Source organism: Mustela erminea, chromosome 10 (assembly GCF_009829155.1).
Source record: "Mustela erminea isolate mMusErm1 chromosome 10, mMusErm1.Pri, whole genome shotgun sequence".
Classification (NCBI taxonomy): domain Eukaryota; kingdom Metazoa; phylum Chordata; class Mammalia; order Carnivora; family Mustelidae; genus Mustela; species Mustela erminea.
In genome coordinates, this window is record NC_045623.1 from 93,805,146 (window position 1) to 93,866,670 (window position 61,525).

Below are 61,525 nucleotides of genomic sequence, written 5' to 3' on the forward strand. Positions count from 1 at the left end.
GATCCCACAACCCTGGGATGCTGACCTGAGCCGAAACCAGATGCTTCATCAACGGAGCCACCCGGGGGGCCTATTTTAAGATTTTCTTATCTGCTCTTTTGAGACACAAAATAACAGATGCATTTGGGGACAAGGGACCCAGCATCATACCAGATACATGAAGGCAAGTTAGCCGTCTCTTGCCTACCCCTGGTCTTAGCAGCCTGTGACGCTCCTTCCACACCTTTCTCTAGCCCCGAGTACCCTCAGCTCCACCTGCCTTCCAGATGGGTCTTTCCCTCTTCAGTAAGGAAACATTTCCTAAGAGCCTTCTATGCGCCAAGCTTTGTCGTGAGTACCGGGCAGGCTCACAGCGAAATCCCACTTTCCTGGAGGCTGTGAGGACAAATGCACAAACAGAAAAGCACCAGCAGGTCAGCTCCACGAGGAACGGGACATTTGCGTCTGTTCCCTGATGTGCCCCAAGCACCCCGAGTGGGATCTGGCATACAGCACGAATGCATTCACAGAGATGGAGAGCCCAGAATATGAGTCAGTTTAAGGGGGTGGATATTGATCTTGAAGTTCCCAAGGACTGTCAAAGGATGGGGTGGTCAGGTATTTGCTATGCTGCCCATCAAAATCTGGAGCCTGGCAAAAAAGTAGAGCAGGGAGAAGGGTCCGGCTCCAACTCAGCTTCCTTGTCCAACTCCGGCCCCCGAACGGGAGCTGTCCTCTCTCTCATGCCCCGTACCCCCCTTCCCAGGGAACCGAGAGAGGTTCTGAGTGCTGCCCCTCCCCGTGGGATCTCCCACCCCCGCAGCCCCAGACTGGCCATCCCTGTCTCCCTCCCTCTTCTAAGCTGCCCCAACAAAAGCTGCTCTTGTAGGAGCCAAGACCATCGTAATTAAAAAGGAAACATAATAAAGCCTCGCTCTGAAGCCAAATCCCCATCCCTAGAGCAGACAGACGCCCGGCCGGCCCTGTACTGCCCATGGAGGACACATGGCTCTTTTGTGAAACCACTGGCCCTGCCCTGCCCAGCCACTACCCTCCCTCCTCTCCCTTTCTGCATCCCGACCCCTAAAGGGCCTAGCTCCCCTGGCTGAGAGGGCCCAGCCTCCTTTTCTCACAGATAGGGAACTGAGGCCCCAAGAGGCCTCCTGACTCCCTGCTCAGCGTCTGCCCAGGGACTGTCCTCTCCCCTGGGCTCCACACCCAGGAGCAAGGGACCCGGGTGGATAAAAAGAGCTCAAATCACGGAGCCCTTCTCCCACAGCCAAGCCCCTGCAGACCTCAGCACTTGGGAGCCACCCACCCCTGGAGGGACAGGATGCTGAGGTCACACAACAGGGAGGAGGAACACCCGGGACCAACCGCCCCCACCTCCTCCCGCCGCCCCCTCACCCACCTCGGCTGGCTTGTCCGAATCAGGGGAGTCAGAATCCAGGCATGGGCTTCAGGTCTCTGGACGAAGAAGAGGGCTAGAAAGGAGGAGAGCTTCCAGCCCTCTTGTGTGGCTGGAGTCAGGACTCCCGCAGAAGGACACAAGGATATCCAGGGGCTTCCAGAGCTGCAGGGTGGGCCCCCCCACACTAGCAGCAAGGGAGGGTGGACCATGAGCTTGCAGTGAAGACAAGCCTGTGTCATCCCTTCCAAACCCCTGGGAGCTAAGGAGTCCTTGCACAGCCTAGCTCAGCACCTTCCCCCACATCTGCCCACGGCAGCCACGCTGGCCACCTGAGGGGCCACAGATATGGAGGTCAGAGCCACCTGGTCCTCTGGCCTCATCTCACGAGGTCCTCTCCCATCATCCAGGGCCACAGCTGGGAATAGTTCATGACAAAACTCCGCTGCTGGCTGAGCTAAGCCCCTCCATCCTCCCCCTGACCCCTGTCTGCCCACGCTCCTGCCACACCTAACACCCACACTCATACTCTCCCCAGTGTCAGGGACCTTGCCCACAGGTGATCACGGCCAGCAAGGGGACAGCATAGTCTTCAAATGATCAGGGAATGAGCTCTCTCCCCCATGGTGCCATGTCAGGGGCTCTCTGGGGACTGGCGCGCCTCCATTGTGCACGTATGGAGATACCCGGACAGGCATCTGCTTGAGGCGTGGCCGTTGCTAGGTACGCAGAGAGGCTGCCTGTTTCCAGCATAATTGTTTGATTAATAAAACAAAACCACCATTATTTATTTGCATTTGCTCCAAGAGCTCTAGTTTGCATTTATGTCCCCCTTCCTCTTTGGGGGAAAACACTCTGCTTATTCACATTTTATAGAAAAGAAAACTGCCCAACGTCACAGACCAGGCAGTGGGGGAGTTCGGCATCAGAGTCAGGTGTGTCGGACCCGGGCTCCTGCGAGAGTCACACCAATGTTTGAAGTCCAAGCATCTGAGCTGAGCTGGTGTCATCAATCTGGCGCTTCGTATTGCCGACGCCTTCAGAACCAGGTATGAGCAGAGGGGCAGGGACCGAGACGCTAGTCACTTCCCCGTTCTCTCCATGTCAGCCCACTCCACGAACCCCGGAAAGAGTGTGCACCTGTGTGCTCAGCGAGGAGCGGGCCGGGCCAGGGACTCGAAACCCATTCTCACCTCTCCCCATAGTCCAGCCCCCTGGGCCAGCAGGTGTGAGGAGGGGACACCCCTGGGCACCCCGGGCCAGGAGCAGCCAGGAGGGCGGGCAGCAGGGGCCCCACCTACTCCTGCCCCCGGCCCCCGGTGGGGAGCCAGCGGTGGGGTGGGGGGAGATTAGATAGATAATGCCTCTTGTCCGAACAAGGGATTGATGCAAGGGGATGCAAGAGTGGGGGCGGGGGGCGGGGGGGACAGTTCAGATTTCTCCTGGGGTGAAAACCGAGCCCCCCGGAGGAGGTGCCCCGCCTGCCAGGCCCTAATCCCTGTCGTTCTCACCAAAACCCCAAAGAAGTGGCTGTTCACAGGCAGCAGATTCCTGGGATTCATTAATTCGGGATTTGCAAGAGGGATGGCTGGGTTTCCCCCTGCCCGAGCAAGGCAGGTGGGTGCTGCTGGGGGGCGGTGGGGGGGGCACCCTGGGAGCCATGGGGAAGGGCGCCTGGCCTGAAGCTTCAGGCCTTTCTGGCAGAGCTTCGTCCCCCTGGGCTGTGGGGCAAGAGGTGGGCATCAGGTGGCCCAAGGGCACAGCGTTCACCTTCGCCGGCCCAGCCCTTTCTCTGTCTCCGGTTCCCAGCCACCAAACTCACTCTCTACTGTTACAAGCTGTAATTTCCACCTGGGAATGCGCACTGGTCTAAAATGGACAGTTCGATGAGTTTCGACAAGTCTCTAGAGCCAGGTGGTCACCACGATGAAGATGTGGACCATTTCCAAGCCCGCGGAAGGCTCCTGGCATGCCAGGCCTTCAGGGTCCAGCCCCTCCCCCTCTAAATATCACCCATTGGCACCTCCCCTCACCCCCGGGCTCCACTCGCAAAACCACCCCAAGAGGCCAACCCACTCTTCTTTTTTTCCTCTTTCTCTTTTCCACGTCTCCACCATGCTGTTCCCTCCACCAGGAACACCTTCCCCAGGAGCTATCCAGACAGACCCTGCTGCAGTATGGCCATCCCAGGAAGCTTATCTTCATCTCTCACCCCAACAGGGTCAGGGTCCCACCCATCCCTGCCCCAAACGCCAGGCCTTCCGCGCCAACCCCGCCATGGTCTGCACCCCTCCCCCAACTTGACTTCCAGCTTCCAGGGAAGGTGTCTTGTTCAGATCTGGATCTTGGGGCCCAAACCAGGGTTGGCACATCATAAATCTCACTGAGGTCCTGCCACCGCATCTCTCCTTACCCTCCTTAGCGCTGGCCTGGCACATGCCTGAGCACCGAGAAACGGGATTGGATTGGACTGAATCAAATCATGGCACTGAGGCAGACCTGAGACCCACGGGGGGAGAAAGGGCAGGAAGGAGGGAATCATGTCCCATTCTCCGAGAGGTCTGGGTTCAGATTCTGCCCCAATATTCACATGACTTCAAGAAGTCACTTCAACTCCCTGGGCTTCCTCATCTGTAAACTGGGCATATGCATATGGTACCCGCTTCACTGTTTTGGTTTGGCTTCTTTATTTGTTTTAGGATCCATTGCTATTCCGTGTACAAAGTTCTTGGCATAAGGGTGGCCTCTGACTGTAACTATCAAGCAGGTGGGAGGAGAGAGGACAGGGAAGGGAGGTATGGATGCAAGTGGTAACAGGTGAAAAGGTCCCCTCCCCTTCAGCCAGCTACCTCTTCCCCCCCGCCCCTGCCTCCAGAATCCCGCTGACATACAGAATGCCCCCTTACCTAACCATCCTCCAACACCAGCCTTCCTGCCTCCTGCCTTGGCTCAGAGGTCAGAGGCTAAAATGATCAAGTCAGGCAGAAGCCAGTGGGAAGTAAGTCTCGAATATTCACCGCTATTCATGACGGCTGAAACATGGAAACAACCCTTCATGGACAAACATGTCCATCAGCTCATGCGCAGATAAACAAAATATGCTGTATTCACAGAGTACCCATAAGAAGCACGAATGTGGGCTACAGCGTGGAAGAATCTGGAAGACGTTATGCTCAGTGCAAGATGCCAGTCACGTAAGAGCACATGGTAGAGAATCCCACTCACACAAGCTGTCCAGAATAGGCACATGGAGAGAGAAAGTAAATTAAGAGTTGCTCGGGGCTAGAGCGAGGGGCTGGGGCTTAATGGAGTGAAAGGAGACAGGGGTCTGTCTTTATGGTAATGGGAAGGTCCTAAACATGACCATGGTGATGGTGGCAGTCCTTGTGAATCTAACAAACGCCATTAAATCCTGTACTTTAGGGGCACCTGGGTGCCTCAGTCAGTGAAGCCTCCGATTCTTGGTTTTTGGCTCAGGTTGTGATCTCAGGGTCGTTGGTCCGAGCCCCGGGTCAGGCTCCATGCTCAGTGGGAAGTCTGCTTGGGATTCTCTCTCCCTCTCCTGCGTGTGCACTCCGCCCACCCCCAAATAAATAAATCTTTTAAAAAAATCATGTGCTTTAAATAAGTGCATTGATTGGTATGTGAATTACAGCTCAATAAAGCTGTTTTTAAAAGGCACAGGTGAGGGCAGGGTGGGAGTCAGCCCCCAGCTGAGGAAGAAAAGGAAACTGATGCCGGCTCAGCCGGAAAGCCAAGCCCTGGATTTCAGTGTCTTATTTTATTCTCCCACCAACCATGCAGGGAAGGGTGTCTGCATACCCATTTTTCAGAGAGGTAAGCCAAGGTTCAGAACATGCCACCCGAGATCACACAGGAAACTGGGATATGAAATTAGAGATGGGCCTGGCCCGGGCCTGCCCACCTTGCCCCTCCTCAGGCTTCCCCAGCGCTCCAGGAATGTGAGGCTGGTGTCCCTGCCAGGCAAGGGCTGCCCTCCGGTAGGCTGGCGCCAGCCCCAGGCACAACAGCCCAGGTGTGAGCATCCTGACTCCTGGCTCAGCCCACACAGCGGCTGCTCAGCCCCACACCCCGGGCTGGGGCCGTGTCCCCCAGCCTGGGCCAAGCCCAAGCAGCTAGAAACAACTGCCCTACCCGACAGGAGCCGACCTGGTGCCCAAGTTGCCCAGGGCCCTCCGGGTGGCGGCCACCAAGGAGGGGGGTCCTGGGTGTGTGACTCCAGAGGGGACCTGGGCCATGTGTGTACCTCGAGAGTGTGTCTCCTCAGGGTGTGGGTGCATGTGTGTGTGTGAAGGTGTGGGTGAGGATGAGTGTGCCATCCTAAGGGTAGGAGTGTAGTTGGTAGGGCAGGGCCTGGAGGAAAGGAGTGGGGGGCCGGAAGGTGGCCTGTCTGGGGGTAAGGTATGAGTGCAGGACACCAGGTGTGAGAACGTGTGAAGGTGTGAGGCTGGGGTGTGCCTAGAGGATTGGGCACCCTGGTGCCCTGAGCACCCAGGGTGCCAGTGGAGGGGCCAGTGAGCATGGAGTGAGCTGCACTCTCAAAGATGTCTGGTGGCCCCGACAGTCACCAGGTCCCTAGGTCCCTTCCTCCTCAGATTGCCATCACCCTCCAGGGCCAACCCAGCCACCTCCTCCCTCTGTTGGCCTCTCCCTCCTCACTGCCCCCCAAGCTGTGAGCACTCAGACGACACACAGAGCCCCGCAGGCCCACCGACCACCTCTTACAAACTGGGAGGGCACGTGTGCTTTGGGCCTCAGTTTACATATCTGCACAGTGGACGTAAAACAGCTCCTTCCTCAGGAGGCTGCTTGAGACATCAGTAAAAGTAAATAGCAAAATGCAAACAAATGAACAGGCCGACCTAATGAATGAACAGATGGATGACTGAACAGACGGGGCTGGTGGGCAGCCGTCTCCTGCCCTGATCTGGCCCTGTCCACCCTCAGGCATCCAAAGCCCCAGAAAGTTCGAAGCTCTAGTTCCCTCCCTGCCTAGGCAGGAGACATCTGGGCTCAGGACCTACCCTCCTGGGTGGGCAAGGGCAGGTCCCACAGAGCCAGGGCTCCTGTGAACACAACACCCAGTACCCCAGGCTCTATGCCCCCAAAGGGGACTGGTGGAGATCAGAGGACAGACTCTGGGCTCCTTACTAACATGAATTCATTCAGCGAAGCCATCCTAAGCACCAACTCTGTGCCAGGCACTGGGGATGCCAAAGACAGGACCCCCGACCCTGCGCTCAGAGGGTCTGGCAAGGGAGGTTACAAGTAAATGGAGTTTAATCCAGTTTTAATCCAGTAAGGTATGGAATGGAATCACAGAAGCCTAGAGGAGGGCCCAGTCCCAGCCTGGCATGGTATGGGAGGAGGCAACACTCTGAGTGGCAGGGAGCCAAGTGTTCTGGTGGAAGGAAGAGCTTGAACAAAGTCCTGGGACCACCTGTGCATCCATCACGGAGCGAGGAATGACCAGAGACTGGGGAGGGCTTCGACTCCAGCATAGGGAACTAAGGCCTAAGGCCGGATCCCAGCCATGAGATAAAGACTCGGTGAACAACTGTGTCTCTCACCCCATCTTAACAGACATCTCACGATCGGCAAAGTGTTTCCACACACAAGACCTTGCTTGGTCCCTGTAACAATCCTCTGATAGAGGTGGGGTAAAAAGCCCACTCGTCCCTTTTTACCTTGGCCATTAGGGAACTCAGAAATGAAATGGAACACTTGTTTGCAATGCAAAGACATCCCAGAAGGCTCTTTTCTCTATATACCCTCTCTGATGTCCCCTTTCTCTCTTACTTCATTTCCCTAGAAATCTTTTGGGGATTGAGGGGGTAAAGGAGGGGGCAATTCAACATTCGCCTGGGGGTGTATGTTACTGAGGTCAGGGAAGGTTGCGTGCAGGCCCAGGTACACATATGATCGCTCATGGGCACGCGTGTGTGCAGGGGCCCACGTGGACCTGAGACCCGTGTCTGTTCACTGGTTGTGTGAGAGTGCATGTGCACAAGCAGACAGGTGACTGCAGGCGCGTGCCCCTGTGTGAGGGAAGGGCCTGCCCCGGGCTACATGAAGCTGAGCGTACATATATGTGATGGTGTCTGTGGGTCAAGAGACACACACCCTGACCTAGCCAGGCCCCCAAATCCCACCATTCCTTCTGGCAGACCATCTTTTTAATCTTGGCCTGGCACACAGTGAGCTCCAAGGGAAACTAAGGCCCAGAGAGGCAATGTCACCCACCCCAAATCCCTCAGTAAAGCCGGAATCTGGGTCTGTTGAACCCTGGTTTGGGGCTGTAGTGCTGTTTCCCGTAGGACTAGCCTTTGCCATGTCACCAGGGGCATGGCTCCTAACCTCTCTGAGCCCCTACTCTGCGCTGGCTTCCCCAGGGACTGGGAGCCATTTAAAGAGCTTGGAGAAGAGGATTGTTAAATGCTGATTGATTATAAAGAATGAAGATCCCCTCTGTTTCTCCTCCAAAACACTTTGTAGCCCCACAGCTGTGAAGAAGGTTTCTGAAGTCTAGCCTAGAAAAAGCCCTGGCCAAGGGGCTGCAAGACCTCGGGCAGAGGCTGCCCCCACTCTGTGCCTCAGTTTCCCCATCTGCAAACTGGGGAGGAGAAATGCTCTCTAGGTACTCGCTCCTTCCCGAACTTTGCAGAGATGGCCCTCATTCCTTCCTTCCTGAAACAACAAAAAGAGCTGCTACTTTGCCCCAGTGAGGAACCCAAAGCTCAGAGAGGTAAAGCCACCTGCCCGGGCCACACAGCACTGAGTGAATTCCCAGCCCACTACCTTGTACCACCTCTCCAAGTAGAGAGTCTACTGTACATAGCAGGGGCTCCCTAAGGGTCAGAGACCCCTGGGCCCCCCACCCCAGAACCTCAGGAAGGGAGCCACTGGCCCCGCTGGGGGAGCTCCTGGGCTGGACACCGCATCAGCCGAGCCCTTTCAGGGACCCGTCTGCCTTGAGTGGTGCGGAGCAGTGACACTGCCTGATGGGGAGAAGGAGCCAAAAACACATGTGCTTACAAACCAGCCAGGCTGCAGCCCAGGATGGTTGCGAAACGCCGCCTGGCAGGCACTCCTGAGAGGTGGTGTCCTCCCGGGCCCGCGCCGGAGCCCAGACTGGCACTGTCTGAGCCAGGGAGGCCAAGAGCCGACCAGGGTCACGGCAGGCAGGCAGGTGACAATTGGAGGGCAGTCCCACAGGGAGGACCCGGCGCAGCCATCCCCACCGTCTCGGGCTTCCTGGTCCGAGGGAACCCCAGGCTCCTTCGGCCCCCACCTCTGCAAATGTCAAGTCCGGCCTCCTTCGTAGGGAGAAAGGGCCAGGGCAGGGTCAGGACCTGGAACACCCCCACCAACCCCTCACCAGATGCCCCCACGCCAGGACCCTTTCCGGTCTGCTGCGGGTTCTAGCACCGAGCAGATGGCCTAACTCCCCGGACGCCGACAGGCCCGACCTCCCAGGAGGAGGCTGAGATGGAACAGTGCGTGCAGAGCCTGACGCCGCCGGTATACACAGGGCTCGCGAAGTTCTTGCTGAACGTTCTCCAAGCTATCAACGCGCCACCCCGAACACGAGGCCGGGAGGAGAAGGGAAAGGAACCCACCGTGATCCGGCATTTCTACCCCACGGACAAAAGCAGATCAACGTCAGAGGACAGGTAACGGTTCCACGCTGAGGAAGTCATGAGCTTTGAAGTTTGCTTTTCTCGGGAATGCCGCTTGTTTCATTCTAAGTTTATATAATTTAATTTTTAGCGATGGCTCGGCCTAATGACCAATTTGCAAAGTCCTGAGTGTTTAACAAGCCGCTGAAGCTAGCCTGTGCAAGCTGCCTTTGGCCCCGTCACTGATTTTAGTGTCCATTTGGCTGTTCATTGCTCTGCCTCTGCTCGAGCCCTTCCCTCTTGCTTGGAAGGCCTTTCCAGCATCCCTGTCCTCTTGGAAAACTCCCAGCATTTCCTCAGTAATACAGTTTTCTGTGAAGACACCAGGTAAGGTTCATAGAATCTCATGACTCTGAGGTAGATGTTTGTGGACCCATTTTTCAGATGAGGAAACTAAGGCTCGGCGAAGTGTATTTGTTGAATGGTGATCGTCCTGGGTGGGGATGGACTATGCCCAAGAGCTGCTTTCCACAGAGACCAGGTAAGCAGATGCCTTCCTGGCATGGTTGGAAATACATTCCCCTCGCCCATTTGCATGTTCCCCTCTGAAGCCTTTGACTCAAGCATTGGGCCTCCATTCTTCTGGGTTAAGCACTGGACACAGGAAGCTCGGGGAGGCCCCTGGGATGGATCAGGAGGGTCCTATAGACCCTAGATGGGACTGAGAAGACAGTGGAGCCCTGGGACCCACTGCCAAGACCTGACAGCAGAGCAGGAGGGGAGGGCTGTGCACAGGGAGGTGCTGACCCGCCCGCCAGCCTGGGGGAGAAGCTTCTGGAGGAATGCAAGCTATGAGGAAGGAGGGGCAGGCAGGCCCAGGCAGTCAGTCACAGCATGGCCCCCTGGGGAAAGTGATGGGGGAGGGGCACAAAAGCCAGAGAAGACCCTGCCAGGGCCTTGGCCTTGGCAGCCGCCTTGGATGAAAACATCCCCAGACCCATCCATCATGGGGGCTGGGGACCCCGGCGGGCCCTGAGGGGAGAGGCGCACCCAGTGGGCCCAGGGCTGCCCAGCAAGGGTAGACCTGCCCTCCTCGGTCTCTGCTGAGGTGGGGGGTGGCACTAGGAGGCCAGCGGGGAGCGGCAGATACAACTAGGCTCGACCAAGCCTGGTTGCTTCCTGGATGTGTGACCTCCAATGTGGAGACTCCCAGCCTCAGGGCCCCACTCTGTAAGCTGCCTCTCAGAGTCACGGGGGGACAGACAGGTGACATCCAAGCTGTGCAGCTCATGGCAGAGGATAAGCATGACCACAGTAAGGATCCCAGCAGCCAGCCTCTGCAGAGAGCCGGGTACGGCACCGTGTGAGGGCTTCACCCAGGTCCACAGCCTCCCGGGGACCCTAGTACACCCTATGCCAAAGACTGCGTCAGATAGGAGAGAACCCCGAGGCACAGAGGTCACATGGCCCAGCAGCTAGGCAGCTGGAAGTCCGGCCTGACCCAGGCTCTGTGCCCCCTACACATAGCAGTCTCCCTGACGATGGAAATGTCCCATTTCTGACTCCTCAACCTTGAGCATAGGAGCTCGCAGACAACAGGACTCAGTCACTGTGGATGGAAGGGATGTACCCCCTCTCCCCCAAATGTGATCCCTGGTACCCACGTTATTAGACCCCTGTCCCAAAGATCCTCAAGACTTGGGACACAGTTTGTCTGGGACTCCCACGCAGCAGCCAGGCCTCCCTTTGCCAACGCGGACCCAGCCTTTTGTCCCCAAACCCAGCCATGGCTTTGAGGTGCTGTGCAAACTTGGGCTGGTCTCATTCCTTCTCTGGGCCTTGCCTGTGGGTGTGGTGGTGGAAATTTTAGACAGGGTGGGAGCTCCAGGGGGCTGCAGATGGAGAAAGAGCCAGAGGTGGGGGAAGGGACTTTCCGCCTGACAGGCACTCAGACCCGAGCAATGCGTCACCACCTGGCAGTTTCTGTGTCATCATTACAAAACCCAGAGATGACCTAAGAGTGCCCCCAGCCCCTGGGGGACAGCAGGAAGCTGGCTGAGTAAAGACAGTCCATCCCATGAGAGGGGGAGGACTGCGGGGAGTAGGAATGAGCGAGGGGACACACAGCCCTCTTGCCACCAGGGCCCAGCCCTATGTATGTGCATAAAATACTCCCTGACTCTCGCATGGCCTGGGGAGCCCCTTCTAATGTCCACCAAGCCATTTCTCCTCCCCATACATCCTTCCAAGGACTGGGACCCCATGAGCTCTCACACTGTGCATCTTGGGGCCTTGGGGGTCCTCACAAATGCCATAGGGCCTGCCAATGTGGGGCAAGGGAGGGCCCGAGAGATAAAACAGCCACTGAGCTCTTCCGGGACCAAGTCTACTGGTAGCTGCTCTCCATGTGGAACTCTGACACACGGTTTCACTTGGAGAAAGCAGCCTGTGCCCCAAATTCTAAAAGCCACAAGAGTGGGTTCATATGAATCTCTCCTGGCAAGGAAGAGGCCACCTTCCTGATTAAATACCATGGGCTTCTAATCAGCACCTCCACGCCCCAAAACACACACACGACATTTGAGTCTTTCTTATTCCTCTCCGCTTATTCGAGGAGTATCTCGGAGCCAGGCACAAGTCACACGGCCCCTTGCACATTTTGGTCATCTCCCCTTTTTGCTCTAGCCTCCCAGCGGGACAGGTATGTGCTCCTCCCCCATCTACTGATGAGAAAACTGAGCAGCTCAGAAAGGTGAGGTAACTTACCCAGAGTCACACAGCAATGGAAGAGCAAAGCTGAGATCAGAACCAGGCCTGTCCGCCTCCAAACTTGTGCTCCCTCTGCCAAGTGACAGTTGGTGGCCTTTGGGGGCTATACGTGCTTCCTGGATCCTCTGTCATGTGTACGTGGCATGGGTCCTCGAACTGTGGCCCCTTGGGAAAGAAAGAGCCATTCGGCCGGCCTCCATCTAGGTGACAGTGATGATGGTATTGAAGGACGGGGGCAATTCTCTGTGAAGCCAGGGTCTGGAACAGCTGCGCCAGGGATGGAGTAACCAGAGAGAAACTGGAACTCAAGTCCAGGGGACCTGGGCTCCTCCTCACACTGACATTCACACATTCACCAACTGTGCGGCCTCAGGAGGGACACTGCCCCTCTCTGAACCTCAGTTTCCTTGAGTGTACAGGGGGTGAGGATGTCTACCTTTTAGCACTGGAAAACCCACCACGCCAAAGGCCTGGTCCCCGAGTTGGTGCTCGGAGTTGGCTTTCTGTCCCTACCTCCTCACCAGGAAGTGAGCCCAGGACGAACTTTTGTCTAACCAAGTGGCTTCTCCAGGCACCAAGATAACAGAGAAGGAACCCGGTGCCAGCAGCGCCCACGGCCCCCTTCAGCTTGTCAAGGCTGCCCAGCTGAGACCCAGTGGGTGTCCTCAGCCCAAACCAGGCCATGTCCCCAGCAGCTGGCCTGGTGGGAGAGCTAGCCACAGAGCCGCCTCTAGCACTGGGACGGGAGAGAAAGGGCTCTAGGGTTACCAGCAGCTAATCTGTGAGCAGGGTCTGCCTTTCCTCTGCAGGGCTCCCGCGAGTAACAGAGGCTCGGGCTATCTCTGAGCTGGAGGGTCTGGAGCCCGGCGAGGGCAAGGAGGCTGCCGATGGTCCCAAGAGCCAGGCTGCCCTGCCTGCCCCACGAAAGCTGGTCACATCAGAGCAACCACCAGAAATGCAGCCCCTTTGGAGAGAGGGAGTGAACTTTGGGAGGCAGCCATCTCTGGGCCCCCAGGGCCTAGGACTGTGCGTAGCGCCCAAGAGGGCCCAGGGGATGATGCGTGAACGACGGATGGACGGACGGTAAATGGCTAGAGATGCTGCAGCGACGCACGGGCAGACGGATGATCAGATGGATTTCGATTCTGAAAAGCCAAGTTATGAGCATTTCTGCAGCAGAGGCCACACCAGCCCCCATGCCCCTCAAGGAACTCACCACGCTGTGAGTTTCTCAACACCTGTGGCACTGCCTCCCCAGCCACAGGAGCTTGCTGGGCCAGAAGGGCCTGGAACAGCCTTCGGCCAGACCACTGGGGGAAGAGGGACAAACAGCCCGGCCCCTCGCTTCCCCCAACCCCGATCCTCTGAAGGACAACTGAGTCACGCTCCCCACTCTCCCAGAGGTCCCCAGTGGGACCAAACCCCAACTGCCCGCAGGGCCTACCTGCCTTTTGACACGCCCTCTGTTGGCTTCCTTCCCTTGCCCCCTCACTTCCCGATTTGTCTCCCTATATTTCTGGAAGTCACCTCTCAGGTAAACTGTTTTCACTCAAATCCTTGACTCGGGGGTCTACTTTTGGGACACCCAACATAACAACCATCTCTGCCACTTGCCTATTCTAGGACTTTGGACAAGCCGTTTGATTTTCTGTGCCTCAGTTTCCTCATCTGTAAATGGGGATAATGAATCTGTCACATTCACAGCGGACTCATGTGGTTGGCACTGGGCAGGGTCTACCATGTGACCCACCAGCTGGGCGCTGAGTGCCCAGCGGGAAGAGCAGCCGTAATTCCTCCCTCGAGGGACTCACTGAAGACCATGGAGATGGCGGGTCCAAGTCCAGGCCATGGGGTTGAAGACCCAGAATCGAACCCCGATGCTACATAGCCTCACTGAGTCCTCCTGGGCAAGCTACCTAACTGCTCTGTGCCTTGGTTTACCTTCCTATCAGGTGGCAACAACAGCGCCCATCTCACGGGGCTCCTGTGGAAAGAAAGTAAGATCATGCAAGAGAAGCAGCCAGTGCAGGCACAACACAGCATTCAACCACGGGAAGGCAGGCCGTTGTCCTTTACGCAACGCATAAAGCGACATAAAATGTGTGGCTGAGAGAGAGGAAGAGAGTTGGTTCCCTAGAGTTCAGAGAGGAAAGGAGTCCAGTGGCCCAAGAGGGAGGGTGAAATGGAGAAAGCCTCTCAGGCCTCCAGCCGGGGGTGTCAAGAGCCCCGAGGAAGACAGGGTAAGGCCCTCCACCGTTTGCCCGCACGTCGTCCCCTGCCTCCTTCCACCAGCCCACACACCCCCTTGCTCCCACCTTCCCGGAGGGCTGCTGGGTCCCCTGGCCTCGCTCAGGCTGCTCCTGTTGCACACGTGCCCTTCCCCCCACCTAGAGCTGGAAGAAGGCCTTGAGAACCACCCTCCGAGAGCCGGGAACAGGCCGCCGGCACTGGGCCAGCGGCACTGTGCTCCCCATGAGGCTTGCTTAAAACACATTGTCCTGGGCCTTGCTCCCTCTGATTCTGCTTCCGTAGGTTTGAGATGGGGCCCACCAAGATTGGGCGATGACTTCTTGGGCCCCCGGCACACCCTCTATTATGCATGGGAAAATAGAGGCCCAGAGAGGAGACACATGGTCTTTAATTCCCAATCGTGGACCACCAAGCTTCCCCTCCCCAGTGGGGCATCAGCACAGTCCCCTGGAGTCCCGCTGCAAGAGGAGGCCCATCTGGCAGCCCCCGGCCCCTGTCTAGGGGGTGAGAGCTCGTGAGAGGCCGCCAGGTGTGCAGCCCCAAGACGCCTCCCAGAGGCTCTGCCAGCATCTGGCGGGTGGCAAGGCCGGGGTGCGGGGGCGGAGAGGGCCTGCCTTGAGTATTTCAATATTTGCTTTCTTACAGAATGGCATTCTTTGGAATATTAGCCAATTTGTACAGAATTAGTCAGTGCCTGCCCCGCACTCCCCGCCACGGGAAGATTCCAGGAAGGAGGGATGGACCTGCATGCGGACGCCCCGGCAAGTCCCAGCGCACGGTCCCTGCCTGCCGGGAACAGGGAGAGGAGGCCGGCGGCAGCCAGGCAGGCGGGGAACCAGAGGCACGTGGGCAGCCTGTGCCCTACGCAAACCAGGAGCCGCAGCCGTCAGAAACCTCCTCCAAAGCAGCAGGGCGAGGCCACAGGCGCCCCGGCTGATTTCGATCAGGGCCAGTCCTGGGACCGATGTCCCCATGGACCAGCCCAGGGTCCACTGGGGAAGGACATAACAAAAACCAAATTCTCTGCCCGATTTCCAGAAAAAGCCCCAGAGGTTATACTAGGGCTCAGCTCAAATCCCAGTGCTGCCTTTTTTAACTCTCCGTGTGACCTTGGACGAGACGCCTCTCTGGACCTCACTTTCACTCCTTTAACGTGGAAAGAATATAAGAGTCTGCCTGTGGCTGTGCAGGCAGACGTGCTTTTGGACACCACGACGTGGCACGCACCTGCCGGCCACCAAGGGAGTATTACCGGGGGCCTCGGCAGACAGTCCTTGTTCCCTCGCTCTAGAGTAATGTGCTTGTGTTGATTCATCAGCAAGCTCTCGGTGAGCTCCTACTGGGTGACTTTGAGGAAGTTATTCCTGCTTCCAGGGCCCCAGTATCTCCACTTATAAAACAGGCAGGTTAGAGCCTCTGATGTTCCTTCTCTACAGAGAAAACACCATGTTGTGAATCTATGACCATCATTCATGCAAAATTCTCTTACTACAAAGAGAAAAGATGAAAAGCAAGGAATTCTTGAGAGGACAATCTTAAGCAGAAGGAATACATGTCTAAGAGCAAAATTTAGGCATAAAGAATTTCAGTGTAGTGTACGACTAACAGTGAAATCCAAGGCTAGCAAGGATTCCTATCCCGCAAGCCAACATCGCCGGCTGGGGTAGACTACCACCTGTAGGACCTCGGCCAGATGATCAAACCTCTACAACCCTGGTTTCATCACCCATAAAAAGGGGGGTAATACTTTTGATTTCAAGGTTTCTTAGGGGAGGTAACATTTGAGCTAAGGCCTGAGGAACAAGCAAAAACAGCCATCCAAGGATCAGAGCAGAAACAGTCTAAGCGGAGGGAAAGCCTGTGCAAAGGCCCTAAGGCAGGGATCTACTTGGTGAGTTTTAGGAACAGAAAGGCCCAGGTGGCTGGAGCTTATCCATGGGTGATGAGGTTAAAGCAGAAGGGACCTTGGAGACCGTGGCCGCCAGGCAGGTCTCCATTCTCTCCAGCATCCCTTCACCCACGGCCCCGGTGGCACCACAAGGCCCAGGATCCTGTGGGCGGAGACCATGTTCCCTTCAAGGAAGCAGGCAATCGGTATGGATTCTCTCGTGGCCATTTTAATTTTTCCTGAACCTGTGAAAGCCGTCAACTCTTTTTTTTTCTCCAAGGATGAGGAGCACTCTCTGGGGAGGGGTGAGATCATGATGAGTTCCCTCCTAGGAGCGGGGAGGCTGTGGGCAGGAATGTGGGCCCCTCTGGGAGCCTTTCAGGCCAAAGTCAGATCTTGAAAAGGTTCAGCCCCACGGGTGGGGATTAGACAGGCTGCAGGGAAGGCCTGGGATTATGGCAAATCCCTCAGGCACAAAGCCAAGCAGGGCTCCCTCTGCCCTCACTGGTGCCCTGGGAAGCCCCCTCAGCTGACCCCAACCCCGGCTAGGGGCTGAGCCTTTGTCCCTTCCTGTCCATCAGCACAGGGGACCATGGAGGTAAGACCCTAGGCCAGAGCCCTGAGGAGTGGGAGGTCCCAACACAGTCACCCCACTCCCTTCCCCCCCAACTCTGCATCCCAAATGCTGGTCTTTCCTGCTCTGGCTGCTGGGAGGTTGCCAGGCCTGCGGCCTCCCCCCTAGTACACCCTGTACAGCCAGATATGACCCCCAATGTGACTGGCTGACTCAGCCTTTGCCCTGCCCATGTCCCATTCCAAACTTGGGGGGGTTGTTTTGTTTTGTTTTGTGACTTTTTACTGTGGTCTAATACACAAAAACGTGTATAAGCCAGAAAAGTGCAGCTCGGTCAGATTTCAAAAACGGAATACCTCCATGTAAGCATCCCCCCGACGGAGAAATCTAAGCAGCCCCCAAGAAACCCAATCTTCAAACCCCCTCCAGGTCCCTGCACCCACCCCTGCCCAACAGTAACCATTATCTCGACTTCTTTCACTGTAGATTAGTTTTGTCTGCTTTTGTACTTTGCCTGAATGGGGTCCCACGGAGCACGCTCTTTTTGGCCCGGCTTCTTTCACTCATCGTGTCTGGAAAAATCACCCACACTGTTGCCCTCAGTGGTGGTTCACCCCTTCGCATTACTGTGTTGTTTCTATCGTGCAAATACACCAGCGTCTGCTACTGAGGGCACTGGAGCCGCTGCCACCAAAATGAGTGTATGGGTTATCTGCTGCTGCATAACAAGTTATCCCCCAACGGAGCAGCTGGAAGTGACAGTAAACATCCATTATCTCACAGTTTCTAGGGGTCGGAAATTCAAAAACAGTTTAGCTGAGGGATTCTGGCTGACCGTCTCTCACTAGGTAGCCATCTAGAGGGACAACAGGCAGAGCTGCTCTTGCCTGAAGGCTCGACTGGTACCAGAAGATTCTCTTCCAAAATGGCGCACTCACAAGGCCACTGGTGGGAGGCCTCAGTCCTCACAGGAAGCCATGAGTATCCTCACGACAGGGCTGGACTTTCTCCAGAATGAGCGCTGTGGAAGAGGGCAAGGAGGTCGCTGCGACACCCACACTTAAGGAGAGCAGAATTAAACTCCTCTCGAAGGGAGGAATGCCAAAGAACTCACAAGCATATCTTTTTTTTTAAGATTTTATTTCTTTATTTGACAGAGAGATAGAGAGGTCACATGTAGGCAGAGAGGCAAGCCGAGACAGAGAGAGGGAGAAGCAGACTCCCTGCTGAGCAGAGAGCCTGATGCGGGGCTTGATCCCAGGACCCTGAGATCACAACCTGAGCTGAAGGCAGAGGCTTAACCCACTGAGCCACCCAGGCACCCACGAGCATATCTTAAAACCACCGTAACTGGCAACAACTCCTTTCTGCACCAAGTTCAGTGTCCTCATTCCTGGGGAATGAAGCCAACGTTCCCCCTCCCTATTCCTTGCCCACCTCCGCCTGCTCAGTCAGCACCCAGGAGACCCAGACAGAGGCAGCTTCTGGTGTCAGCTTGGTCAAGAGCCTCTCTGAGCCCCAAGTTCCTCCTGTGAAAAATGGAGATAACTGTGGTGCCCATGTTGGGGCCATTTGGGGGACTGAATTCCATCTGGGGAAGTCCCCTTATCCCTGAATCCCATTCCCTCATGGCACTTGTTTTATAATCCTTGGTGCGAAATCAAGCCAAAGGCTTTTAGGAGGTTGCAAATAAGTCAGACAAGTCATATGGAAGCCTCATCGCTTCCTTCTCCTTCCCCAGAGGCAGAGGTGCAGACTGAGATGCTCATGGACTCCGCCCATTATCGGGCTTCCGGTCAACTCACCTGCTGCGGGGCTGAGACCCCAGGTACGTGGGACCCTTGCTCCCCTTGAGACTCTGCCTGCGCCCAGGTGCCAGCCTGGCCATCCCCCGCTCAGTTCCCCCCGTCAACGCCATTCCCGGCAGCGTGGAGATGCTGCTGACGGCTGCAAAAGCGTCCTCACGGGACTGACCTACTGACAGAGAAGACAAACACAAATGACTCAGTCATCACTTTGTGTTGTGAGAGTCTCTTTAATGACCGTGACAGCTTAACCCTGGGCCCCTGGTGTTGCCAAGGAGGGGAGGGCACCTGATGCCAGGCTCTGGGAGGTGAAGCCCAGGGAGGCGATCCTGACGTCTAGACAAGCCCTTGTGGCTGGAATCCAGAGTCATGGAGCATAGTGCCACCTGGGGCTAGAGGGGTGGCAGGGCCCAGAACCCACACTGTTGGCTCAGGGCTTTGGGCTCTATCCCGAGAGCAGCGGCGGCGGTGGCTGAGTTTCAAGCCAAGAAATAACATGATCCATTTTGTGTTTTTCAACATGTGAGGGACACCGTCTTCAGTGTGTTCCTGGTCGTCTCTGCCCAGCCAGGGAGCCATGTACTGCAAAAGAACCTGTTTCTTTACTATTTCCTGGCTGTGTGACCTGAGGCAGGTTGCTTGCCTGTTCTGTGCCTTTGTTTCCCCAGCAGGTAAGATCCACCCTCCAGGGTTTCAGGGTGACAGATGAGGGAAGGACACCGAGCACCTGCCTTGGTGCCCGGCAACATGGGTGACATCCTGGGAGCACCTCCACCCCACTGTCTCCTCTAGCTGTCCCCAGAGGTGCCCAGGCATCTTAATGGGCTTCTCTTCCCCCATCTTGCCAGGGCCTTGGCAAGGTGGCTCCCATGCCCTTCCTGCACCTCTCACCCTATTGACCTTCCTGGGTCACCCACCATCTTCACCCAACTCTGTGAGACTGACAGTGACAAGGTATGATATGAATTTCAACCAGCTGCCTCCAAGCACATCAGCCAAGAGGTGGAGGGAGGTCATCACTGTAGATAGAGTCCTCACCTGGCCGCGCTGTGGCCGCTTACTATTGCTATCGCGCTTTAAGGCCGCGGGTTGGTGCTGGGCACTGTGCAAGCACTTTCTGTATATATATACACAAGCACCTTTATCCTCACAATAATCTGGAGACTGGAGCACTATTGAACTCCACCTCTCAGGTGAAGAAACCGAGGCTCAGGGAAACACATCATTTGGTCAAGGTCACCTAATGAGACTCAAGCCCAGACTCAAGCTCACATACACACGTGCATACACCTGTTGGTTAGCATGGTCACGTATGTTGCCATGACAACACTTCCGTATGCCGCTATGTGCCTGATTTCATTTAAGTCCCACCACAGTCCTGCAAGGAAGAACCTGCATCACTGCCATTTTGCAGATGGAGAAAGTAAATCCCTGAGGGGTGGAGCCATGTGCCCATGGTCACTCTGCAGATCTGGTGTTTGCATCAGATCCTTCCCACTGCCCTGGGAGACTGCTAATGGTGATCAGCTCCCTCGGCCAAGGCCAGGTGGCCGGGATGCTTCTCACACCTCCACAGCTATGCCACCTGGAGCTCTGAGTCCACGAGTGAGGTCCATCAGCACCTTCCCTCCATGCTTTATGGTGACTTGGCTGGGAACCCCCAAGGGCCTGGGCTTGGTTGACACAGCCTTACCCTAACTGGCCTCTGGGGCTCTTGCTGCCCATGAGGCCCCCGCCCGCAGGTTCCCGGGCCCCAGGCTCTTCTTCTTTTCTTCTTTCACTCTGAGCCAAGCAGGTTAAAAACACGCCAAAAATGAGCCCCCTCTCGCTTTAGTGCACTCACATAATGTGTGGCAAAGAAGGCTGCATTAATCGTTCGGGACCCACATTTTTCAGTGACATTAATCTCTAGCCGGAAAAGCCTCTCTGGACGGTTCTTTTCAGTCTGAAGGCACTTAACGTTGGCCAGGGGAGCACAAGGGGCCCGCCTGGAATTCCTCTCTAACTCCCAAACACCACACCCACCAACCCAGCCTGGCCAGCTTGCCCGCTTATGGTGGGGTGGGTGAGATGCCTGCAGGGGATGCGGGGGGGGGGGGCAGAGGGAGGGCTGGGTGGCGAGTGAGCCATGGGTGTGCCGTGGTGTGTGTGCACGAAGGTGAGGAAGGCTGAGTTCCAGCCATGCTTGCTCTGTGAGCAGGGCATCTGCCTTCACACCCCCACATCTGCCCACTCAGAGAAGTGATCAGTGTACATGTGCGCTGGACATGCACACCAGTGACCGAGACGCCTGGGTGTAAACGTGTGTGTGTGTGTGTGTGTGTGTGTGTGATTGACAGGTGTGTGCATGAGCTTCAGTCAAGGGTGAGCGCAGGTGTGTACAGAGCCATTAAAAAATGTCTGCAAGAAGAATGCAGCTATGCGCGTGAGTCGAGCCGTGTGCAACGCTCCTCAGGTGTATGTGTGATTTCTGGGTGCACACATGGTTGTGAGCAAGATGTGTGCAAGCATGTGTTTGTGGAGCATGCCAGATGTGAGCTGGCGAGGGCGCATCCGACTCTGAGGGTGCTCCAGTGCTGAGGAGGTGGTGGCCAGGTCTGGGGTGGGTCAGGGGGACTTGGTGCCCCTCGGGGAGGCACACAGTGCGTGTTGACAGACTCTGCCTGAGCGCTCACACCGCGCTGGTCATCATGTCTGGCGGGAGGGGGTCAATGCTGAATATGGGTGTGGTGTCTTGGAGCCCAGGGGGACTCTTTCCTGGAGCTGATTGACCGTCTCTCCCCAACTCCACATTCAGCAACTTCCTGCTGGTAGCTTGAAATTGACAATGGAGAAGAATTTACACCATGGAAATTGACACAACGCCATAGCAGGCCTTTCTTGACCCACACGGCCTGCTGTGAAACATCTGTAGCACACCACTAAGTGAGACACCGTGCCTCCCCAGTCCAACAGCGTCTCAGGTGTGCTGACGTTCTTGTACATGAACGAGCGTGTGTATGTGTGTGTGTGTGCGTGCCTGTGTGTCCGTACGTACCCCAAGTAGCTCCAAAGCTGTGTGGGACCAGCACGCAAAATGAGCAAATATTCAGAGAAGAGAGAGCAAGAGGGGGATCCAGGCAGCCTGAAGGACACCAGTTTGCCATGCTCCAGGGAATGGATCTCTTTCTATCCTAGGGGTTATTTGTGAAATCCTCCAAAAATAAAAAACAACTGCCGAGGAAAAAACTTTAATTCCTAAACTTGAAAGTTGCCATGATCCTCTCTCAACACTGAACACTGTCACACCAACCTGGCAGGGTCAGTAGGCTGTAAAGGATGACTCCAGGTTCCGAGTCCCTCCGGTCCAGCACCAGAGTCCATGCTCATTGCCATACTGGCTACAAGTGAGTAAAGAAGACAGAAGGCCTGACCAGAGAGTTAGAAGGGAAACAGGGGCATGCTGGGCCACCCAAGCCGAGAGGAGAAGGAGTTTTGAGAAGCAAATGACCTGCAAAAGAAGTCCTTTCCCGGGCGCCTGGGTGGCTCAGTGGGTTAAGCCGCTGCCTTTGGCTCGGGTCATGATCTCGGGGTCCTGGGATCGAGTCCCGCATCGGGCTCTCTGCTCAGCAGGGAGCCTGCTTCTCTCTCTCCTCTCTCTCTCTGCCTGCCTCTCTGTCTACTTGTGATCTCTCTCTCTCTGTCAAATAAATAAATAAATAAATAAATCTTTAAAAAAAAAAAAAAAAGAAAAAAAAAGAAGTCCTTTCCCACCATTTACACAGGAAGACCCAGAGACTCTGGGAAGTAAATGTCATGCAGCTAGTCTGGGTTCCATCCCAAGAAGGTCTCAGGCCAGAATACCCAGAAGAGGGCTGGGGCAAGACGGAGGACTCCAGACTCTTCTTAGCTTCCCAAAGCCCCAAACCACAGGCACAAGTTCTCTGGTCTCCTCTGACTTTGGTTACCAGCCCAGCTGCCCAGTCACACTGACCATGACCCATAGCAGGCAGGATCCAAGCTCAGGAGGCCTCTTTGGGAACATCAGCCCCAACCAGCTCCCAGGGAGCTGAGCACCCAGGGAGCCAGGTGGCCCTGGGGAGAGGCCACTGAAACCCCCATCCCTGGCAGCCCCACTCCCCTCAGCCGCCATTGATCTCCCTGGCGGGATGACATCAAGGGATGTTTTTAATAAGAGGGCAGGAGGCCTTGGGAGCTGACCGAGCTGAGGCAGTGCCGGGCAATTAATCACCCGGTTGAGAAGCCACAGCCATGGGTAACTGGATCCCTGGAGAGCTGTCAGGCACACCCTGCCTTTCATCTCTGCCCATGGCCACTCTGCGTGGGCTCTCCATGCATCCTCATTAACTCTGGGTCCCAGGAAACCAGGCAGGCGTGGGGGGCGTCTGTCTGTCTACATACGGACCCTTCTGAGTGTACACGAATGCACGTGTACATGTGTACTGATGCACACAGGTACGCGTGCTCAGGTGTGTGTCACTGCATGTGTGGGCATGGTTTCCTGTCTACCCATGTGAGACACACCAGGGCACTGGCTTTGACTCAAACAGATCCGGCTTCAAGTTTATGGCCCACCTCTTTCTAGCTGGGTCAACCTGAGCATGTTACTTTTCCTTCGTGCACCTCTATTTTTTCATCTGTAAATGGGGGCTCATAATAGTAACAATAACTACCACACATGTTTGTGGGGATCAAATAATACTATTCATATAGAAGCGTCTGGAACTTAGTACATGTTTACTAACCACGTGTTCTTATCCCTATTACGCATGGACGGGTGTACACATTTGAGTGGTAGGCAGAATTCTGAGAATGATCCCCAACGACCCTTGCACCATCCACCCACCCTTTGAGTGGGGGTAGAGCCTGGGGATGGGGGAAAGATTACGCCCCTGATTATGTCCCATCCTACAGGAGAAGGGAGGTGATGCAAGTAGCCACGTCTTAATCAGACAAACCCTTTAAAAGCTGAGTTTGCTCCTGCTGCTAGGTAGAAGTCAGAGAAATTTAAGTCATAAGAGGGACTTCCAGGACTCCTGGAAGCAAACTTCTCTGGTGCTGAGTTGGAGGGGGCCGCCCTTGAGGGACCCCTAGGAGCTAAGAGTGACCCCTGTCCACAGCCAGCAGGAAGATGAGGGTCTCAGCCCTACAGGTGCAAGAATTCTCGCAAAAACTGAATTTAGCCGAAAGCCTGAATGAGCATGAAAATCAGTTCTCTGAAGAAGCACTAGATAGAAGCCCAGCCCAGCTGACACCTTGAGTCTAGAGGAGAGAAGCCAGCCAAGCCCGTGCCGACCTCTTGACTACTCAGGTCAAGGTGCCACTAGTAGGAATTTTTCAGCTCTGGGAGCACCTGAGGGAGATTCCCCGGGGACCCTGGTAACTCACAGGGACACATACATGTCTGCTTTGGGCTCTGGGGGACACCAGCTCTAGTTTCCAGTCCAAAGCTGCCAGGAACAAGAAGGCCAAAAAGTGAGGTGTAGCTCAGGAGGAGAGGCCTCAGTTTTCTCACCTGAACAATGGGACGCCAGCCCCAGCGCCACCCTCATCACAAGGACAGCTTGGCTGAACAAACGGACAGCGTGTGAAAGCACTCCGGTGGGTTGGAAGAGCTGTCCAGCAGCCGGGGAAGTGGTGGCCTGTCCCCTGAGTCAACTGTCAGGCTCAGGACTGCTGGTCAACCCCAACCCATACCAGGGCACCGTGCTTTGGCCAGCACCCCTCTGTCCCCACCCCTCTGTGGCACTCAGCTGAAAGTTCCACGGCCCCAAATCTTTTCAGTCACCTCTTCCCCACTGCCCCTGCCTGTGGTCCAGTTCCTGAGTTCCCTGGAGGACCATGTGGCCTCCACCCAGCATCCCTGCCTCCCCCTCAGCCCCTCGAACTCCCCTGCTCCCAGCCCGTGCAGTGCTCCCACTGCACCTGAGGTAAAAGCCTAATCTCCCTTCTGAAGATGGAGAATCCTTTTCATTTTGCCAAAACAAGAAAAAAAAACAATGCTTTAATTTGTATTTCCCTGATTCTAATAATTTCAAGCATCTTTGCATACATTTATTCCTCCCAGCTAAGTCCTACTCAGTTTTAAATTTCTTAAGTATTCCCGTTTTAATTTTTTTTAATTTTTTAAACATTTTTTTAAAGATTTTATTCATTTACCTGAGGGAGAGAAAGAGAACAAGCGGAGGGAATGGCAGAGGGAGGGAAAAGCAGACTCCCCACTGAGCCAGGTGCTCGACGCGGGGCTTGATCCCAGGACCCTGGAATCATGACCTGAGCCAAAGGCAGATGCTTAACCAACTGAGCCACCCAGAAACCCAGTATTCCAGATTTTTAAAAGTACCACTTGTGTATGGGACCGAGTTCAAAAGGGATAACAAGGCAAACACTGCGAGTCCGCTTCCATCCAGCTGCTGTCCCCAGCCGTCCAGTTCCCCACTCCAGAAAAGCTGCTCTTACTGGCTTTTGGTGTGTCCACCTAGATTTATTCCAGACATAAACCAGCAAATACATACACACTTTTTTTTTTAAGATTTATCTACTTATTTATTCATCAGAGAGTGAGAGAGAGAGCACACAGGCAGGCAGAGTGGCAGGCAGAGGCAGAGGGAGAAGCAGGCTCCTCGCCGAGCAGGGAGCCCAGTGTGGGACTTGATCCCAGGACGCTGGGACCATGACCCGATCCGAAGGCAGCTGCTCACAACTAATGGCATATCATACCTAATTGATTTCAGCTACCAATACATGCCGGCAGTGGTCCCTCTTGGAACATGAAGAGTTGCCTCCTTTCTTGCCAATGGCCCTGCATAAGTTTCCACTGGAGCAGATGGCGTAACCCCTCTCCTCCTGGTAGCCTTGTAGGCTGCTTCCTAACCCTGACTATCAGAAACAATATGTCACTGAAATTTCATTCACACACATGCATTGAGTTTATTTCTGAGAAACGCTCCTAGCAGGTTGTTGGGTCAGAGGCAAAGACCTTGCCAAGTTGCCTTCCAAGTTGTTGTGTAACAGTTTGTGCTTCTACCAGCATTTTCGGAGTCCTCTGGTTTCTCGCTAAGCCAGTGATTTATCCGATTTCATAATTTTCATCTGACGAGTGAAAAAATGACATCACACTATGGTTTTATTACACAATTTTCTCATTTTGAGAATGACGGTTGACCGACTTTTCAGTCTTTTCTGAGACCATTGTTTTCCTTCTCTGTGAATGGTCTATTCATGTAGTTCACCTATTTTTTACTGAGTTGTCAGCTCTTTATTATTGATTTACAAGAGCTCTTCATATATGAAGGAAATCAGCCCTGGAGAAATTTAAACAATGACTTAAATCACTTAAGCAGTTCCTTAAATGTTGGCCCTTGTGAAACCATCTGGACTTAGCGATTTTGAGGGGAGTAAGTATCCCTCTTTCTTCTGTGATTACTGGTCTGTTTAGATTTGTTTGTTTGTTTAGATTTTTGTACCTAAATGTACTTCTAGGTACATTTTTATAGCTTATATTTTCTTCAAGAATTATCCATTTCGAGGATGCCTGGGTGTCTCAGTCAGTGAGCATCTAACTCTTGGTTTCTTTTGGCTTAGGTCGTGATCTCAGGGTTGTGAGATCGAGCCCCATGTCAGGCCCCATGCTTGGCATGGTCTGCTTGAGACTCTCTCTCTCTCCCTCTGCCCCTCCCCTTGCTCTCTCTCTCTCTGTCAAATAAACAAATAAGAAAATAAATAAATAAAATAAAATAAAAAGAATTATCCATTTCATCGAAGTTCTTAAGTATATTTGCATATTCTGTTGATTTCCTCTGAAATTGGGGTTACTCCCCTGTAACCATTTCTTATTTTATAAATTTATGCTTTTTCCATTTTTTTCCAGATTAGATTACCTAACATCTATTTTACTTGGTTTTGAAAATATAATCTTTATTAGTTCTAGTCTTTTCCTGACTTCTACTTCATTCACATCCACTTTTATCTTTATAAATTTTTCCTTGTGGTTTTTTTAGGTTTATTTTAGTGTCATATTCCAAACTTCTTAGGTTGGGTACTTTTCTTATGGAACTTTCAATCTTTATTAATAAAAATATTTAGAGCTAAGAACTTTTCTCTTGCCATAATTATCTTAGTTTTCTAGACTTCTATAATCTGTTCTGATTTCCTTTTTGATGTGGAGATGTTTAAGAGAGAGTAGGGGAAACTTACCTCTTGTCAGTTCCTTGTATTAAATTGTGACAGTGACCATTATTAGGAGTAATGATGGAATTAGTTTTTCTTCCCCTCCCTGACCCAGATTTATTGGTTTACATTTCTTAACATTTATTTTGTATCTGTGATGTAATTATGTCCATCACCTTATTTTTCATATTTAAATTATGTCTTTTTCCCTCCGTCTAAGAAAGATGAGGAAATCTGAGTATTAACGTTATTTTGTACCTTCTTTTCCCCCCTTTCCCTCCCAGTATTCATCTGTTACATATTTCTACACAATCTCATTCACAACCTCATACACAACCCTCACCTTGGTTTTAGTCTTAGACTTGGAAACAATGAATTCCACTCCCCATCAGTTGGCAGTCCTTCTCCTATGGTGTTTCCTTGCAAGTCCATCTTTAAGAAGGGCATCATGGATGTTTATTCCCTGAGTTCTCATATATTAAAAAACCAAGATCGATTTCTGGAGAGCCCAGTTTGGGAAGGGCTGGTGGAGTCCGACTGCCTGATCATACACACGGGGAAGCCAAGACCAGCAATCGGAGCAATGGCCTGAGTCACCAGGCCAGCGCCAGGGACCCGGCTGGGACAAGAACCCGCACAGCCTTTCGCCCTGGCAGGGGACTTCCCCTCCAGCCTGCTCTCAACCTCTGTCCTCCTGCTTTCTTGAATAGGGGATGGGAAAGCAGGTGAGGCCCCCCTGACTCGTTGCAGAGACCCTTTTCCGCTAGTCCCCTGGAATCTCCCCTGGGACTTGTGGGAAGTGACTGGCAGGAGCATTCTTACCCACACCCCCCCGCAAGGATTAGCAGCCATGGCTGGGCCCCCGGTGGCACAACCTCCCAGGAGAGGGGGAAAGTGTGAGCTCATCCTTGCCGCCACCGCCGCCGGGCAGAACGGGTGGGGCGAGGGGCTCCACCTGTTCCCGATAATCTCTCTAATCCAGCCCATAATTATTCTTTATTAACGGAGGCCGCTGCCTTCGTTACGCGCTGAAAGGAAGGCGTCAGGAGTGAAGACACAAGGATCACAAGCTGGTCACATTTTCCAAAGGGGTTTATTTGCGGCGACCAAAATAACCTCACCAGGGGATGGCCGAGTTCCTGTCTCGCCCCATCCTGGTGCCCAGCGTGGGAGCTCCAGGCCCCCACACCTCCCGGGCGGGTCCACAGTCCCTGCCTGACTCCTCCTTCATTCACGCACCCGCTGGGAGCGCAGTTCACACAGGCCTTGTACTGGGCTTTGCAGATACACAGAAAAATAACCTACAGCCCTGGCCTCCCCGGGCTCTGTGGCCACCAGGGAAGGGGACAAGTACCACCGTGATTAGCACGCAGGCTGCCAAGTGCCACACGGGGGAGGATAGGTAGCTGTGGAGGCCGGGCCGGTTCTAGGCCAGCCTCGGGAATAGGGGTGGGGAGGCCTTCCTGGAGAGACACACACACTGGAACCCCGTTTTAGAGTACAGCTTCCAGTGCACGGCACAGCCCCACCTGTGGGAGGAAGAACAAGAGAAGACAAAGCTGAACCATAATTCCGTGTGGCCAGAGCACAGGATGGAGAGGGAGACGGGTCTGACTGGGGCTGCAGGGGGGCAGCGCCGGACCACAAAAGACCTGTGGGTACTAGGGAGCACTGAAGGTTTTAGGTGGGGAGATGATATGGTCAGATCGTGCTGTAGGAAGCTCCTTCTGGCTGCAGAGTAGGGACTGGATTGGGGGATGCTTCGGGCTGCAAGGTGTCCCTGGGGGCATGTGCAAGGGCCCAGGTGAGAAACATGGAGTTTGGAACCCAAAAAGTAACAACAGGAGTAGAGAAAGGAGGTAGGGGCATCAGGCAATGGGCACACGATCCCCCTGACCCTAATGGCCATGCTGTCCATCGGGCCTGTGGTCACAGGGATCAGAATGGTTCCTAGTCCCTCTGCATCCTCAACCTCGTCTCCACCCCTCTCCACCCAGCCTGGCGCTCGATCTGTGGGGGAACCAGAGGCCCTCACAGCCTGGGCAGATGAGGCACAGGGACTGGAGACCGTGATGCCCAAAGTCCCGGCTCTCTGGCCTTCCCAGCCCACCCCACCCTCCCCTACAGAAAAACCTTTTTCACCGCTTGCTCAGTGTTCTGCCCATCCTGACCCATGTCCTGTCCATGGTCCTGTCCAGGTCCCACTGAATAGGCCGGCGTGCAGACCCCCTGCCCAGAAGCCCTCCCCCCAGCCTGCCTCCCTTTCTCCTTTCCTGCCTCCGTCACCAATGGCTTCATCTGCATTCACTCCATCTCCATGTGAGTCCAAGCTGCAGCTTGGAGCCCTCTCTCTCTGGTTCTCCCGCCGGTTTCTCTGTCCCCCTCCATTCCTCCTTTCTCACTCCACACCTAACCCCTCCTAGGACTCACGAAACTCATGACCCCATCATTCGAACCAACGCTGGGCACCAAGCATGAGCCAGGTTTGATGCCAGGGACCGCAGAGATGGCCACGAGGATGCAGCTCTGGCCCTCACCGGCCCCTGCCACTCCTGCTCCCACAGAAAAGAAGGGGCAGGGTGGGACAGAAGCAGTGCCAGAAGGGAGACCAGAGAGGTCCCATCGAGGTGCACTGGGCTCTGTGACGCGGCCATCCCATCCGAACCCCAATACTTCATTCCAGCAGCCAGCAAAGTGGTTGGCACTGGGGACCAGGGTCAGGGATGAGAGCAACCATTCTCTGCCCTCCAGGAGTTCACGGCCTCATTGGGGACATGGAAGTTGTGTGGCCCTACGAATGTGCCCCAGGGGCTCCGCAGTGCCATCTCATGTGGGGGACTGCAGGAGCCTGGGCTGACACAAGAGGTGGTCTGAAATCAGGGAGGCTGGGCTCCATCCACACGGCTGGCCTTGGCAAGCCACCAATTTCTCCCATCCTCAGCTGCGCATCCGTACAATGGGTATATCATAGGTCCCCGGGGTTCACGCATGTAAGATAAACAATATATGGGCCAAAGTACCCAAAAGTGGCTTCGCAAAGAACCAGGTGTGAGTGCACACTCAATAAATCACACTCATTGTAGTTCTCATTGTTACAATTCCCTTAGGGCTGCAGAACAGCAGGAAGAGCTGTTTCTGGTCCCAGGCGTGCTGCCCCTCTGGCCGTGTACGTACCCCCGAGTCCCTCCCTCGCCCTGCCACTGTCTCTGCTGCTTGGGGCACTCAGATGAAGCTTCCCGCCCACCCTGACTCCTGAGATCTGAAGGGAATGCCTGCCTCCCGGGCTCCTTCCCCTGTTGCCCCATTCCCTTCACTCCGGCCACTTTGGCCTCCCTGCTCTTCCTCAGACTCCCCCGCCAGGCTCTGGCCTCGAAGTCTTTGCACCTGCTGCCACCCCTGCCGAGAACCGCCTCCAGCCTGCCGGTCCTGCCCGCACGGCTCGTCAGCTCTGCGAACACGACCTCCTCGGAGGGGCCTTTCTGACCGCTCGCATCTCTCCCTCCTTGGCCCGCGCCATCTTCTTTCCAGCACACTTCTCCAGACCACCACCACTAGAATGCCAGCTCCACAAGACGGGACAGTGTCTTTTCCACAGCTGGACCCCATGTCGGTGCCCGGCCACACCTGACGCTCAACACACGAATAAGGACTAGGGTGCACTTGAAGTTCTGGAGAAGCAGTGCGGGTGGGGTGGGGGCGGGCGGCAACGATTCTCCAGAACACCCTGGATGCCAGCTCCCGGCAGCCCCAACACTCCGGGACTCACCTGCGGAGGCTTCTCACAGCCTGGAAAAGCACAAAGCTCTGTCCATCCCTGCTGGCCACATGCCCCCAGTCCGTGGGGTCATGGACCTGAGACGACCACCCCTGGCCCCAAAGCCCGCAGATGTTTCCAGGTCAGGCAGGGGAGGAGGGGGTGGCAGTCTCTGGACCCCGTCCTTTGTCCGGGGCCCCAGGGGAATTTAATTCCGAGGTTCAAAGCGCCTTGCCCCTTCCCAGATAAAAGGCTGCTCGGTCGGAGAGAACTGGTTAATAGATGACAGGGGGCCTCTGGACAGGCGGGCCCACCACCGCCCTCTGCCCACACCCTCGGCAGTGAATGCTCTCAGCCCTCTGCCACCGTTCCGGCCCGCTGCCCCACAAGAAAAGCCCATTAATTTAACACTAATAGGATTTTCAATTTGTCACAATCCTTGGAGATCCTGGGGATCCTGGGCAGCGGGGTGCGGGGGGGATTCCTATCAAGTCCGTGTTAAAGGGAATCTTTGCAGGGAGATCAGGCTGGCCCGTAGACAGTTCCCTACCACCCCAGGGCCCTCAGGCCAGCCACAGCCCCTGCTGGCCTTGTTTCCTCGGTGGAAAGCAAGTTAGTAAGACCTACTTCACAAGGAAGCCACAAGGGTTATGTTGAGATTAGGAAGGAGTAACACCAATCCAAGGCTGCCTGGCCGGTAGTAGGCGCTCGGGAGCCACTGCCCTCTCCCAGATCTGCCCCCCCCCATGGCCCCCTCCCTGGGCTGCACCACACTCCCCTCCCCAATCCCGCACCACCCAGCCACTGTGTCTCCAGGCTTGGTGATGGTTTCAGCCAAACACCCCTGGAGGTGGGGGGAGGTGTCCGGGAGCCTGTGGCCTTTTCATCCTCCGTGGGATCAGTGTCCTGAATCCCTCGTTGTTCGAGGAGAGCCGAGGATTTGGAGCCTCCAAACACAGCGGCCCAATCGGGAGGCCCCAGCCCGTGCCAACCAGCTGCGTCTCGGTTACAGCTAAGCACACAGCACACCAGCTGCCTGAGCCCTCCTCTCCGGGCGAATTCCTCCTGAATCAGGAGATGCCAGACAGCAGGGACTGCGTCTGTGTCGCCCCTGGCCGTGGGCTCAGCTCGGCACTTCCCCTGGTCTGAAAGTGAGGGGCACTCTGGCGTGGGGACAGGGAAGGGACTGGGGGCTGGGGCGCGAAGTGGGGGCATGTCTGTTGCTGCAGCTGATGAGAGACTGAGGTGGCCGTGGGGAAACTGGGGCCCTCTGGGGCGCCCAAAGCCAGTGTACAAACACACCTGGCTGGGCCCCACGCCTGGCTCAGAGCCACCCACCCTGGGTTCGCCACTGCCGCCGCCACCAGGGAGAGAGAGGTGGGGAAGATGGACCCAGGAGCCTGCCCCCCTCCCAAGCCTGGTTCTGGGCAGCTGCTCCCTCAGCAAAGCCCTCACGACCAGACTGGGCAGGCCTGGGGCCGGGGTGTTGCGGCCAGCACCGCCTCCATCCAGGCTCCAACCATAATTTACAGCATCTTGAGTCCTCGGCGGCACGTGGTCCCCAGCCAGACAGAGATGGGAAGGAGACATCACAGAGACAAAACTGAGGGTGGTTTCAATTACTCTGTATTTCAGTCGCCACAGACTTACTCAGGTGCAAAGAGAACCATATATCTTGTGAATAAAAGACACAGAAGAGGCAAACTCGTGTTTGCCCTCATTTTAATGTTCATGGGAGAAAGCCTGACGGGGACCCCACACATGGGAACGGTGGTGAGCCTTCACCAAGCCAGTGTGAACGAACATAGATTCTCAAACCCAGGACAAAACGCTGGGTAGATGCCAGGGAAAGGATACGAGAAGGGAACGCTGTCCAAGTGCCATGGTGGGAAGACGGTGGGAAGTCACCGTGGGTTCCAGGCAGGATTCTGGAAGGGGCTGAGGCAGAGGGGCAGCCTACCAGTTACAGGGGGAGTGAAGTGCTGCCTGTGCCGCAGATGAACAGGCAGGGGAAGGACCCCCTCACCCCGGGGCTCAGGTGGCCCCACAAACTATTCAGAACATCTTTGCTTAGGCCTGGGTCCCATCCTTGGCTTAAGCCACGAGCGTCTGGCTCTGTTCACAAACGAGAAGTGGGGCCCCAGGGAGTCAGGGACAGCAACATGTCCAGGCAACAGAAGGACAACGTCACCATAGGCCAGGGTCCCCAGAGCCCCCCACCCACCCGGCAGGATTCACAGTGTCCACCCACCACGCCCCACTCCTCTGCAGGGGCTCCCCGAATGGCCAGCTGTCATATCAAGAATGACTCCCAGGGATCCACCCAGTGTCCAGCTGCTCTCCTGTTTGGCTGTGTGAGCCTAGGTGAGTTGCTCACTCTCTCTGTGGTTGTCCTTCACTGGGTGAAAAATGTGGAAGAGGAGGAGGAGGAGGACTAGGAAAGGTTTGCCTGTAGAGGGGAGTGTCCTTGAGAAAACAGAGCCACATTCGGGACCGCAAGAGCAATCTATCCCTATACTGAAGACATGGTGGTATTTCTTTCATCAGGAAGGATTTCAAGGAGGGAGGAACGAGTGTGTGAGATCTGTCTTTCCTCTGCTAATATCACAGCTGTTTACTGAGCCTCCACCCAAAGCCAGACCCCACTCCGGGGACACAGGAGAGAGTCAGAGACACCCTTCCCTCAAGGATCCAGACAAGTAAACAGGAATCCAAGAGGGTGATGGAGGCTCCACCAGGGGCCTCCCCAGGGGGAGGGGGCCGGAAGGCACAGAGAAGGGGGCCAGTCTGGGCAGTCAAGGAGCCTTTTAGTAGACATGACCTCTATGCTACAGCTTGAATGATGCGCAAGAGGCAGCCAAGCAAAGGGTGGGCAGTCAGAGGGACCAAGGTCTGGTCCCGCCATGGGCAAGGACGCCGGGCATCTTCCTCCTTGACTCCTTCACTTCTGAAATACCATGCAATGCCTCTGCAGAAATGAAGGAATGAGAAAGTAAAGGAATGAAAAGCAGAGGCATTACATACATATTACAGAAAAATACCTGTTCAAATACCTTAGAAAGAAACAAAAAAAAATCCATGTGGACGGTTAGCACTTTCCATAAGGGAGAGCCCACCATTTGGTTATCTCAACAGCAAATGGAATGGCCCCAGACTTTGACTTCTGATTGCGTCCACAAGCCCTGGGAAGGAGACAATGTTTTTGTCTCCTCAGCCACCCACAAGACCTCTGCTCCCACATCCAGTTCCCTTCCATTCAAAAGCTCCCGTGTGTTGGTTCATTCAATAACATCCCTTGATCATCAACCACGTGCTGGGCACATGGCATGGTCACCAGCACAGACCTGGTGCTGCCCCTTTGGATGTCCTCCCACCGGTGCTGGTTCCCATGATCACAGCAGGGACCTGGCACCACCTGGGTGGATCGCAGGCCACCGGAGTCTTCCCAGTAAGTCACCCGTCACGGGCAGGATCGGGCCTGCGAAGGAACATTCCTCCTCTCCTCACCCGCCCAAACTCGTGGCCAAAGGCAAGGCACACGCACGGCTGAAATCCCATCAGTGGCACCCAGCCAACTGGCTGCCACTTGCTTATTTGGCTTGGAACAGGAAATACATTTTTCTACTATTTATACTGCTGACCTCAGGAATAAACTAATTACTGCTGCAAAGCTGCATTCCCACACTGTCCGGCTCGCATCTGTAATCCCTAGTGGAGACCACGGCAGAGGAGATGCCAGGGGGCTGGTAGGTCTGGGGTCTCAAGCCCAGTGGCCATGCCTGCCCTGCTCCCTTGGTCTTTGGGGGAAGAGGAAGTCAGCCCACAAGTCGCCCCTGCTAGATCTTCAGTTCCAACCCAGAAGAGGTCTGCCTGCTTCTTCCCTTTGCCTTGAGCTGCTCCCATCACTGCGTCTCGGTGTCTTGCTCCGCTCAATGGAGGTGTGGTAATGCTGAGCTCCAGGGACTGTCATCTGGAGTAAATGACACCATGTCTGAGCAAAGCTTTGTGTAAATGGGATTATCCCAGAAGACCTACCAGCCTGAACGGCCGAGCCCCAGAAGGCAGCTCAGCTCAGGCAGGCCCCAGCACCTGGGCCAGTGAGGGCGATGGCATCCAGATGTGTTGCGGACTCCACCATGGACCTCACAGTGCTCACACCATGGCCCAGGGCAACCAGACTGGCTTCACAAACCAGCTGTTTGGACACAGGCACGCAGGACACCATCGAAGAGGAGCCAGAAATAGAATGAGTAAATGAATGGATACAATGATGGCCTAAGTCATGATACTGTTTAAACTGATTTTTTTTTTTAATTTACTGCATTGAGCAACTATTTGGCTCAGGAGTCAGCAAACTTAACCAGAGGGCTAGATAAATATTTTGGGCTTTTAGGGGGTCATCCAATCTGTCACAACAACTTAACTGCATCGTAGTGTAGAACCAGCCACAGACAGTACATAAATTAATGGACAGAACTGTATTCTGATCAAACTTTTCATTTATAAAACAGATCACACACCAGATCTGGCTAAACCCTCTGGCTGAACTAGCCCAATAATTACCGTGTAACCTCAGCACTGTCCTTGATCCTTCCACATGACCCCTTCATCTGATGGGTCACCAGGTGCTGTCAGTTCTTGCTGCTTTTTTTTTTTTTAAAGATTTTATTTATTTATTTGACAGACAGAGATCACAAGTAGGCAGAGAGGCAGGCAGAGAGAGAGAGAGAGAGAGGGAAGCAGGCTTCCTGCAGAGCAGAGAGCCCAATGCGGGGCTCGATCCCAGGACCCTGAGATCATGACCCGAGCCGAAGGCAGCAGCCCAAACCACTGAGCCACCCAGGCGCCCCTCAGTTCTTGCTGCTAACGACTCAGCATCCCCTCCTTCCCACACCAAAGCTGTTACCCTGGTCCAGCCCCATCACATACCTCCTAGACCCTCCTACAGCTGCCCACCTTCAGCCTCTTGCCCCTCCAGGACAGCTTCGACTCAGAAGCTGGAGAGATCTCTCTAAAGTTGACTATATCACTCCCCTCTCCTGGCTCCCACGGTCTGGACCTCATAGTCATTCATGCTTTGAGTCTCACCATCTAGCTTCATCATTCACTGCCCCTCCTCAACTCCCATTCTCAGCTCTAGCCAGACTGGCTCTCTTTTTGTTCCCACACTGTGCTCAGTATTTCCCCATGCCATAAAAATGGTTCTCCCTCCTCTTCCCCTGGCCAACTCCTAATCATCCTCCAGACCTCACATCAGATGTCACCTACCTTGAGAAGCCTTCCTGAGGTGCTCCAGCTTATCCCTCACATGCAAGTGATCACACTTAACGCACAAACTGCCATGTGTTCAACAAACCACGTTTCCTTTTCTTTCTGGGCACACAGTTAGACTACATTTCCCAACCTTCTTTGGGGTTAGTCACAGCCATGTGACTGAGTTCCGGCCAATGAGAAGAGGGAAGGCCTGGCCTTGACCTCCCACATGATCCTGCATGCTGGCTCTGTTTCTCTACCTTCCAGAGCTTTAGGATGGCAGAGCCACAAAATGGAAGGAACCTGGGTCCCTGAGTCACTGCTTGAATAAGAGCAGCTGAAGAGAGTCGCCTGGCTGGGAATCCCATGTTGTATTAAGCCACTGACATTTCATGGTTGCTTGTTCCAACAGTCAGCCTGCCCTGACTAAACCAATATTCAAATGGAATTAACTGTTATTTGTCTGCTTCCCTACTAGACTGTAGGGACACATGAGGGCATGGACTTACCTATTTTACACAACACCGTGTTCCCAGAAATTAGCACTATACCCTGCATATAGCAGGAACTCAGTAACTGTTGGTTGGGTGAATAAATAAATAAATACAACCTTAGTGGATGGGGTAGCCTCCTATCATCACCACGGGGACCCTGCAGCCGCCCAAATCCAGGCAAGCCAGGTCCAGTGCGGTAGGCTTAGTTTAAAGCCTTGGTCTAAAGCTTTGGAGAGCAGCCTGCACTGATTCCACTCCAGGGAGCTGAACTCAAGCAAATCCAGTGCCATGTCATCAATCAACATGAGAGCTGAGGGCAGAGCCCCCATCAGAGGCTGACAGTGGCGGTAACAAGAAGAGTCAGGAGGTTGGGATAAAGTGAGCCCTGATTAGGAATCAGGAATCCCAGATTCTGGGACCAGTTAGTTATTCCCCCTGACTCACTGCATGACGCTGGTAACTAACTTCTTCTCTTGGAGCTTCAGTCAACGGGTTGACTGTAAGACTTTCAGATGGTTCCAAGTAGCAGAAATTCACTGGAGTCTTAAGATATAAAACGGATATAAATGGAAGATCCTAATGAAAGCTGGGGAAAGATGTCAGAGCTGACCCCAACCAATATTCTGAGGCACATTCTCAGAACCCTGAGCTCCATTCTCTCTCAGCCAGACTAAGACTTAACAGATCTTCAACCAAGACAGAAACTTCCAGATAATCTAACAAAACTCCTAGCCCCTGCTTGAACACCTCCAGTGATAGAGAGCTCACTACCTTCTAAGCAGACCCTAAGGTCACCCTAATGGTTAGATTATCCACCAGCTGCAGTCTGTATCCCTAAACCATCCATCCTGGGTCAAGGTGTCTCACCTACCACAGTCTCTGAGCAACCAAGCCAGAGACTGGGCCTTGAAAAACTGGCCTCTGAAATAGTCATAATAGCTAATAGGTTTGGGCCAGGCATTTTTCTAAGCACTTTACATACATAACACATTTAATTCCATTCAATTCCATTCAGTAGTTCCATGAAGTAAGCACTATCACTATTTTACAAACAAAAAACATCGAGGCATGGAGTTTGTCACTTAGCCAATGTCATACATCCAGTAAATGACAAAGCTGGGACTCAGATCCAGACCATCTGACCATCTGTTCTCAGCTGCTTGTCTGATGTGTAGAAATCTGGCTGCAATACAAAGGAGAGAACCATACTTGTACAGTACTTACTGTGCATGAGGTGCCTTTGTAACAAGCATTTTACAATACTCACTGATTTAATCCTTAAGCATTTCTATGAAGGAGAGCTATTATCACCCCCCTCTTACAGATGAAGCAACTGAGGCACAGAGAGATTAAGTAACTTACTTGAGGTCATACAGCTGATGAGTGGTGGAGTCAGGATTTGAACCCAGGCAATTTGGGTCTGGAATCTGTCTGTTTCATGTGCCAAGAAACCCTACAATTCCAATGTATATTGAATGTATATTCCAATGTATATTGAACACCTTCCACCTAACCCCTGTCCTGAGTGCTCCAGATGCACTGGCTGGCTCACTTAACCTTCTCAAAACACTTCATGGGCGGAAAAAGCATTTGGCAAAATCCAACACACATTCATGATTTTAAAAAAAACAAACAAATAAACAAACCCTCTCAGCAAACTAGGAATTGAAGGAAACTCCCTCAACTTGATGAAAAACTACCATATACCCACAGCTAACACCATACTTAATGGTGAGAAACTAGATGTTTTTCCCCTAAGATGGGGAACAAGGATGCTCCCTCTTACATTTCCTTTTCAACATCATACTGGAAGCTCTAGCCAATGCAATAAGATAGGAAAAGGAAATAAAAGGTATGCAGATTGGGAAATGAGAAATAAAACTATCTTTGTTTGCAGATAACATGATAGTCTACATTGAAAATCTCAAAGAATCAATAACAACAAATTCCTGAAACTCTTAGGTCAGTGGGTTATAGCAAGGTTTTAGGACTCAAAGTCAATATACAAAAGTCAGTTGCTCTCCTCTACACCAACAATAAACAATTGGTATTTGAAATTAGAAATGCAATGACATTTACATTAGCACCAAAAAATGTAATACTTGAGTATAAATCTAACAAAAAATATATAAGATCTGTATGAGGAAAACTGCAAAAGTCTGATGAAAGAAGTCAAAGAAGATCTACATAATATTTTGGAGAGACAGTCCATTTCATGAATAAGAATACTCACTATTGTTAAGATGTCAGTTTTTTTTCCAAGATCATCTATTGATTTAATGCAATTCTAACTAAAATTCAAGAAAGTTACATGTGAATATCAACAAACTGATTCTAAAATTTATATAGAAAGGCAAATATCCAGAATAGTCAACACAATACTGAATAAAAAGAACAAAGAAGACTGACACTATCTGACTTGAAGACTTACTGTAAAGGCACAGTTTTCAAGATAGCAACATTGGCAAAACAATAAGCAAACAGACCACTGCAATGGAACAGAGAGCCAAAACTTGGACCCACACAAATATAATTAACTCATCTTCAACAAAGTAGCAATGCCAATTAAATGGAAAAGAAAAAATAGTATTGTCAACAAAAGTTGCTGGAGAAACTGAACACCCACATGCAAAATAAATAAACAAATAACAAATAAATGAAAAGAATCTGAACATAGATCTTACACTTTTCAAAAAAAATTAACTTAGAATGAATCACAGACCTATAATGCAAAACTAAGTGCAAAATGCAAAACTATGATGTTTCTGGAAGACAACATAGGAGAAAATCTGGGTGACCTTCGGTTTGGCCATGAGTTCTCAGATACAACAGCAAAAGCATGATCCCTGAATGAAAAACTTGATAATCTGGACTTTATTAAGATTAAAAACTTCTGCTCTGTGAAAGACACTGTCAAGAGAAAAAAAGAGACGAGCCATGGATTAGGAGAAAATATCTGTAAATATCTGATAAAGGACTTGTACCCAAAATGTACAAAGAACTCCTAAATCTCAGTAATAATAAAACAAAAAATGCAATTTAAAAGATGAACAGAAGATCTGAATAGATACTTCACCAAAAAGAAGATATCCAGATGGCAAACATACATACAAAAAGATGCTCAACCCTGTAAGTGATTAAAGATTTGCCAAGCAAAATGACGACATGCTACCACACACCTATTAAAATGGCTAAGACTCAAAACACTGCCAACATCAAATTCTGGTAAGGGTGTGGAGCTACATTCGTTGCTGGGGGCAATATAAAACTGCACAGCTATTTTGAAAGACATTCTAGCAATTTCTAATAAGGCTAAATAGAGTTTATCATACAATCCAGCAATCTGGCTCCTAGGTATTTTTACCCAAATGAGTTGAAAACTGTTGTCAACACAAAAACCTGCACACAGACATTTATATAGCAGTTTTACTCATAATTGCAAAAAAACTAGAAGAAACCAAGAAGTCCCTCCAAAGAGGAACAGATGAACAAGCTGTGGTACGTCCATTTAATGGAGTGTTGTTCAATAAACAGAAAAGAGCATTGGGGCACCTGCGTGGCTCAGTTAAGCGTCTGCCTTCAGTTCAGGTCACCGTCTCCAGGTCCTGGGATCGAGCCCCGCATTGGGCTCCTTGCTCAGTAGGAAGCCTGCTTCTCCCTCTCCCTCCGCCTCGCCCCTCTCTCTCACTCACTCTCTCAAATAAATAAATAAAATCTTTAAATAAAAAAATGAGCATTAAACCACGGAGAGACACAGAGGATACAAATGCACATGGCTAAGTGAAAGAAGCCAGTCTGGGAAAGCTATCTACTTTGAGGTTGCAGTTCTGTGACATTCTGGAAGAAGGCACCGTTACAGAGACAGTGAAAAGATCAGTGGCTGCCAGGGGGTTCTTGTGGCAGGGGAGGGAGAGAGGGGGATGAGTAAGTGGAGCACAAGAGTTTTAGGGCAGTGAAACTATTCTGTGTGACATCATAATGGTTGACACATGACATTATGCATTTATCAAAACCCATAGAACTGTCAACACAAAGAGTGATCCTTAATATAACTCTAAAAATAATGTATCAATTGTAACAAGTATACCACACTAAAGCAAAATGTTCATAAACAGGAACTTTTGAGGGGTAAGGGTATGCGGGGGGGGGACTCGGCACTACTGTCCAGTTTCTCTGTAAATCGAAAACTCTTGAGAAATAGCCTATTAATTTTTTTTAAGATTTTATTTATTCATTTGACACAGAGAGATCACAAGTAGGCAGAGAGGCAGGCAGAGAGAGAGAGAGGAGGAAGCAGGCTCCCCGCGGAGCAGAGAACCCGATGCGGGACTCGATCCCAGGACCCTGAGATCATGACCTGAGCCGAAGGCAGCGGCTTAACCCACTGAGCCACCCAGGCGCCCTCATGTTGAAATCTTAATCCTCATTGATGAAGGTATTAGGAGGTGGGACCTTTGGGAGACACTTAGATGATGAGCACAGAGTCCTCACGATTGGCCTTACCACCCTCATAAAATGGACCCCAGAGAGCTCCCTCGTCCCTTCTTCCAAGTGAGGGCACAGTGAGAACATGGCTGTCTACGACCCAGGAAGCACCTTGATCTTGGATTCCCAGCCCCCAAAACCATGAGAAATAACTATCCGCTGTTGATAATCCACCCTGTCTATAGGATTTGGACTAAGACACAGCTACTACCAAGACTGTTGTGGGGTTGCCTGGGTGGCTCAATTGGTTAAGCGGCTGCTTGCGGCTCAGGTCATGATGCCAGGACCCTAGGATCCTAGGATCGAGTTCTGCATCAGGCTCCTTGCTCAGTGGGGAACCTGCTTCTCCCTTTCCTTCTGCCTACCTCTTCCCCTGCTAGTGTTCTCTGTCTCTCAAATAAATAAATAAAATCTTAAAAAAAAAAAAAAAGACTGCTGTAAAGCTTTAGGAAATAAGACAGGGCAGTACTGGTGCCAGGACAGACAGACCAATAGAAGAGAGAGTCCAGAAATGGACCACACATGAGGCACTTGATACACAACAGAGGTGAAGTACAATGCAGTGATCAAAGGAACGACTTTTCAATAAATGGATCGAGTGAGTATCCATATGAGGAAAAAACACTGACCTCCCCCCACCGACTCCACGTGCAAAAAATGGTTGCAGTTCAACTCCAGATCTAAATGTAGAAGATCAAACAATGCTTCTTTTTTTTTTTTAAAGATTTTATTTATTTATTTGACAGAGAGATCACAAGTAGGCAGAGAGGCAGGCAAAGAGAGAAGGGGAAGCAGGCTCCCCGCTGAGCAGCGAGCTCGACATGGGGCTCGATCCCAGGACCCTGAGCTGAAGGCAGATGCTTAACCCACAGAGCCACCCAGGCGCCCCTAAAACAATGCTTCTAAACATAAGAGTATCTTCATGACTTTCAGGCAGGCAAAAATTTCTTAAACAGGACCCAGAAAGCACTAACCATAAGGGAAAATAATGGATAAAACTGGGCACTATTTAGATTTATAAGAAAGAACTTCAGTTCACCAAAAGCTACCACTAAGAGAGTGGCAAGACAAGCCAGAGAGGAGGGGAAAATACAGAACACACAGAGCAGACGAGGACCTGGTATTCAGAACATATAAAGAATCCTGCAAATGAGTAAGGAAGGACAACAGCCCAATATAAACATGGGCAGGAGAGACAGACAAATCCTTTACCACAGAGGCTATCCACGGCCATGTTAAAACCACAGTAGGATATTGTTTCAAGCCCATAAGCACAGCGGGAATGAAAAGACTAACAATAAGGTGTAAACAAGGATATGGAGCAACTGGCACCTGCCTTCGCTGTCGGTGGAGTAAGAGAGTGCTTACCCACTCTGTTAAGCTGTCTGGCGAAGTGTACTAAAGTCTACTACATACCTCCTCCATGACCCACTGATCCCATCTGTAGGTATAAACCCAACAGAAATGAGCGGCCATGGGTCCCAAAGGGCGTGTAGGAGAAAGCTCCCAGCAGCATTAACAGCCCCAAACTAGAAAGAAACCCCACACCCAGCAACAGTGGGACAGATCCGTAACCCGCAGTATAGTGAACATCACCCAGCTGGGGGAGTGAACTGTCTACCAAGCACATAACCCAGATGACTTGCATGGACATGAGCCTGAGAGAAAGAAGCCAGAGGCAAGAATGCGGGCCTTGTGATGCATTTACATGAAGTACAAAAATAGGCAAAACTAATCTACGGTGATGGAAGTCAGGATGGAGATTCCCTTGGCAAGATGGCTAGAGAAAGGAATGGGGTACAGGGAAATCCTGGGGGTGTGAGGGTGTCCTTGACTTGGGTGCTGGTTGTTCAAGAGTGAATGTTCACTCTTATCTGGTCTTCCTCCCCAGGTACCTCCCCACTCCTAAGCCAGAGCCCTCTCCCTAGACAGCCTCTCTTTCTAGAACATTCCAACCTCGGGCTGCAGGCTCCTTATCAAGGTTCTTGGACAACTTTCTTTAGCTGAAGGCCACTTCATAGATACTCCTATGACCTTCGGCAGTGCCCTCACCCTGACCCCCTTCCTGGTCCCTCTGCTCCTCTCTCTCCTCCCCCTCCCTGTTTCCTGAACCTCCCAGCTCCGTAGGGCTCTACTGCTCCCCACTCTGCCTGCCTCCCACCTGCCCACTTGCCCCAAGGCAGATGGAGAGAGTTATTTCTTTTCTTCCAGTCCTCCCAACACTTCTGCCCATCTGCTTGATATGCCCTCTTCTCCCTGCATCCCCAAACAACTCTTCCTCTCCTTCAGACTCAGCTTAAATATCATCTTATCAGATAAACCTTTCTCAACTCCCACTACGCCCACCCAGAGCTACCCGCCCTACCCGCCCTACCCTCCCCCCACACCCCGGGTCACCAGGCTCTTGTCATTGCTTGATGTTCGTGCATCTCCCCACTAAGCTCCATAAACACAAGGATTGGGTCTCGCCCACTGGCTGGCACATAGTAGGTGCTCAGTAAGGACTTTAGAATGGCCACATGAATGGACAAATGAATTGTGTGGCTATGGCCACAGCTATAACCATCTTCTCTTCTTGCTGTACCAAACTGCATTTTAGGAAGCATGTATTTTGGCTTACTTTCTGATTGTGTCTGGCCCAATCCCCCAAAACCAGGCCTTTCAGAACAGGATCTACCGGGCTTGTGATGGCCATTACTCAGGAGCCTTCTGATTACAAGGACAGAAACGGACATTAATAAGCCAAGATGATTGACTTGCACACAGGCTTTGGCTTCAGGCAAGGCTGGCTGGGCAACATCAAGCCATTCCATCAGCTTCAGAGTCCCGCTCCCCACTCTGGACAGCCTACTTCTCAGGTGGGCAGTCTCTCTCTTTGTGGAAAGAGGAGAGCCACCAGCAGCTCCAGGCCGGCTGCCTCTCCTATCCTTGAGCCCAGCAGACAGAGGGCCTCTCTCCCCCAGTGCTTCTGAGAAAAGTCCCAGGACTTGGTTTCATTGGCCAAGCTTGAGTCACGTGTCTATCCCTGAACCAGTCTTTGTGGGCCAAGGGATGGGATGCTCTGATTGGCTACTTCTTGGTGATACAGACCCAGCATGTTGGCCTCGCTAGTGAGAGGACCTGGTGAGAATTACAAAAACACCAGCCACCATTTATTCCAGGCTTTGTATGGTCCAGACCTCTCACTCAATCCTGTATTTCTGTTCCTGTTTCATCTTCACATGCATCCAGCCAGGACAGAATTGTGATCTCTGTCTTAGAGACAAAGAAATGGAGCTTTGGACAGGGAAGTGACTTTCCCAAGGCCAGTAGCGGGAGCAGGGTAAGAACCCAAATCCCAGGGGCACCTGGGCTGCCTCGGTCCTTAAGCATCTTCCTTTGGCTCAGGTCATGATCCCCAGGGTCCTGGGATCAAGCCCCGCATCAGGCTCCCTGCTCAGCGGGAAGCCTGCTTCTCCCTCTCCCATTTCCCCTGCTTATGTTCTTTATCTCACTGTCTCTCTCTCTCTCTCTCTCTCTGTCAAATAAATAAATAGAATCTTAAAAAAAAAAAAAAAGAACCTGATTCCCAAGTCCACAGCTTGGCCAGTCCAGGCTCTTCCCATCTCCCTGATCCAACCCCCCGACAAACCCACTCGCCCCTGCTGTCCATGACTCAGCACCTCCAGACAGCAGCAGAGCCCCACAGTAAACACTGCCAGCTTTCAAACCTTCCATCAAACTAAATTAGTCCCCATGTCCCCTTTTGACATTCTTCCTTGAATTAAGTCCCAGAAATGAAGTACTAGCTCCAACCGCACACATGGGTTTGCCTTTTAGTAATAATAATTAACAACAACAACTGCTTTCTCTTATAGGGCATCAGCCGCGCCAGGCACTGCTCTAAGCCCTTAACATAAGTTGGCTAGCCCCCTTGACAGTTCTATAACGTTCCACCTCATTTCATCCCCATTTTACACATAAGGAAGCTGAGACCCACGAGCGAAAGCTGTACAGCCCCTCTGACTTCCCCGTCAGTGTCCCCCGTAGGTCAGCCTCTGACAGTCGAGACTCCCATGCAGAAAAGCCTAACACACACCAGGACTCTGCTGACCTCACTGCGTCCATCTTTGTTTACTGGGATCATGTTCTGTTTTGCAACCAATCCCCAAAACTCAGAAGTGGGTGTGGTAGAAATCCTAAATGATTCTGGGAAATAATTCCTTCAATTATCTGTACCGTTAATTAATTCATCCAACAAATGACATCTGACAGCAAGGCTTCCAGAGATGGCGCAGGAAGCAGACTGGAGGCCCAGTACAGACAGGGTTCAGATCACACAGCACCCCAGGGATCCCAGCAGGGAAGCTGGATTTTATCTCATGGTAATGCAAAGCTGATCGTAATGGCTAAGCCTGAGGCCAGAAGCCTGGACTCCAGAGCCAGATGGCCTGGGTCTGAATCCTGACTATAGCACATACCACATGTAGGAGCCAGGGTGAGCTATTCTCTGGGCCTCAGTTTCCTCACCTGTAAAATGGGGCTTGAAATGGTACCAACGTCAAAGGCAGCCATAAGGACACTGAGCTTCCACCGTGAAGTGTCAGGGCAGGGCCTGGCACACAGTAAGAGCTCAGTAAGTGCTAGCCTGGAAGGTCTTTAAGCCGAGTCCACCAGAAAGAGCAAGGACCCCCATTTTGCCCCTAGAAGAGAGGCCCAGGTGTCAAGGGCCATCTCTGAGGTCACATGAGTAAAGCCACTCAGCCCAGGCCTGTCCTGAATATTGGGACCCCCCACTGCCACAGACCCGATCGGAGAAGTGCTCAGCCAGGGGGGCCTCGGGAGGAGAGCCCAGGCCCTTGAGCCCCCAGGGAAGCTGGAGCTTGGGTCCAGCTGCCCCTGGCAATGTAGAAAGCTATGGTCCGGGCCAGTGCTTGCTCTGATTCCTCTCTCCAACTACTTGGCCCCACACCCCCACGGGGCTCCAGGGAGTCTGACCAAGCTCAGCCCAGCACCCTAGGGTCCAACTGGCATGTCCTCTACACAGGGCAAACCTCAGCAAGCACCCGCTGGACTCCCAGAGTCAGAGAAGAGGCCAAGGTGCGGCACGTGCGATTGCCCTTGTCCCTCCTGGCTCCTCCGCCAAGACAACAGAAGCCAGATACGGAGTGAGAACACGGGCCAGGAGCCTGGCACTTGTAGGCACTTTGTGAACACTCGCCTATTTACCGTGAAAAATACCTCACTGGGCAGGTACAAAGAAGGGACTCTGTGCCCAGCCCTGGACTCAAGGATCCCACCATGCTGGAGACTGTTCTAGGAGCACACAGAGCACTTTCTCCATCCTGGAGGACTTCCTGGGGGTGGTGATCCTGGGCTGGGTCTCACAGGATGAGTAGGAGTTGGGCAGGTGAAAGAATGAGGGTTCCGCGTGTGGCGCTGAGCGGTCACAGTCAGACTAATGTGACTTCGTGAAGAAACTCGGGGGGGGGGAGGGTGGGGACAGGAGGGGACATCTGGACTCCAGAGAACAGTTAGGGGCAGGTGATGAGAACAAGGTGATCCATGGACATTCCAGCTGGAGCTCACTACAGAATGTTCTGGTCTAGGGGCTGAGGACTCCTCAGGCTACAGTTGGGAGGCCCAGCCATGGGAGCAGACAGGACTGTCAAGAGAGGCTGCAGGGAGGAGCTGTCCGCAGGAATGAGGTGGGAGAACGCCAGCACCCACCAGCTGAGAATAGGAAGAGCATGGCAGGACTGTGCTCCCCACCGTGCTCCCCACCCAGGAAGACAAGATCCTCGAGGCTCTGTTCCCCAGGATCTCGCACTCAGCACAGGGAAGACACATGGCAGTTGCTCAACAAAGGTTTGGGTTTTTGAAAATCCTTTCAGTTGGATCAAGGAAACCACGAGCGGTGCGAGAAAGTGAAGCCTAGGAGAGCGGAGCTGCCAGGAGGAAGGAGTAACCTCCAGCCTCAGTTCTGCTGGGAGGTCAAGACCATTGGCTTGGGCTGCAGGCAGGGAAAGAGGGGCTGGCAGACAGTGAGTATGGGAACTCTCTCTAGACCTTCCGATGGAAAATAGACCAGGCAGAGGGAAAAGGAGGAGGGGAAGGGGGGCCAAAGGAGGCAGTGGGGAGCAGGAGAGAGGAACAGCAGCTGGGGGGCGGCGTGGAGACACGGGAGGGTCTAAATACCAAACCGGTTGCTTGCTGAGTGACCTCAAGAGAGTCAACTCTCTGAGCCTCAGTTTCCCCTACTGTAAAATGGAAGGAAGTAGCCCCACCTAGAAGGTACGCATCATACTGGATGAGTAAGGCACATGAAGCCTCTAACACAGTGTCTGACGCGCCACGGGTCCCCAGAGAAGGTACCACTGTCATCCTCTCACATGAGCCCCACTCCAACTCCCCCGTTTGCACATGAAGAAACTGAGTCACAGACAGCTGGCCAGCACCCGTGCTCTCAGGCCCACCCCAAACATGCAATGGCACCCGTCCCTCACGGCCCTGGGAAAGGTACCTGGCCCCGAGCCCGGCACGAGACACATCTGTTGACTGAATGAAGCAGACAGCCTGAGACAGAAACCAGAGGAAGGCTGTGTGGGCCTGGGGTCAGCAGTGCTGCAGAAGAAGAGAGACCCCAGAAGGTAGCCAGGCTCAGAGCTCCAGGCACCATTCAAAGATCCCACCCCCGTCTGGGATTCTCACACCGGAGTGTCCTTCACATTTACCGGGAGAGCCTGTTAAAACTCAGATTCCTGGACTCCACCCCAGACCTACTGAGTCCGAGAGATAAGGGGAAGAGTCCGGGGATGTGCTCTTGGAACCCGCGCCCAGGTGAGGCCCAAGTAGACGGACCGTGGGCCACAATTTGAAAGAGACGGATGGATGTGCCCTTATTTTATAGTGGAGAGAACCAAGGTCCAGAGAGGGGAAGAACTAAGAATGAGATCACAGGCACAGCCAGACAGGGCCTGACTGATAAGCTGGCAGGTTGTCCAGGCCCCAGGCCACTGTCACTCCCGGTGCCTGCAGGTACCCAGGAGGGCGGAGTAGAAGGCCGGGACAGGAAGAGCTAAGGGAAAGAAGCAAGATAAAGTATAGGGTAATCGCTCACATCTAAGGCGAGTGCAATTCAAGAAGTAACACCAATTGCCCAAGAGCTCACAGCTGCCATGTGTCAGGACATGAACCCAGATCTGTCTGATGCTAGTCGACCCCCTAACCACCTGTCCACACTGCCTCCCAGAGAAGCAAGAAGAGTAAGAAGGGAGAAGAGGAAGGGGCCGCAGCAGAGGGTCTGGCAGAAGTCCCAGGAGAGAGAGGCCTGTGTGGAAAGGGGACAGCGTGTTCTCTGTGCCAGGCCAGGTGGCCGAGCCAGGCCGGCTGCTGTGGGGCAGGGAGTGCCTGCCCATGCCGGTGCCCCACGGTTGCCATGCCGACCCCCAGGCTGTGTTTGCGGATGTTGTATTTGATTTCACACGTTTGGAACTTCAATTACGTCATTTCGCAACACAGGGTTGCCATGACAGCCAGCCCCACGTTCCCCGGGTGGCTCACACCTTGGGAGAGGGGGAGGGGCGAGCTGCCCCCCACCACCACCGCCGCGCGCCCACCGCCACCAAAAGTCAACCCAGAACCCCTGGGGGGGGGGCGGGGAGCCAGGAATGTGGGGCTGGGAAGCCCTTAGAGATCGGTTAACATCTACATTTTGTGATGGGGACACCGAGGTCTGGGGGGCAAGCATACACGTCCTGACCACCCCCCCCCCGCCCATGTGCTCCCCCCCACCCCATACCCCACACCCCTTCTGATGGAGTCTTTGCACACCTGGCTACTCGCTGGCCAAGGGGCTGAGAGCTGGCACCCCGCAATCGGCCTGGCCGCCCGCCCTGACCCTGCTCTCTGGGGCTCCAAAGCCCCCAGTCAATACACTACATTTCAGACTCACGCACGCATGCGCAAGCGCCGGGGTGCACTGGTGTCGGCCGGGGTGCAGACGCTGGCTTCCCACTAACCAAGCCTGCGCTCTAGACAAGCAGGGCCCCCTCACTAAGCTTCGATTTCTACACTTGAAAACCCTTTCCGAGGTAAAAGAAACTCCAACTGACTCTACTGAGTCCACTAGGTAATAGGTGTTCTCTGTGTAGTGAGCAGGGAATTACCCCTTTAGGACGCTGGGGCGACTCCCTGTCTCACTACATAATGAACACCTACTACCTAGTGGACTCAGTAGTGTTACTTGGGGTTCCTGCCTTCCTTTCTCTTTCTTCCTTTTTCTCTTCCTTCCTTTCTCTTTCTTTCTCCTTCCTTTCTTTCCTTCCTTCCTTTTTTGGTCATTGCCCTGTTAGCATATCATCATAGCTAAGTTCTAGACTCGGCTCTGCCATCAACCTGCTCTGTGACTTTGGAGTTTGGGCAAATGACTTTCCCTCTCTGGTCCTCTAAGCCAGTAATGTGATGATCTTACTTTAGCCCCAAATTCCAATTATTTAGCCTCTTTATCTGCTGGTTTCCATCTACTAGTAGTATAGAGGAGGAAAGGCTGGTGGGCTTAGTTCAAACACCTCAGCCTGGGTCCCAGCTCCCACTCACTAGCTGTGGGAAGAGAGCAAATCTGTCCACGGCCAGATGTCCATGGTTCCCGTCTTTCTTATCTGTAAACTGGGATTAGCAATCCTTCCCTCACCTCAGTGTCATAGGCTTCTGGAGAGGATGCAAAACTTCTCAAAAGGTCATGGGACTTTTTCATTACCAAGGTCAGAGCCAGCCCTGCGAAGGATCTGTCCCCCTAAGAGCTGAGAAACAAATAGTTATTTCAACTTCCATTTTTTTCGATGAGGAAAATTAGAGCCTGAGAAGTGACAGGAGCTGCCCAATTTTAGCAAAAAGAAAAAAAAAAAAATCCTGAAAAACACAACTCATCCCTGCAGAAGAAGCCATGTCCTCGAGGCAGTGTCACAGCAATGACCAGGAGACCGCTGAAAGTTTGCTGGAAAAATCAAACACTGCCATATATGCAAGTGACACACTCTGAGCACATGCTCAGTCAGGCCAGGGCAACCCTGTGAGTCGTCCTGGGGCTGAGGCTTTGGGCACAGGCAGAGCATGAGCTTGGGAGTCTGACTGGTCCCGGTTCAAGTCCTCGCTCCCCTACATGGCTCGACCGTCGCAGGTGCGGCCTCCTCCTCTGTATGGTGGGAAGGATACAGTTCATTTCTGAGTCGTTCGGAGGAGGCACTGACACAGCATGTCCCGGCACAGAGGTGGTCACTAACTGTCCACTCCTGCCTCTCTTCCAGGCAGCCAGTGCCATACTGGATGCTGGGGACCCAGAGAACTGAGGCCACGGTCCCTGCAGCTGAAGAGCTTTGTCACCGGCTCCTGGGTGTGTCCAAACCAATCCTCATGAGAGAACCAGAGGACAGCCTCCAGTCAAATGCGGAAGGGGCGCTTCCAATGGGTTTCTAGTGATTGTGAGCTCCAAGAAGGCAGATGTCACTGGAGGCTGGGGGAGTCCTGGAGGAAGAAGAGAGAAACTGAAGGACTGCCGGGAGACAAATTTGCCAGCAAATAGCCACAGCACAGCACGATGTGCATGGTAACTGATGGGGGTGGCCAAGGGGCTGTACAGAGGCCAGAAGGGACAGTGCTGTGACAGCGTCACCGAGGCGGCGGCTTGCGAGCAGCAGTTTGGAAGCGTGAATGGTCCGCGCAAAGGAGAAGGCGGGGGCGGGGCGGTCACTGTGAGCACACAGGCAGGTGGAACAGAACCTGTGGGTCACAGAGGTGTGACATGGCCCAGGCACTCAAGGAAGTACTGGACCAAAAAGAAGGAGCTGTTGCTGGAAGGACAGAGGGCAGATCAGGAGAGCCTTGAAAACCAGGCGAAGGGGCTTAGAATTAATTAGTCCCACAGGCAATGAAGAGCCATGGAGGCTTCTATGGAAGGGACTGACATGAACAGATTGGAGGTTTAGAAAAACAGTGTGATTAAGAGGGGCTGGCTGTGGACACTGAGAGCAAACCTGGGGGCAGGGGACCAGAGGGAAGTTTCTGCCGTGGTCCCCCGACAATCAAACATGGAGACCCAGAACGGACTTGAGACAATTTAGGAAGCAAAACTGCTAGATCTTTGTTTTTTATTATGGCGCACTATACAGAACATAAACTGTATACTTATGCCATTTTCCAGCGCAGGGCCCATGGTGGGACCCCTCCTCCTTGCGCCATCACCTCCACCGTCCACGTTCACACCGTTTTCTTCTTCCACAACCACAACTCTGCCCTCATGAAACACTGACGTCGTCCTCACCTCCCATTCTGCTTTCTGTCTCTATGAATGTGAGGACTTTGGGGACCTCAATTTCAGTGGGATTCTGCAATGCCACTTGTATCGTGTGGCTGGCTTATGTCACAGAACATCACGTCCTCAAGGTCTGTTCATGTCGGAGCAGGTGTGAGGATTTCCTTTCCGCGAAGGTTGAAGGCTGTTCCGGGGTGTGGCGGGACCACGCTTGGTTCATCCCTTCATCTGTCGTGGCCTCTTGGGCTGTGTCCACCCTCGGGCTACAAGGAAGAGCACGCCAGGAACATGGACGTACAACTACCCCTTCGAGACCCCGCTTTCCGTTCTTCGGGGTTTGCGTTCTGAAGTGGGACCACTGGATCGTCTCCTAAGTCTACGTTTCACTCCCTGAGGAGCTGCCATTTCTTCCATGCTGGCTGCCCCTCTCCACACTCCCACCCAGCCCCGCACATGGGTTCCAATTCCTCCATGTCCCTGCCAGCGCCTGTTATTTCTGGGTTTTGGTAAGAGCCATCCTAATGGGTGTGAGGCAGTAAACTGCTCGATCTTGATGCATGACAGCATGGGAGGAGCTGAGCGGGGACAAGCGTGAGGAGGAAGGACTCTGAGTTTGCAATGTGGCCATCTAAGTGCCCCCCCCCACCGCCTTGGGGCCTGAGGAGGGGAAGTCGGCATGAGGAAGAGCCCACAGGCCACTGAGCTTGAGGGTTACATGGGCAATCCTGGTTGAAGATGGGAGGCCGTAGGTCTGGGACAGTCTGCACTGCAGGTGGGAAGTCCTCGGCATATGATGTGAAGCTATGGCAAGACCAAGATGACTTTGGAAGTATGAAATATGGAGAGAAAGGGGAGACCAAGAACAGAAGCCTGGTGTCCCTCAACAGAAGCCTGGTGTCCCTCCGTTCAGAGCAATGAAGACACCCACCAACGGAGCCGGAGGAGACGCAGCCTGAGAGATAGGAGGAAATCTTCTCGGAGATAGGAGGTTGCGTAGTCGAAGATGGGATTCTGCCGTAAGCAACAGAAAACCACTATCAGTGGCTTAATCAAGATAATAGTTTCCAGTTTCTCTTGTGTAAAAAAAGGTGTGGGGCAGGCAGTCCAGCACCGTCAAAGACTTCTCTCTCTCTAGTTTCTCTGTCTCTAGCTCTGCTACTCTTAGCCCTGATTTTTACATTCGAGGTCACTTCATGGTCACAAAATGGCTGCTATAGATCTAGCCATCACGTTCACACTCCGGCATCAAGAAGGAAGAAGCAAAAGCGGACTTACCTCCTAGCTGAGACCACCCAGACTCTTTTAAGGAGCTTTCTTAAAGGCCCTTCCCTCTCTTTCCCCAGAGCTGACACCTTACTGGCCAGTCCCAGGCAAAAGGGAGGTTGGGACATGTGGCCTTTCAGCAGAGCACACTGCTTTCCTGAAGGTCTGGGTTCCGTCCGTAAGGAAATGGGGGAGAATGACTGTAGGGGAGGCTCCCAGCAGGCTCTAACACAGAAGGGAAAAGAACTCTCCAGAAGGAAAAAAGTAGTAAGATGTATTAGGTAGGGTGTAAAGGGTTAAACATTAGATTTGGCCATGAGTTCTGCAGGAGGACAGGGGAGGGGAGATGGCAGTGGCTTGAAGCATGAAGTGGGGACATGAAGACATGTTGGATGACCAGACCTGGGACCAGCTTGGTACCCAGAGAGAAGATGCCCTGGTTTGGAGTCCTTCCCTGGGAGACGTGAGGACCAGGCATGGTGGGCCCGGAGAAGGGAGTGGAGAGGACAGAGAGAATGGGGATTAGTGAAGGTTCGGGACATAACAAGGGTCCAGCAGAGAAAGGGGAGGGAGAAGCTGGTCACACACCAGACATGACACAGGTGGCCTCCACCTGGGGACCAGAGGACAGAGGATGGCATGACAGGGCTGGGTATTTGGGGTGGGAAACCAAGGATGTTCCCAACCAGGGCCTCAGTCTTTGAAGAGGAGGCAGTGGGCAGAGTCACCAAGAGGAAGACCCTGGGGATGTGGGGGGAGGGGCTTGGATACAGCTCTGGGGGGCCAAGGAGGGTAGCGATGGGAAAGGAGACTGCCCACCATAATAAAAGGGCTTGAAGGGAGTGCTGGGGGCCCCCTGGGGCTGGAAACCTTGGATCAGGAGCAGCTGTGGCCCACTGGGTAGTAACCTCCCTCAGCAACACTCCAGTGAGCAAGCAGTGGAGAGGAAGGTGGGTGATGGGGACTGGGGCTCTGGGACAGAGGCAGCCCTGGCAGAGGGAAAGGGAGTGCTCAGCAGAGCACTGAGGGTCTCTGGGCGGGGTCCAGGAGGGTGGGAAGTGGTCCCCGTAGGGGCAGAGGGCTCGGAGTTAGGGTTCCAGAGCGGGCAGTCCTGAGCAGCAAGGCCCAGGGAGGCAAAGGCTGCGGGCAGCTGAAGAGATGAGGGAGCGTGGGGTGGAGGGAACAGTGTGAGCCAAGTCCCCAGGGAATGTGGAGGGTGGCAGGCGGGGTGGTGGGGGCAGAATAAGGAGGACCCCAGCCTGACAGAAGGTGACAGGCTCACAAAGGAGTGTCCCCAAGAGAAGCAGGGTCCCAGAAGTGTTGGGGAGCCCATGTCAGGCAGAGCAGGTGGGGGGAACATCTGTGAGCCCTAAAGACATCTGGGACCCGTACACAGGACCAAAGGCCTGGGCAGGGACGGGGTCAATGGTGAGGGGAAGGAAGCAAGGAAGTAAGAGGATGAGAGGAAATGGAATGCGTTGGGCAGACTTGGTTATGCCATTTCACAGATGAGAAGACAGAGGCCCAGAGAGAAGAGACTCACCCACAGTCACACGGAGTGACTCAGTTTGAACAGGACCCAGGCCGCTGCTCTGGCCACTCAAACCAGCAAAGTTCCCTTCACTCTCTAGGCCTCCGATTCTCCATCTGGAAAATGAGAACAGCTGGTGTGGTTGCTGGACCCTAGCTGTGGCCCTTGAAGATCTGGAAACAACCTAAAAGTTGTAGGGGTGAGAGATCCCTTCCCCTGGCCTGCCCTTTTCCCTGAGTCACCTCTGAGATGACAGAACTTTAAAAATCCCAAGTCTGTGTTGGGTCCTCAGAGGGGCAAAGTCACCAAAAAGCCAGAGGCTGGAGGAAGTCGGTGACTACAGCAGGCCGCCTCTAGGACTGTGACCCAGGTGCCCTCTCTCACCAGGGCCTGCACTGCATCCAAACTTGCTTCCCCGCTTACACTGATGTGGCCACAAGAAACCCCTAGAATGAACTGTCCTCGACCCCAAGCGCTCCTTGCCCCTCCCTGCCTGCCTCCAGCCCATCCCCATCTGTCCACTACATGCCGCTGGGGCCACCTTCCCCAGCCAGGCTGCTCCTTGTCTCTCCCCAACTCTGAAGTCCTCCATGGCTCCCCATCACATAAAGAAGAAGTCGGGTTCTTACACACCCTCCAGGTCCTTTGCAACCCAAACCCACTGCCCTCGGCCGCAGCACCACCCACAAGTCTCCCCTCTACACTCTTGCTCGTTATGTCCAGGCGCGGGTCACACCACCTGCCACCTCCACCCAAGGGGGGATGCTCGTTCCTCTCTGCCAATCTAAATCGTACAAACATTATGATTTGGATCATTACGATCGTACAAACATAACCCCAATGGCTCCATGTCCTCCAGGATCATCATGGCCTTACTTCCAGAATATGATCGTCCCAAACCCCACGCCTCAGACCGTGGGCAGCCCAGTGCCCTTCTGGGTATTTCTGACTCCCTAGGAGGCTACAGCTCCCACCTCCTAGTTCTGCTCTTGGCCAGAAGCATGTCTCCACCACATGCTGCTGTCTGCCAGCCCTCCACTGCGCCTGAGTGCAGCCTCTGCCCAGACTGCCTCATCCCCAGAGTCCCACAGACTGGAGGCTCTGTGAGCCGTAGACCTCACTGAAGTTTCGGGGAGAGGAGAGGGTTCGAAACCTAGCACCATCAAAATGAATGTTGCACTTACTGTCCAGAACATTCCAAGGCCCTCCCTGCCAGCCCACTCCCTGGCTCTGGCTGTCCTCATACTTCTAAGCCCCCCTCTACTGAGGAACCCCCTGTTCCATGTCCACTGTGTTCCCAGTCCAGGGCCTCCCAAAGTGTCCACGCAGCGGCCAAGAAAGAGCTTCCAAACTCCCGTTCCTCCTTCCACAGCGCCACGTCCTTCACTGCGCGATGACCTCCTTCCAGACGAGGCCCGACGGCAGTGCGACGTGGGACCTTCCCCTTTCATAGCCAAAAGGGACCTCTCATAAGGTCTTGCACAGCAAAAGTGCAGGCTCCTATAGCGACAGCCCCAACCCCAGCAAGGAGCAGCTAGCTGCCTTCAGCCCTTTACTTAAGGAGCAATGTTTCTGTTTTCACAGAATGGAATTTTAGAGGCAGAAGCAGGACCACCAAGTCCAAGGTCATTTAGCAGATAAGAAGTAGACTGAGACCCAGAAGTCAGGATCTCACACAAAGCAAGCCCAGCCACGGAGTGCCAAGGCTGGGCCAGAGCCTGTTCTTTGAGTCAGGCTCTGATGCCTCTCTACTCCCTACAGCACCTGCTCTTCATGTTCAGGACAAACAGGGAAGGTGGTTAAGGAGGGAGCCGGTGTCTACTGGGCACCTACTACGTGCCAGGCCTGGTGCTAAGCACTTTCTGAGAATGATGCCATTTAAACCTCAGGTCAACTCGATTATCCCCATTTTACAGATGAGCAAACTGACACCCAAGGATGAAGCCCACAGCCAGTGGCCCAAGGTCTATGAGCTCAACACTGCGATTACAACCAAACCCAACTCTTTAAGGAATGTCCCCAGCTTGGTCTGAAATGGGGTTCCTCTTCTTCACAACAAGAAAAGCAAATGTTGGTGGAGTCCTTGCTTGTGCCTGGCATCATATGAACGTTTCATGTGATTCACCCCCGTCCCAGGAAGCTGTAGGATTATTCCCATCTAACAGACAAGCAAACTGAGGCTGAGAGGTGAGATGTCTCTCACTGTGGATTAGTGGTGGAGGGAGACCCAAACCTAGATCCATGTGGCTCCAAGGCAATATTCTTTCCACTCCCCTTCTCCAGCCGCCTGGGAAGGGCAGGGCTGGGCACCAAGGCCTGTGCCCACCTCGCTCTTCTGTCTTACCAGCTCTGGTAGGAGCACTCACAGATTCACTTTTGGGCACCTGGAATGTGGTTCTGGACATAGTGTCAGTCTAGAAGGGGCAGCCCCTCCCGGCCCGTACCTCTCCCCTAACCCCAAGCTCTGCACAGAGGATATGGTCTGTGGCTGGGAGAGACCCCTCTGAGCAAAGCCCAGGCTGCCTGGCTTAGGCTTTCCTCACCAGAAGTTCACTCCAGGACTGAACTAGCCAACCCCAGGGTCCCCTCCAGGCCAAGACGGGGCAACCCCCTTCCTCCAGGCGCCTTCAGCACTACCCTCCCCTCCTGTCCAGCTGCTGAGGAAGAGGCATTCAGCTCCTCTATCCTCGGAGATGGGCTAGATCTGCAGATCTGAGGGAGGTCTCCCCTGGAGCTCCTGGGTTGCCAGCAACAGAATCCAACTGGGTTTGCTTCCACGGGGAGGCTGTGGGGAGGACACAGTGGGTGGCCGCTGGGAGAAGCAGGCGCAGACTGAAGCCCCAGAGAAGGAGGCTTGCGTCTGTCCCAGCAGCCAAACGACCCTCAGCTCAGAGTCAACCCCCACCTCCGACTCGGAATGACCCAGTCCCTGTGGCTGACAGAACACGGTGACTAGGCTGGCTTCTGCGGGTCACACGTTCCACACCTGGAAGCGGGGGGTGGGGGGCCTCACGCAAACAGCAGACGAAGTGTGGACGGGGTGAGCCCCAGGGCTCTTGGGGCCTGGACGGTCAAACCCAACCAACCACCTCTGCAAAAGGCCTCAGACATCGCTTTCTCCATGTAGGCACACTAGAAGCTTCTCTGGCTTGGTATCGTGCTTATTCTGTCACCCTAGGGTTCTGCTAGAGCCAGGAGGCCCATGCTTCCACATACAGAGGGAGGGAAGTGTGCTTTTAAGCCCTGGTTACATGTTTAACCCAATGCTGGGCTCTTTCACACACGTAATCCCTGCAAGCAAGGAACAGGGATCCTACGAGAGCAAATGGCCATGCAAAGGCCGAGATTGCTGAGTGGTATAGGTCCAGAGGAAAGGCGGTCAGGACAGGGGAGGAGATAGGGCGGAAGGGGGTTGGACCAGGTAGGGCCCAACTGGGAAGGGCCCAAAGGTGCCAAGCTGGCCTCTCACTAAAGACTGGGTAACCACCTCCTCCCTCCCCGTTTCCAGGCACCTACCACTCAGCCCAGCTCACGAAACAGGACACTACCTGGGCCACAGCGGTTCTTCTAGGAAATTCCCCAGCACCCAGGTGCACACCCTGCACCTGGTGGGACCTTCATCGGGACACAGCCCACCCCCACAGGACCGAACATACAAGCAGAGGGAGCCAGGCAAAGGCACAGACCCAGATGCCAAGGGGCGCTCTAAGCAGAGATGAAAAGACAACAATGTTGATTTGCAAACCCGTTTTACAAAGCTAAAACTAAGGTTGGAAAACAAAGTAAGTCGCTGCTTTTCAGCTCATTAACAGCACGTGGATGTGTTCTTATTTGTAACTCAACTAAAGTGCTCACGGATTGGTTACAGGATTCGTTGGTGTGTTAACAAGGGCCGGCCCTGAGTCTCTCTGCAGCTGATTTGTAGAAACTCCCACACATCTGGGGAGACTTGTCATCTCTCGGACGGGTCTGTCCAAGCTGCCTGTGACCCGTAAGTGCACTACGGAGGTGCACATAGGCCTGACCTGCTGAGGAAGGGGAGGGGGCAGGAAGACCTCGGGGTCCCGAGGGAGTGGGATCCTGACAGGTCTGGAGGAGGGGCCTCGGGACATCCCTGGAGACAGTAAACAACCAGAAACAACCTTGAGCGCAGTCCCAGCTCCACTACAAGCCACGAAACCTTGGCCAAGTCACGTCACCTCCCTGAGCCTCCACTCCCTCACCTGTAAAATGGAGGTAACAACGACCCCTTGGAACTGTGAAAAATGAAGAAACCAGACACAAAGACACACACACCCCAATGCAGCCCACGGAGCAGACCCACAGAAAAAGGCCACCTTGCCCTCTTACTCAACCCCACTGGCTGACTAAATCCTTTCTCTTGCCATATCCAGACACCGCACTGGCCCCAACCTCAAAGCCTGCGGGAAGGTAACAGCACCTTATCAGATGACAACGTGAGCCGGGCTCCCTGGGTGGGTCCTATCTGCCCCAAAGAGAGACAGCTCCAGGGCCTCACCTGGAGCCCCTGAGTTGTGATGACCTGCCCTGAGTCACCGCAACAAACAAAGCCGGCAGCCACACCACCCCCCCCCCCCCCGCGCCCCACCCCACCACCACGTGAGCCCATTTATCGGCAGCATCTGGGCCCAGTCAGCGCCTCCAGGGTCGGCAAGGCCCTTGATGGAGACCCAAGCCTGGACCTGCCGGGCTGTGTCGGAAGCAGAGCCGCCGGGCTCCCCTCCCCAGGCCGGGCCATGTGGGGCTTCAGAGATGCTGGCGGCCCTTATAGGTGGCAAAGGGCTCCGCACTTCACGCATCCAGTGAGCATCTCCCCAACCCCTGCCTGCTCCTGCCGCCTTTCTCACGGTAGCCAAGACTCTGCTGGGCTCCTCTCCTCTTACCAACCAGAGGCTGCAAACGGCTGGGCCCCGGGGCCCGATCCAGACTGCAGATAGGCTGTGCAGACAAAAGCATGACCTCTGGAGCCAGACTGGCACTTTCGAGCTCTGTGTCCTGGGGCGAGTTACACGGCCGCTCCAGGCCTGTTTCCTCACCTGCAGAGCTGAGACAAACACCTCACAGAGTTGGTGTGGGGAGAAGCAGCACGGAATAGTCCGCAGGAAATACACCCCAACTCTGCCTTTTATTCAAGTTGAGCCAATATCTTAAAAGTAAGGAGATTTCACAGATAACTCCAGATTTCTGGCTCTTCTTGAAAAACCAAAAGCTTTGGGATGACCCATTCCTCCAAAGCAGCAGCCTGCATCCCTCTGGAGCCAGTGGTTCTCAGCCTGGCGGGACTTCAGACCTGAATCAGGTTCAAGTTAGTAGCTGCACCTGGGCTGCTGCTAAACTCTTTCCCTGCCTGGGCCCCACCCTGGACCAGTTAAGTCAGTGTCCCCAGGGAGGGGGTCCAGGAATCCTATGTCATTAGGGTACCCCTGGTGATTCTCGGGGGTCACCAGTGTCCAGGGCCTCTGCTTTAGGCAGACTATGAGCTTCCCAGTTGGCCATGGGGAACGTTTGCTCTTTATCATTTCACATGGGGTTTATTTTAATTAGGGAACAATGATTGGATCCCTGCCCCTATAAAACTGGGAAATAGAAGGAGACCCAGAAGGCCACCGGATCTCGCTCATATCTCATCTGGCCCCCCAAAGCAGCAGCCTGTGATCCTTGTCTCTGCACTCTCCCTGGCCAGCCTTATCCACATGTCACCCAAAAGAACAGTAACTTCCAAGTCCTTACCTTTAACCTAACCTCCTCTCTCACTGAGCACAGCAAGACCTCTTGCTTCTCAGTGCCTTCATCTCCAAGGCCTTCCCTGCCTCCTTCCCTGGCAAACTTCTACTCATCCTTCATGGCCTTGCTCAAGGGCCACCTCCTCCAGGAGGCCCTCCTCAACTTGCCAGGAGAAGCTGAAATCCTCCTCCTTGAAGTCTCCCACTAAACTGGGAGCTTGTCAGAGGGAGCTCATACCTGGAGCCCCGAGACCTGGTTTGGAGCTTAGCTTCTGGTCAACGCCTCTGCATTCACACAGCTTCCCTCCCTTGCCCCTCCCTTTCACACAGGTCTCTCCTCTTCCTGGTCTCTTTCCATATCTCCGTGGAGTTTCAGTTCCTACTACCGACTGCCCCCGTCTCTCCTCATTTCTAAGCCTAAGAAGGCATCTGCTCCAGCCACTTCGGCTTCTCACTGAGCCATAGCTGGGCCCTGGATTGGCTGCCCTTGGGTCAAGAGCCCGCTCTTCTCCAGCTGGGGCTGGGAGGTGGTCATGAGGTGCAAACCTGGATTCCTTGAGCAGAGCCTCCTCTTCACGGGGGTCATGGCCAGGGCAGGCTCACTGCCTGCCATTAGGCGGGTGCTTCCCCTGCTGGGCCTCAGGGTCCCCCCGCTGCCACCCTCAATGACCCCACTCCTCTCTGTTCTCTTCCCTTGCTCAGCCCCTCCCCTGTCCCCTCTCACATCTCCAGGCTTCCACTCCATCCAGAGACAGCTCAGGGGCAGGGGGCCTGCCTCCTCCTCCCCCTCCTCCTGCAAACAGACCCATCCGTGGCGACTTCACAGGACGCCTGGGGAGATCTGCCAGAATACCTACAGAATGCGCAGTTAAATTTCAAAGTTCAGATAACACAGTGAATAATTATTTAGTATAAGTATGTCCCAAATATTTCATGAAACATACTTATATTAAAATAAATAAATAAATAAAAAGTATTTGTTGTTTACCTGAACTTTCTATTTAAGGAGATGTCCTATATTTTTGTTTGCTAAATCCGGCAACTCCAAAGGGTCCCGTCAGTGAGGCAGGGGCCAGTGGAACTCACACCGCACAGAGAAAGCAGGTCCCTGATGCATTTTGGTTGAGTTACACTGAATGCGACTTTTCCAAGAAGCCAGTCGATCGGGGGCGATGACAACTGCATGCTTTTCTAAATGAGACTCGGAATTCCAGCACCACTCCACCCACGTGTCCCTTAGGGCCCTGGAGTGGCTTCAGAGAAAGGGATTCTTCGGCTCCTGCAACCCAGGAGTCCAATCCGCGTCACCAGGACCCAACGCCTCTCTCCCCAGGTCGCTCCCTCTCGTCTGCGTCGCCCCCATTGGCACGCCAGCCCACCCTCCCTTGCGTCACTGCCCCTGGTGGGCGGCCCCTTCCCTTCCCAGCAGCCCCAGCAAAACTCACTGCTTCTCGTTGGTTCTGATTGGGTCATTTCCCCATCTCTGAACCAATCACTAGGGCCCGGAGAATCCGCTGCTCTGATTGGCCAGATCTGAATCACATGCCACTTCTGGAGCCAGTGGGAGGAGCCAGGCCCCCAGAGCTCTATCAGGGTGCTGTGCTAGAGGGAGGGAAGATGATCATGGGGAGGTGGGGGCGAGAAGGCCGGATGGCTGCTGAGATCCTGCAGGATACACCCTCTGCTCACCACACCCCTGCAGACGTGATTCTGACATTGTCGAGAGGAGCACCCCTTTTCCATGTGAACGTTTTCACAGATTTTATGTTTAGTATTAGTTAGATGATAAACTACTGAATAATTTTTTTAAGTGGGAATTCAGGAATTCCTTGAAACTGATCTGTTTCATTCATCACTTCAGCATCAATATCTACATATGGATCCAGTCTGCAGACCATGCCTGATGCCTAATAATGCACTATGACCTTGAGGACCTTCACAGGTAGGCCATCTGCCTTCCCAAGAATGGACCCATGGTGGGATAGCCAGAACCGGGTGCAAAATGACCCAGCCTGTGTTTGAGAAGGCTTCCCAGTGAGTCACAGACCCCTCTGCCTCCTTGTTGCAGCCCCTTCCGCAGGTGTATCACTGGAGACTCTTTGGTTGTAAGCAGCAAAAATACACCTTGTTAGTGTCAGCAAAAGAAAGTATATTGGAAGGCTACTGAAAACCCACAGAATCTGTGGGGGGCTGGAGCCCCAGGCTTGGGGACCAAGGATGTTGCCAACGTT

General features: G+C 53.5%; 1 long non-coding RNA gene across 1 annotated transcript; it reads right to left on the reverse strand.

Annotated features, from left to right (window-relative positions):
• Nucleotides 1-27,579: 27,579 nt before the first annotated feature.
• On the reverse strand, nt 27,580-60,451 carry LOC116567483. Its single transcript, XR_004276229.1, has 3 exons — nt 60,283-60,451; nt 58,455-58,615; nt 27,580-28,011 (listed from the first exon to the last, which is right to left on the reverse strand). It is a non-coding gene; the product is annotated as an uncharacterized LOC116567483 (long non-coding RNA).
• Nucleotides 60,452-61,525: the final 1,074 nt, after the last annotated feature.